The sequence below is a fragment of the Triticum dicoccoides genome, chromosome 3A (genome assembly GCF_002162155.2).
Source record: "Triticum dicoccoides isolate Atlit2015 ecotype Zavitan chromosome 3A, WEW_v2.0, whole genome shotgun sequence".
Taxonomy (NCBI): domain Eukaryota; kingdom Viridiplantae; phylum Streptophyta; class Magnoliopsida; order Poales; family Poaceae; genus Triticum; species Triticum dicoccoides.
The window spans coordinates 614,845,656-614,917,744 of NC_041384.1; the positions used below are offsets into that span (position 1 = coordinate 614,845,656).

The 72,089-nt window shown below is 44.5% G+C and overlaps 2 protein-coding genes across 2 annotated transcripts; both read left to right on the forward strand.

Annotated features, from left to right (window-relative positions):
- Window positions 1-41,253: 41,253 nt before the first annotated feature.
- Window positions 41,254-44,819, forward strand: LOC119269598 (laccase-7-like). Its single transcript, XM_037551462.1, has 6 exons — window positions 41,254-41,644; window positions 42,056-42,207; window positions 42,862-43,106; window positions 43,235-43,357; window positions 43,445-44,353; window positions 44,439-44,819. The coding sequence occupies exons 1-6, from the start codon at window positions 41,558-41,560 to the stop codon at window positions 44,567-44,569; spliced, it is 1,647 nt and encodes a 548-aa protein (XP_037407359.1). The 5' UTR covers window positions 41,254-41,557; the 3' UTR covers window positions 44,570-44,819.
- Window positions 44,820-51,818: 6,999 nt separating this feature from the next.
- On the forward strand, window positions 51,819-54,303 carry LOC119269599 (laccase-8-like). Its single transcript, XM_037551463.1, has 6 exons — window positions 51,819-51,928; window positions 52,109-52,260; window positions 52,385-52,632; window positions 52,712-52,834; window positions 52,942-53,856; window positions 53,952-54,303. The coding sequence occupies exons 1-6, from the start codon at window positions 51,842-51,844 to the stop codon at window positions 54,080-54,082; spliced, it is 1,656 nt and encodes a 551-aa protein (XP_037407360.1). The 5' UTR covers window positions 51,819-51,841; the 3' UTR covers window positions 54,083-54,303.
- The last annotated feature ends 17,786 nt before the right edge of the window (window positions 54,304-72,089 follow it).

The following is a 72,089-nucleotide window of genomic DNA, read 5'->3' on the forward strand; positions in this document are numbered from 1 at the left end:
ACCTATGAAGGTTGAAGAAGCATTGGAAGATCTGGATTGGATAAACGCTATGCATGAAGAGCTATACAACTTTGAGAGAAATCAAGTGTGGACATTGGTTGAAAAGCCCGACAACAACCACAACATCATCGATACCAAATGGGTGTTTCGCAACAAGCAAGATGAAGATGGACAAGTGGTTCGCAACAAAGCGCGTCTCGTCGCCCAAGGCTACACACAAGTCGAAGGTATGGACTATGGTGAGGCGTATGCTCCCGTTGCTAGACTTGAGTCCATTCGCATCTTACTCGCATATGCTAATCACCATAATATCACCTTGTACCAAATGGACATTAAAAGTGCTTTTCTAAATGGTGAAATTGAAGAGGAAGTTTATGTTAAGCAACCTCCCAGCTTTGTCAACCCTAAGAAACCTAATCATGTTTACAAACTTCACAAAGCCCTGTATGATCTTAAACAAGATCCTAGAGCATGGTATAAATGCTTGACCAAGTTCCTTATTGAAAAAGGCTTTGAAATTGGAAAAATAGATTCTACTCTTTTTACTAAAAGGGTTAATGGAGAACTATTTGTATGCCAAATTTATGTCGATGATATTATATTTGGATAAACTAACCCTCATTTTAGTGAAAAGTTTGGGAAGCTAATGTCGGAGAAGTTTGAGATGTCCATGATGAGTGAACTCAAATTCTTTCTTGGTTTGCAAATCAAGCAAACTAAGGAAGGCACCTTTGTCTCTCAAACGAAGTACACCAAGGACTTATTCAAGAAGTTCAACATGCAAGAATGCAAAGGTATTACTACACCCATGCCTACTAGTGGACACCTTGATTTGACCAAAGATGGTGAACCGGTCGATCAAAAGGTTTATCGCTCTATGATTGGTTCATTGTTATATCTATGTGCTTCCCGTCCCGATATCATGTTAAGTGTGTGCATGTGTGCACGATATCAAGCTGCTCCTAAGGAATGTCATCTTAAGGCCATGAAAAGGATAGTGAGATACTTAATACATACACCAACTTTTGGCATTTGGTATCCAAAGAGAGCTTCCTTTGATCTTGTTGGCTACTCCGACTCGGACTATGCCGGTGACAAGGTTGATAGGAAGTCCACTTTGGGTACTTGTCAATTCCTTGGTAGATCTCTTGTGTCTTGGTCTTCCAAGAAACAAAACTCGGTCTCCTTATCCACCGCTGAAGCGGAATACATTGTTGCGGGTTCATGTTGTGCTCAATTACTCTGGATGACCCAGACTCTTAAAGATTATGGGATATATGTGAAACATGTTCCATTGCTTTGTGACAATGAAAGTGCTATCAAGATTGCTCACAATCCCGTGCAACACTCTCGAACTAAGCATATCGAAGTTCATCATCATTTTATTCGAGATCATGTTGCTAAGGGTGACATAAACCTTAAGCATGTTCGCACCGATAAGCAATTAGCGAATATATTCACCAAACCACTTGATGAGAAAGTGTTTTGCAGGTTATGAGGTGAATTGAACATCATTGATGCTTCAAACTTGGAGTAGGAACTCCATTGGATACATGCAAGACTCGAGCTTACAACGAATCTCTTGATCTTTCTCCTATGATGATTATCTTATGTCTTGAAAATTTGCATCTTTCATGTTATCTAAACCTTGTAGGTACTTGGATGAATCTAATTCTATGAGATTGCAATTCACTCACATCTTGAGCAATCTCTACATCATCAAGTCTCTACACAATGGTGATTGATGACAAGGAAGCACAAAACCTTTCAAACATATCCTTTGACAAATTCTATGTTAAGTTTCGTGATTGTCATGTTGGATACACAAGTGCTCTTCCTTGAGAAAACTAACCCATGCAGGTGGATGAACTCAAAATCCAAAGGGTGCTCCCAACTCTTGATGGGCTACATCAACCTTGAGCAACCCACACAAGTTCAACTACATGATCAAGATCAACACCGCCACCCAAGGTATGTTATTCCATCTTAGAGTAGCTTTACTCCAAGTCATGAGTCAAAGCAACTCGACAAGATGTGAATACATCAAGATACTTAAACGAAAAATGGTAACCCCATTTTGAGCTTAAACGATGAGTACGACCTATGATCAAGTGATCTCACTTGACTCCTAAGTCAATGTACTCTAACATAGGTGACTTTGTCACCGCCCAACTCTAGATGAAGGTCTCTTGTGTTCTTTTTGTGTTCTTGCACTTGTCTCATGCATATTTGTTTCCACTTTCAAACTTCATCTAGACCTTTTTGTTTCTTTTCTTTGTTCTTTGTTTTGCATTTTCTGCATCCAATTCATTGTAAATCTTTGTGAGATCTTATTTGTCTAGTGAGCTGAGGTGAGAAGTGTTTTTCTGTGATGAACTCGGTTCCACCGGTTTCATGCTTCCGGTCTAACCGAAGATTTTCGAAGCAACCGAAGCATACAACTCGGTGACACCGATTGCACTACAGGAAAAACATTTTGCCATTTATTCCTGCTTCATTCTTGATCCAGCTCCACTCAATGAATCTTGTCCTCTGCAAGCATCACATTTATCTTAATGCTTTGTACTATGATTCAAGGACCGAACCCATTCACAACAAATTCCAGAAGACCCTTCTTGGAAATTGGTGTCAAAGGGGGAGAGAGATCACATCAAAGCTTAATCATATCTCTAGGGGGAGAGATCTCTAGGGAAGGGAATACTCCAGGAAAGAGTAATCTTCAAGGATCCCAGATGCTTGATGTTCAAGAGGAGAGATGCCACATGTCTTCTTCGGGGAAAGACATGTTCATATGTGCTTATTTCATTTGTTTCTTTGAGCTCTGTTTTTTTGTTCCCTATCTTCTCCCAGTATCCCATACTAGATTCATGGGAGCAAGACATCCAAGGGAAAGAAATTTCTTAAATTCATTGCATATCCTTCTCTTTGGGGACATGTCAATACCTGTCATGGTACTCTGTACTCACTCTACATGTCATCCCAGTCTTGGTACTCTTGTGGTTTCTTTTGTTTGCTCTAGCTAGTAGGTGCATCTGTGTTATCTAACCTTGTTTACGCAGGTTCATACCATCCTAGCCAACTCAAGACCACAAGGTAAGTATATGCATCATGGTCATGTGTATGAGAAATTCTTGCTAATGTACATAGTGTTTGCAAGAAGGACTCATGGGCATGAAGGTACATTTCTCATATTTTCATCACTTGCTCTAATGCATATAGCCAAGATATATGTAACACATTGCTACTCTGTCATGGTTATGCTCTCACATGCTTCTATATACCATATTCACATGATTGCATACATGTAGGGGGAGCCTATGCTTGTTACATGTCTTTCCAAAGCTTTCCTTGCTATTCTCTATATCTTTATCTAAAGCTTTGATGTATGTTGCCATCAATTACCAAAAAGGGGGAGATTGAAAGCACAAGTGCTCCCTGGGTGATTTTGGTAATAAATGACAACATATCTCTTGTTGGACTAACACTTTTACCTAGTATGTTTCAGATGAGTTCAACAATGAAGTGGCATGGACTAGAGGATGAGGAACCCCTTCAAAATGCTAAGGACAAAGGATTGGCCCAAGCTCCAAGCTCAAGACTCTACATTTTATATCTTAGTGATCCAAGATCACATTGAGTCTATAGGAAAGCCAATACTATTAAGAAGGGATGAGGTGTTGTTTAATGGCCTGCTTGCTCAAAGTGCTTAGTGATATACTCCAAAGCCCTCAACCACTTTCTCACTTCCAAATATGTCCTAAACCAAAAGTCAAACTCGGCCCCACCGATTCTTTCTATCCGGAGCCACCGAGTTCAGTTGACATAGCCACTACCAGAAACCCTAATCAGTTTGGTCTCACCGATGGGATCTCGGTCTCACCGAGATGGGCTTGCAAACTCTCTGTTACCTATTGCAATATTTTTGGTTCCACCGAGATATGCAATCGGACCCACCGAGTTGGCTTGGCCAACTCTCTGTTTCGCTTATTACCCAAATCGGTCCCACCGAGTTTGAGTAATCGGTCAAACCGAGTTTTGGATTTACCCTAACCCTAGCACATCGGTCCCACTGAGTTGATCCAGTCAGTCCCACCGAAAACCCTAACGGTCACTAGGTTTGCTAAATCGGTCCGACCGAGTTTTTCACTTCGGTCTCACCGAGATTAGTAAATTGTGTGTAACCGTTAGTTTTTGTGTGGAGGCTATATATACCCCTCCACCCACTCTTCATTTGTGGAGAGAGCCATCAGAACATACCTACACTTCCAATACACATTTTCTGAGAGAGAACCACCTACACTTGTGTTGAGACCAAGATATTCCATTCCTACCATATGAATCTTGATCTCTAGCCTTCCCCAAGTTGCTTTCCACTCAAATCAACTTTCCACCAAATCCAAATCCTGTGAGAGAGAGAGTTGAGTGTTGGGGAGAATATCATTCGAAGCACAAGAGCAAGGAGTTCATCATCAACACACCATTTGTTAATTCTTGGAGAGTGGTGTCTCCTAGATTGGCTAGGTGTCACTTGGGAGCCTCCGACAAAGATTGTGGAGTTGAACCAAGGAGTTTGTAAGGGCAAGGAGATCGCCTACTTCGTGAAGATCTACCGCTAGTGAGGCAAGTCCTTCGTGGGCAATGGCCATGATGGGATAGACAAGGTTGCTTCTTCGTGGACCCTTCGTGGGTGGAGCCCTCCATGGACTCGCGCAACTGTTACCCTCCGTGGGTTGAAGTCTCCATCAACGTGGATGTAAGATAGCACCACCTATCGGAACCACGACAAAAACATCCGTGTCTCCAATTGCGTTTGAATTCTCCAAACCCTTCCCTTTACATTCTTGCAAGTTGCATGCTTTACTTTCCGCTGCTCATATACTATTTGCATGCTTGCTTGATATGTATTGTGTTAGTTAAACTAGTGCCTAAGCTCCACTTCAACTTAAAGAAATTAAAAACTGCAACTTTTGACACTTAGTGTCTAATCCCCCCCTCTAGACACCTCTTCTCGATCCTTTCACACTTATAATGATCCAATTGTTCCTACTTCTTATATTGAGAAACCACCTTTCCCTGTTAGGATAAAGGATCATGCTAAAGCTTCAACTGTGGTTCGTAAAAGCAATATTAAAACTTATGCACCTCCTGAGCAAATTAAAGTTGAACCTAATACTGCTATTGTTAAAGATCTCTTGTCTGATAATATTGATGGGCATGTTATTTATTTCTGTGATGAAACTGCTAGAATTGCTAAACCTTGTGCTAAAGATAAACCTAGACCTGTGGTAGGCATGTCTGTTATTTCTGTTAAAATAGGAGATCATTGTTATCATGGCTTATGTGATATGGGTGCCAATGCTAGTGCAATACCTATTAGCCTATATGGAGAAATCATGCATGATATTGCACCTGTTGAGTTAGAAGATATTGATGTCACAATTAAACTTGCCAATAGAGATACTATTTCACCAATGGGAATTGTTAGAGATGTTGAAGTCTTGTGTGGGAAAACTAAATATCCTGCTGATTTTCTTGTTCTTGGTTCCCCACAAGATAGCTTTTGTCCCATTATTTTTGGTAGACCCTTCTTAAATACTGTTAATGCTACCATAGATTGCAAAAGGGATGTTGTTACTATCGGTTTAGATGATATGACTCATGAATTTAATTTATCTAAATTTAGTAGACAACACCGTGAAGAATAATTACCTAGTAAGGATGAAATTATTGGTCTTGCTTCTATTGCCGTACCTCCTAGTGATCCTTTAGAGCAATATTTGCTAGACCATGAAAATGATATGTTTATGAATGAAAGAAGGGAAATAGATGAAGTATTTTTTAAACAGGAACCTATTTTGAAACACAATTTTCCTGTTGAAATCCTAGGGGATCCTCCTCCACCCAAGGTTGATCCCGTGTTTGAGCTTAAACTGTTAATTGATACTCTTAAATATGATTATCTTGATGAGAAAAAGATATATCCTGTTATTATTAGTGCTAACCTTTTAGAGCATGAGGAAGAGGGATTATTGAAAACTCTGAAGAAGCACCATGCTGCTATTGGGTATACTCTTGATGATCTTAAGGGCATTAGTCCCACTCTATGTCAACATAAAATTAATTTGGAAGAAGATGCTAAACCAGTTCATGATCATCAACGACGGCTGAATCCTAAAATGAAAGAATTGGTAAGAAAGGAAACACTAAAGCTCCTTGAGGTAGGTATAATCTATCCCGTTGCTGATAGTCAGTGGGTAAGTCTTGTCCATTGAATCCCTAAGAAGGGAGGTATTACTGTCGTTCCTAATGATAAAGATGAACTGATTCCTCAAAGAATTATTACAGGTTATAGGACGGTAATTGATTTCCACAAATTAAATAAGGCAACTAAAAGGATCATTACCCCTTACCTTTTATTGATCAAATGCTAGAAATAGTATCCAAACATACACATTTTTGCTTTCTAGATGGTTATTCTGGTTTCTCTCAAATACCTGTGTCAGCCAAAGATCAATCAAAGACTACTTTTACTTGCCCTTTTGGTACTTTTGCTTATATACGTATGCCTTTTGGTTTACGTAATGCACTTGCCACCTTTCAAAGATGCATGATGGCTATATTCTCTGACTTTTGTGAAAATATTTGTGAGGTTTTCATGGACGATTTCTCCATCTATGGATCTTCTTTTGATGATTGCTTGAGCAACCTTGATCGAGTTTTGCAGAGATGTGAAGAAACTAATCTTGTCTTGAATTGGGAAAAGTGCCACTTTATGGTTAATGAAGGTATTGTCTTGGGGCACAAAGTTTCTGAAAGAGGTATTGAGGTTGATAAAGCCAAGGTTGATGCTATTGAGAAGATGCCATGTCCCAAGGACATCAAAGGTATAAGAAGTTTCCTTGGTCATGCCGGATTTTATAGGAGGTTCATTAAGGACTTCTCAAAATTTTCTCGGCCTCTGACTAATTTATTACAAAAAGATATACCATTTGTTTTTGATGATGATTGTGTAGAAGCATTTGAAATTCTTAAGAAAGCATTGATCTTTGCACCTATTGTTCAGCCACCTGATTGGAATTTACCCTTTGAAATTATGTGTGATGCTAGTGATTATGCTGTAGGTGTTATTCTAGGGCAAAGAGTTGATAAGAAATTAAATGTTATTCAATATGCTAGTAAAACCGTAGACAATGCTCAAAGAAATTATGCTACCACTGAAAAAGAATTCTTAGCAGTTGTATTTGCTTGTGATAAGTTCAGACCTTATATTGTTGATTCTAAAGTAACTATTCACACTGATCATGCTGCTATTAAATATCTCATGGAAAAGAAAGATGCTAAACCTAGACTTATTAGATGGGTTCTCTTGCTACAAGAATTTGACTTACATATTGTTGATAGAAAGGGAGCTGAGAACCCCGTTGCAGACAACTTGTCTAGGTTAGAAAATGTGCTTGATGACCCACTTCCTATTGATGATAGCTTCCCTGATGAACAATTAAATGTCATAAATGCTTCTTATACTGCTCCATGGTATGCTGATTATGCTAATTACATTGTTGCTAAGTTTATACCACCTAGTTTCACATACCAGCAAAAGAAAAAGTTCTTCTATGATTTGAGGCATTAATTTTGGGATGACCCACATCTTTATAAAGAAGGAGTAGATGGTGTTATTAGACGTTGTGTACCTAGGCATGAACAGGAACAGATCCTACGCAAGTGTCACTCCGAAGCTTATGGAGGACACCATGTTGGAGATAGAACTGCACATAAGGTATTGCAATCTGGTTTTTATTGGCCTACTCTCTTCAAGGATGCCCGTAAGTTTGTCTTATCTTGTGATGAATGTCAAAGAATTGGTAATATTAGTAGACGTCAAGAAATGCCTATGAACTATTCACTCGTTATTGAACCATTTGATGTTTGGGGCTTTGACTATATGGGGCCTTTTCCTTCCTCTAATGGATATACACATATTCTAGTTGTTGTTGATTACATTACTAAGTGGGTAGAAACTATTTCAACTAGTAGTGCTGATCATAACACTTCTATTAAAATGCTTAAAGAAGTTATTTTTCCAAGATTTGGAGTCCCTAGATATTTAATGACTGATGGTGGTTCACATTTTATTCATGGTGCTTTCCGTAAAATGCTTGCTAAATATGATGTTAATCATAGAATTGCATCTCCTTATCACCCACGGTCTAGTGGTCAAGTAGAATTGAGTAATAGAGATCTCAAATTAATTTTGCAAAAGACTGTTAATAGATCTAGAAAAAATTGGTCCAAGAAACTTGATGATGCATTATGGGCCTATAGAACTGCATATAAAAATCCTATGGGTATGTCTCCGTATAAAATGGTTTATGGAAAAGCATGTCACTTACCTCTCGAACTAGAACATAAGGCTTATTGGGCTATTAAAGAAGTCAATTATGATTTTAAACTTGCCGGTGAGAAGAGGTTATTTGATATTAGTTCACTTGATGAATGGAGAACCCAAGCCTATGAAAATGCCAAGTTGTTTAAAGAAAAGGTTAAAAGATGGCATGACAAAAGAATACAAAAGCGTGAGTTTAATGTAGGTGATTATGTATTGCTATACAACTCTCGTTTAAGATTTTTTGCAGGAAAACTTCTCTCTAAATGGGAAGATCCTTACGTTATCGAGGAGGCCTATCGTTCCGGTGCCATAAAAATCAACAACTTCGAAGGCACAAATCCGAAGGTGGTGAACGTTCAAAGAATCAAACATTATATCTTAGGTAATCCCATAAGTGTTGAACCAAATATTATTGAAACCGTAACCCCGGAGGAATACATAAGGGACACTTTCCGGAACATTTCAGACTCCGAAAAGGAATAGGTATGTGGTACGGTAAGTAAACCGAGTCCAAAACAGTTTTAAGGAAATATTTCTCCGCTTTGGAATATTTAGAAAAATAGAAAAATAAGAAGCAGTCAGGGAAGGACACGCGGGCTCCACGAGGGTGGAGAGTGCGCCCTACCCCCCTGGGCGCGCCCCTACCTCATGGGCACCTTGTGTGCTCTCCGGACTCTGTTTTCATACACGACACGTATTTTGGTCGGTAAAAATTCATTATATAATCTCCCGGAGGTTTTGACTCCCGTATCACGCAAAAATCTCCTGTTTTTGTTTCGAGCTGTTTTTCTGACAGATCTAGGTTGTCATGTCATCTTCAAGCGCCCCCAAGGACCAGTTCTTCGAGAAGGTCATCAACCCCTACCTCGCAGAAGTGCTGCAACACCCTCAAACCATTGAGATGCGTGAGGGGTTGTTGCACATCCGTGATGCTGAGGGACCAAGGAAGATCGGAAGCACGGAGGCAAGGGTCGAGGCATTGGAGCAAGAAGTTTTCAAGTGTAAGGAGATGGTGGAGCGTGGACTCGATTCCAATCACATTATGATCACGGAGTTCACCAATAACCACAATCTGGACGTCAAGGACATTGGGGAGGCGATCTTCAAGCTTCATGAGAAAAACGAGCACCTCCAAGCCCAGATCTATGACCTGCAAAATCAAAACTGTGAGTATGAATATAGATTCAAGAGGATGAGTTTGGCTGCAGATTTGAGGTTTCAGGAGACTCGGTCATCCTTCTATGATGGTGAGCTTGTGCCTTGGAAGAAGGATGACAAGCCTACGCCATCAACAAAATAACCACCGTCTCCACCAACAAAGAAGAATTGAGTATCTGGTATGGGCACTCCCCTTGGCAACTGCCAAGCTTGGGGGGAGTGCCCCAGTATCGTATCACCATCACTTTTATCTTTACCGTTTTCCTTAGTTCGTTCCTTTTGGTAATATCTTGATCTAGTAGAATAAAAGTTCTTAGTATGATCTAGTCGTGAGTTTGCTTTATAATCCTTCTATGTAATCGAGTCCATGAGCTATATAATAAAGATTAGTGTTGAGTCAAGGGCTTGATTATTTTGCCATGATCCTAAGGGAATAAAAGAAAGGAGAAAGAAATAAAAAGAAACAAAGAGATCATGTGAGTCTTATGGAGATTAATGAGCTCACATAGAAAAAGGTATGATGATAAAAGTTGTTGAGGGTTGACAAACATAGTTTTGGTCATCGTTGCAATTAATAGGAAGTAATAAAGAAAGAGAGGTCTTCACATATAAATATACTATCTTGGACATATTTTATGATTGTGAGCACTCATTAAAATATGACATGCTAAAGAGTTGACGTTGGACAAGGAAGACAACGTAATGGGTTATGTTTTCTTACATCTGAGATAAATTATATTGTCATGGATCATCCAACATGGTTGAGCTTGTCTTTCCCCCTCATGCTAGCCAAATTCATCGCACCAAGTAGAGATACTACTTGTGCTTCCAAATACCCTTAAACCAGTTTTGCCATGAGAGTCCACCATACCTACCTATGGATTGAATAAGATCCTCCAAGTAAGTTGTCATCGGTGCAAGCAATAAAAATTGCTCTCTAAATATGTATGACTTATTAGTGTGGGAGAAAATAAGCTTTATACGATCGTGTGATATGGAAGAAATAAAAGTGACAGACTGCATAATAAAGGTCCATATCACAAGTGGCAATATAAAGTGACGTTCTTTCGCATTAAGATTTTGTGCATCCAACCATAAAAGTGCATGACAACCTCTGCTTCCCTCTGCGAAGGGCCTATCTTTTACTTTTATCTCCTACATTGCATAAGAGTCATGATGATATTCACCCTTCCTTTTTACATTTTATCCTTTGGCAAGCACAGTATGTTGGAAAGATCCTGGTATATATGGCTAATTGGATGTGAGTTTTCATGAACTATTACCATTGACATTACCCTTGAGGTAAAACGTTGGGAGGCAAAACTATAAGCCCCTATCTTTCTCTGTGTTCGATCAAAACTCCATACCCATAAGTATTGCGTGAGTGTCAACAATTGTGAAAGACTATATGATAGTTGAGTATGTGGACTTGCTGAAAAGCTCTTATATGTTGACTCTTTCCTATGTTATGATAAATTGCAATTGCTCCATTGACTGAGATTATAGTTTGTTAGTTGTCAATGAAGTTTACTATTCATACTTGAAATTGTGATTGAATTATTACTCTAGCATAAGAAATCATATGACAAGAATTATATAAGTTTCCGTTCTAAGAATGATCATGATGCCCTCATGTCCGTATTTTATTTTTATCGACACCTCTATCTCTAAACATGTGGACATATTTTTCGATTTCAGCTTTCGCTTGAGGACAAGTGAGGTCTAAGCTTGGGGGAGTTGATACGTCCATTTTGCATCATGCTTTTATATCGATATTTATTGCATTATGGGCTGTTATTACACATTATGTCACAATACTTATGCCTATTCTCTCTTATTTTACAAGGTTTCCATAAAGAGGGAGAATGCCGGCAGCTGGGATTCTGGGTTGGAAAAGGAGAAAATATTAGAGACCTATTCTGCACAGCTCCAAAAGTCCTGAAACTTCACGGAAGACGTTTTCAGAATATATAAAAAATACTCAGCGGAAGAAGTTCACCGGGGGGCCACACCCAGCCCACGAGGGTGGGGGCGCGCCCTACCCCCCTGGGCGCGCCCCTACCTCGTGGCCCCCCTGGTGGCCCTCCGATGGCCATCTTCTGCTATATGAAGTCTTTCGATGAGAAAAAAAATTGGAAGCAATCTTCTCGAACGAAACTCCGCCGCCACGAGGCGGAACCTTGGCGGAACCAATCTAGGGATCTAGCGGAGCTGTTCCGCCGAGGAAACTTCCCTACCGGAGGGGGAAATCATCGCCATCGTCATCACCAACGTTCCTCTCATCGGGAGAGGGCAATCTCCATCAACATCTTCATCCGCACCATCTCCTCTCAAAACCCTAGTTCATATCTTATATCCAATTCTTGTCTTCAAGTCCGGGATTGGTGCTAGTAGGTTGCTAGTAGTGTTAATTACTCCTTGTAGTTGATGCTAGTTGGTTTAATTGGTGGAAGATCATATGTTCAGATCCTATATGCATATTAATACCCCTCTGATTATGAACATGTTTATGCTTTGTGAGTAGTTACGTTTGTTCCTGAGGACACGAGAGAAGTCTGGCTATTAGTAGTCATGTGAATTTGGTATTCGTTCGATATTTTGATGAGATGTATGGTGTCTCTCCTCTAGTGGTGTTATGTGAACGTCGACTACATGACACTTCACCATTATTTGGGCCTAGAGGAAGGCATTGGGAAGTATAAGTAGATGATGGGTTGCTAGAGTGATAGAAGCTTAAACCCTAGTTTATGCGTTGCTTCGTAAGGAGATGATTTGGATCCATATGTTTCATGCTATGGTTAGGTTTACCTTAATACTTTTGTTGTAGTTGTGGATGCTTGCAATAGAGGTTAATCATAAGTGGTATGCTTGTCCAAGTAAGGACAGTACCCAAGCACCAGTCCACCCACATACCAAATTATCAAAGTACCGAACGCGAGTCATATGAGTGTGATGAAAACTAGCTTGATGATATTCCCATGTGTCCTCGGGAGCGCTTTTCTCTATATAAGAGTTTGTCCAGGTTTGTCCTTTGCTACAAAAAGGATCGGGCACCTTGCTGCACTTTATTTACTTTTGTTACTTGTTGCTTGTTACAAATTATCCTATCACAAAACTATCTGTTACCACTTGTTTCAGTACTTGCAGAGATTACCTTGCTGGAAACCGCTTATCATTTCCTTCTGCTCCTCGTTGGGTTCGACACTCTTACTTATCTAAAGGACTATGATAGATCCCCTATACTTGTGGGTCATCAATCAGTTATGTATTTTGATAATCAAAGTGCAATTCAGCTTGCAAAAGATGATTTTTTTTAGGAAAGAATCAATCATATTGATGTGCGCAACTTATTCCTTAGGCATGATGCAAAAGACAAGACTTTCTATATTGAGAAGATTGGCACAAAAGACAATCCAGCTAATATGTTAATGAAGGAGGCTGTGAAGGAGAAGTTTGAGCATCGCTTGAACTTGGTGAGCATCCCTGCATGCCCGAGCTAACTCTCGTGTGGAGCATTGGAGGCAGTGAGTATGTCACTTGTCGGTTTGTTCATGTGGAAATGACTCTTTTAGAGATTGGGTTTTTGGCATTGATAAGCTTGATGTGTTTGTTATATGGTTCAATCATCGCTGACGTGGAGAATTATGATAATGTGCACCTCTATTTCGCCATTTAGAAGCAATTTTGCCATTTTAACATGCGAAACAACACATAAACATGTTATAGACTAAAATATGGGTTGTTTGACATGGTTACAAAGTTGAGGATGCTTTATGTAAACTTGTTTGTTTATCCCCCTCTCCCCCCGCCTAGTTCAGGAATAGACAGATGGTTGAGTTTTTTTCTCTTCTTGGGAGAGTTATAGAGTAGAAGAGAGAGAGAGAGAGAGAGAGAGAGAGATGAGAGAGGGAGAGAGAGAGTGAGGCCACCTAATATACAAATTCACCCAAATCTGAGTGCTACAATTGGCGATTTGGAGCCTCCCTTTCTTGTTGGCTTCCACCTTGTACTAGATTCATCTCTATAGTGGAAGATTGCTCTCCATCGCCTGCGGTTTTTCCACGCAAGGGGTTTCGACGTAAATCCTTGTGTCTCCCCTTGATTTGTTGTTTGTCTTGACATATTGGTTGTTTCTCAAGTGCTTGCTTGTTATTAGTGCCTATTGCTCAAGTCTGGTACAATTTTATTGTGTTGAGATTGGAGGCATGTTGTTATGTTGAGGCATTGGTGTTGTAGTGACCTGCTCTTGCAAGTATATTGTTGTGATGAACATTTGATAGCTTGGTGCTTGTCAATTTCATGATATAATTTAGATGTTCTACATGCACACAAATTGCTTGTTGAAATGTTTGTGAAGAACTAACTCGTTGTTTTAGTCGCTTTCCTTGCTCCTCTACGCTCACACAACTAATCTTAGATTTGGCGCTCCTGTTATCTACACAACTATACTAACTAGCTAATTGCCCTTGCTTTACAACGTGGCCACATATATTCTAGTGGTTCAACACCAATAGTGTCCTACATATACCTTACACCCACTGTCGGTGTCAAAACCGGCGGATCTCGGGTAGGGGGTCCCGAACTGTGCATCTAGGCCGGATGGTAATAGGAGGCAGGGGACACGAAGTTTTACCCAGGTTCGGGCCCTCTCTACCCGAGATCCGCCGGTTTTGACACCGACGTTGGTGCTTTCATTGAGAGTTCCTCTGTGTCGTCGCCATCAGGAAGGATGCCTCGCCCCGTCTTTAAAGACGGCACCGTTGCTAAGGGAGCTTTGGCTGTCGGCCAAACCCTCTGGCTAGGTGGTTTTCTTATGACCACCTGTTCGGCTTCTACGCCGACGATGACCTCTCGAGCCATCGAAAACAATCTTCATGTCAACTCGGAACTGGCCGAGCAGTTAAATCCAATAGAGCTTTCCTCCATAAACGAGCTCTTGGATCGCTTCGCCGCCCTGGGAGTCGCTATGGATTATGACTAGATTGGGCCTAAAACCTATCTGAGAGAGATTAACTCTCCCCAAGCCACCCATCACGTTGCCGTGGTAGAGGGACAGTGTGGCGACCCTTCATCTATCCTAAGGACTCGCTATGTCCGGATTCCCGATCCCTCCAAACCGGATGACCGCGGAGGGGAGGATATCACTCAAGACCTGAACCGAGAATCAGGCTCCAGACTGGATTCATTGGACGACATCCAGGAATCCAAACTTTTGAGTTCGGAAATTCCTCGGCCTCTGAGCCTCAGAAGGGGTAAGGCTTCAGATTCAATTCCACCCACCCACCCGAACATTAGCGATCTATCCCAAATCAGGCAAGAGCCCAAAGAAATAGTACATCATTACTGGGCCAGATTCCTCCTGGTTATGCACAGGATAAAGGGCTGCCGCGAGGAAGACGCAATTTCATCCTTCTGCAATAATTGCACGGACAAGGGAATACTCAACACCATAAGTCGCCGTGATATTACATGCTTTGTTGACTTAGCGTCCATTGTACGAAAGTACTATGCGATGGAAAGCGCCTGGAAAACCGAAACATTATCAACAACCGTGACGCAACGGGCCGGATTGCGAAATGGACCATCGAGCTCCTCCCGTTCGACATAACTTATAGGCCACGACGAGCCATCAAATCACAAGTTTTGGCCGATTTCGTCGCAGAATGGACGGAGGCCGAACTCCCTAAAGAGTACGGCACATATTCAAATTGGATCATGCATTTCGACGGCTCCAAAATGTTGGCCGGACTAGGGGCTGGTTTCGTTCTGACATCCCCCACAGGAGACGTAGTTCAATACGTACTACAGATTCTGTACACGGACTCCAACAACGTAGCCGAATACGAGGCTCTTCTACATGGTCTCCGGATGGCAGTATCCATGGGCATCCAACGCCTAGAGGTGCGCGGGGACTCGAACCTCGCAATATCCCAAATAAACGGAGACTTCAATGCCAAGGATCCAAAAATGGCAGCTTACCGCAACACCGTCCTAAAAATGTCAGCTCGGTTTGAGGGGCTTGAATTTCACCATATAGCCCGGGAAAATAATCAGGCGGCAGATGTCCTGGCACGCATCGGTGCAAAACGCGATGTAGTCCCCCCAACATCTTCTTGGAAAGGCTTTTTAAGCCATCCGTGGCATGGGAAGGGGAGCCGAACAATAACAGCCCGGACCCAACCGCACCGCCTGACTCCGAGCATTCTGACACAATCGGTGGCTCTGCCATTGAAGTAACACCTTCAGCCCACGTAATAATGGCCGTCATTGCCCCATGGACGGAACCATTCCTCACCTACCTTACTAGGCAGGTACTCCCCGAGGACCAGAATGAGGCACGCTGCATAGTGCGGCGATCCAAAGCCTACAGAGTCCACGAGGGGGAGCTTTATAAGAAAAGCACTACCGGAGTCCTTCAAAGGTGCATCTCCGAAGAGGAGGGGCAGAATCTCCTGGCTGAAATCCATGCCGGACTCGGCGGTCATCACGCTGCAGCCCGATCTATGGTAAGCAAGGCCTTCCGTACAGGTTTTTATTGGCCGACGACCCGGGCAAACGCTCAGGACTTAGTCCAGCGATGCACCGGTTGCCAGCTCTTTGCAAACCAAAGCCATATGCCACCCACCGCCCTCCAAACTATCCCCATCACTTAGCCCTTTGCGGTCTGGGGGCTTGATATGGTTAGACCCCTTAAAGGCGGAACCCACAAGCACAAGTACCTACTCATCATGGTGGATAAGTTCACCAAATGGATAGAAGCCAAGCCTGTTAAGACGGCTGAATCCGGGCCTGTGATAGACTTCATATCCGGGGTTGTACACCATTACGGCGTCCCCCACAGCATCATCACTGATAATGGCACAAACTTTACAGCCGACGAGGTAAAACTCTGGTGCAAAAACTTGGGCATCAAGCTCGATTACGCTTCTATCTATCACCCACAGACTAACGGCCAGGTCAAACATGCAAACGGTCTTATCATGAGCGGCATTAAACCCAGATTAGTACGATCCCTCAAGGAATCTAACACACACTGGGTAGAGGAGCTCGACTCCGTACTCTGGGGGCTGCGGACCACACCGAATCGCACCACCGGATATACACCATTCTTCATGGTGTACGGCGCAGAGGCAGTTTTGCCTTGCGACATAATTCATGACTCACCTCGAGTGCACATGTATGAAGAAAGGGAAGCCGAGCTCGATCGGCAGGACAGTTTGGACGCATTAGAGGAGGAGCCTGACGTGGCAAAAGCCCGTTCCGCATTTTATCAACAACAGGCTCGAAGATACGAAAGCAGAGAAGTACGGGCCAAAAATTACAACGTTGGCGAATTAGTTCTACGCCTGCCGGACAAGAAAAAGGACAAACTCAAGACCAAGTGGGAAGGTCCCTTCATCATCGACCAAGTCCTGACTGGTGGTGCGTACCGCCTGCGAAGTGCATCGGATAACCGACTCGAGCCAAACCCATGGAACGCAGCCCGCCTCCGAAGATTCTATGCCTAGCGCCGGATCCTATGTTCGTCTCCTTACTCTGTCCATCTTTTATATATACCTTCTGTCTTACATTTCTCTCCTTCTCTCTCTTTTTCCCTCTTATAGCCTTTAGAGGCTCACAAAGTGACGCGCTATCCACGCTCAGCAAACCTGGGGGATTCTTTCAATAGAAGCTTATTTCTACGGGCTTCACGCCCAACACATGTGTCAAACTTCCGCATGTACCTTTTATTCACCACTATATGCATCGATATGACTTAAGTTTTGGCCAAGCTGGGTTGCCTGGCTCCTATGCTTACCCCTACGTTCCCGATTGTTCGGCTAGGCGGTAAAGGGAGCACCTCTGCGGTTGTTACTGCCGGGTCAGCCGGACGTGTACCTCAGACTGGGTGAAGCCGAAAGCTAGCGTTCTTAAGGGAATATTCGGTCGGTGAACTAAAGACGATCTTTTTTATTTTTTCCACGTGCCCCCAGATGTTTTTCCTGCGTTTATCTTCGCAGCATGGACATGCACTTTAGGGCATGCCTCCTAGGGAAAGGAACCCCTAACGGAACTATTCTCCCTGGAAGATGTTTCTTACTAACCATGTAATATAGCATAACTAGTCGGGCACTTGTCTGTTCACGCCATAATGACCCCTATGCCTAGTCTCCACGCATTCCCCGGTTCCTATATAACCGCACGGGAATTCGGACACACTCCGGACCGTAAGGTCCCGAGGCTGAAGCGAAAAGGTCGGCCATGACAAACGATCTACAATCCGGCTAGAAGGCATTATAAATGTCAATTAAATTACATAGTCATTTTGACTGATTGTACTCCTCTTCAATACCATCTAACAGGCTGTCTAATTTACAGTCCTGCTGGGAATACTTTGCGGCCAACTCTACTTGGCCGTATACTAAGCTCACAGGGATCTCCTTCCCATCGGGCCCTACAGGACCAACCTCGGCCATATGGTTGGGGTCGGCCTGTGAATACCGCGTCTTCACCATGGCCCAGGCCTCCCTAGCGCCTTGACGGCAGGCTGATATCTTCCACAACTGGAAGCGCCGCCGTGCTCCCCTCAGCTTCTCCGCAAGCTCTCCAAGACTTTGGGTGTGGAGACGGATGGCCACAGGACCTGGGCGACGCTTCGCATCGCCTGCCGAACTCGATCGAGCAATTGCAAGAGCTCGGGAAGAAGGTCACCCATAGAACCGGGCATCTCCTCTGCAGGATGACCTGTTAACATACCTACGGACATTGCTCTGTTAATCAACGGCACCGCCGAACTTTCTTTTAAAAGGTTCGTTCAAAGCACTTACTAAATATGCCGCGCCGAAGCCGCTGATTCTCCTTCACGGAATCTGACAGCTGGGCACAAACATCTTTTAGCTCGACGCCCAGCCGGGTGTTGGCATCTTGGAGAATGTTCTTCTCCCCCATCACCTTTAACAGCACCCTCACCAGCCTTTAGTTGGCGTTTGAGGTGTCTCCTTTCCAGATTCAATCCGGCGCCATCTGCAATTTTATTTGTCAGATTCGCACAAAAGCCGTGCTTCGCCACATACTTATCTTTCGAAATGTATATTACCAGAGGGGTCTCCTTAGGCTCCCCTGCCGCGGCTAGTGCGGCCTCCAGTTGGGCTTTGCACTCTTCCAGCTCCTGGGTCAGTAGGGAATTCTTTTCTGTAAGAACCTGCATTTCAAATGATCCTTAAACCAGTTATTCTAACTGTTTTCAGTCTCGGGGGCTACTGCTACATATATATTTATCAAAATTTTCTTACCCGTATGTCTTTTACATATTGCTCCGTGGCTCTGGCAAGACCATTTTGAGCGGCACGGAGGTGCGCATCTCTCGAATTGAAGGCATCTAATGCCTCTTGGGAGAAGCAAGTGTCGCGAAGAATTGTCCGGCGACGCCTGTGGTTCATGGCACTTTCCACCTCTGAGTTGGTGGCAGACAACCCGTCCGCATCCTTCGTCGGAGGAACGTCTGGCACACGCCTTGCGTTCGCCTCCGCCCCGGGACTAGGCTTTGGAGCCTGGCCGGTGGAGGCGCGATTAACAGCCTCTCCGGATATAGTCTGGCGAGGTCTCTTTGTCCTGAAAAGGGCACGAGTGTCAAGTGTGCCTCGAAGGTATAACAACTGGGATAAAGGGGCGCGCCATACCTTCGCGCTGATGCCTCGGTCCGGACTGCACCTCTTTTCTGCCCATGGGGCCCTGCGGCCCCTGGTTGGTTTGTCGCCGTAGGTTCGGCCTTCTGCCTTAAAAACCTCCCCTGCAAAGTTCGGTTACAATCAGGAAATTAAACACGCATGGACGGACCCCTGTCCGAGGTACAGGGACTTCGGTCTCAGGTACCTGGGGTGTTCGGATTAGCCCTGGGTAATCAGCCGTAATGGCCACCAGGGCGTTGTCCTCGCTCAATTGATGGAACACTCCATCAATCAGCTCCACAGATATGTCCGGATCCTCTTGAGAGGCCGGGTCGAGAGACCGTCCTGAGTCCTCGGGTTGTGGAGGCGGTCTGCTTATGTCCCTAACGGCTCGGCGCAGTTCCTGCGTTGAAGTCATCAGACTAAGTATTTAACAATGGGAACACTAAACGGATGAGCAAGTAAATGCGACCACTTACCCAGCTTGGGGGATTGTGCATAGAGAATCCACCCTGTGGGTTGACGCGGAGAAATTCCTCCTCTTCTCCCTTGTACAAAGTGGACAAGATCTTTAATAGAGCGGCAACTAAATCTGGCCCTTTACGACCGTAGCGGGTGGCATCGTCCTCCCCGTTGAAATCCCACATGGGGTGGCTTCTGTACTGAAGCGGCTGCACCCCCGCATGATGCATTCGGCCATAACTCCGATCATGGTTAGTCCGAAATGGGCCAACAATCTTATTAGGCCCATGAGAGAAACGATGTCCCTGTCACTTTCCCTTTGAGGGCTCCGTGGACGCCAGCTTAGGCGCTTCTTTAAAGGAGCACTATCGAACTCTAGGAGGCCGATCCTGATAGGATCCGGCAGCGGGACGTCTTCTATATAGAACCATTCCGAGGGCCAGTCTTCGGACGCCTTCTTTGGAGTTCCGGACAGATATCCAGTCCCGGCAATGCGCCATACTTCGGCTCCGCCCACTTGATACATTGACCCTTTCTTGGAACGGGGCACGAGGCAAAATAGCTCCTTCCACAGTCCGAAATGAGCTTCAATACCCAAGAACAGCTCGCAAAGGGCTACAAAGCCCGCGATGTGCAATACTGAGGCAGGCGTGAGATGATGTAGCTGGAGGCCGTAGAACTCCAGCAGCCCCCGGAGAAATGGGTGGATGGGAAATCCGAGCCCCCTTATTAAGTAAGGAACGAGGCACACCCGCTCTCCTTTGGATGGATTAGGGGCATTCTCTGCTTGCTCTCCGCCATTGTAGACGGCAAGACCGGCTCGGACTGGGACCATATAGGCCGGGGGGAGAAATCCCTTGGTCTGAAGCGTCACTAGCTCGCTATGCGGAGTAGAACATCTCTCCCAATATCTAGGCTTAGGGCTAGAAGGACAAGAGGAGGAGTTGCGGCGGCTGGCCATGGTGGAATGGACCTTTGACGGATGCGCTCTGATGAACACTCGTGGAGGGGAGAAGGTGTGGATTGGATCTAAATCCTCGTCCCCTTAAAAAGGGCAACTCATTTACACGGCAAGGGGTGTGAACGTAAAAACACTCAGACTTTTCATATTCGTTTGGCACGTGGGGAGTAGCCATTATTGGGCGTAGAAGCCGAGGAGTGCAACATCTACAAGAAACCGGACTTTATTCAAACAGGTACACGGAATTTGGAGGAGAACCCGCCTTGCAATGTCGAAGACAATCTGCACGCCGGACTCATCGTCATTGAAGCCTGGTTCGGGGGCTACTGAGGGAGTCCTGGATTAGGGGGTGTTCGGACAGCCGGATTATATCCTTTGGCCGGATTCCTGGACTATGAAGATACAAGATTGAAGACTCCGTCCCGTGTCCGGAAGGGACTTTCCTTGGCGTGGAAGGCAAGCTTGGCGATACGGATGTTCAGATTTCCTACCATTGTAACCGACTTTATGTAACCCTAACCCTCTCCGGTGTCAATATAAACCGGAGGGTTTTAGTCCGTAGGAGAACATACACATCAACAATCATACCATAGGCTATCTTCTAGGGTTTAGCCTCTCTGATCTCGTGGTAGATCAACTCTTGTAATACCCATATCATCAATATTAATCAAGCAGGACGTAGGGTTTTACCTCCATCGAGAGGGCCCGAACCTGGGTAAAACTTCGTGTCCCCTGCCTCCTGTTACCATCCGGCCTAGACGCACAGTTCGGGACCCCCTACCCGAGATCCACCGGTTTTGACACCGACACCCACTATATTGTAATTCAGACAATGATTTGATTTGATTTGATTTGATTTGATTCAGTTAATCCAAGAGATTTGATTTGATTTGATTGGCTGACATATAGTTAGAATGATTTGATTTGACCGAGTTCATGCAATTACCGTACAAGCACCAACTGGGGCGTTGCAAAATATTTGATTTGATTGAGTTAATGTAGAACGTGAAGGATGGGAGGCTTCATCAGCGAACGTACAACCACCAACTCCCCTTCAATAGTAGAGAATTTCCCTAAAAGGAAGGCACTTTGAGTCAGAGATGACAAAATCAATGTATCTATATATGTCCTATGACCATATTCTATCCATAGACTATTCTGCCACATGTTTTGCAATTTCCCCACAAGCAAGCGTTGAACATTGTTGGTCTTGTACCCAGATGACCATATTCTATCCATAGACTTACGGATTATGCTAGAATGTGATATGATTACTACAACAATAACATCAACACACGAGACACAATATTGTAACATGGAAAGCCCATAAATTGATGAAATACATATGGGTGAAACCATCCAAATCTTCTTTCACTTAATATCAAAAGTGAGGCACAACAAGTTAATCTCTGGGTGAAACTAGAGGTTCACATGCATCGAGGTTTTGTCAGATTGCACAACAATATGGTAGCAAAAGCGAATGATGAACAATATCACAAATGATGGTGGCATCATATCTCAAAAGGGACAAGTGGGTATATGTGAACCTCAGAACATTGAGGACGAACTCACTTTGCTTGATAGCAAGCTTATTTGTTTGATCTTTCTTCTCTTTTCTCTCGGTATATTAGAATTCTCTTCCTTCTTCTCGAATGGACTTGAAGTCTTGTCTCTCCTTACTCGTTGATTGGGAGGCCCAAACATCCCCATTTGTGAATATACAGTCCAAAGTGCACTATTTAGAAAGTCAAGTTAGACCAAATGGCTTGTGAGCTCTTGCGCTTGTTGTGCAAATAGGGTCTCAAATCACCTCTTCAATGCTCAAATGAAGAGGATCATCCAACACTATCAATATAAACTACGGTATACTTCTGGACTAGATAAAAAGAGCCATCACGTGGTATAATGAAAAGTCGTATATGCGTGACGGTATCAGGGTTAAAATTTTAAAAAATATTTGTGTATGTATGTATGTTGAAAGATTTACGGATTTATGCCCAATTTTCTTCAATGTTGTCGTGTGCTTTGGTGGCGCAATAGCGTGACCTCCTAATAATAATATAAAAACACTAAATCTAACATAGAATCATTGATATCCCTGTTAAAAGACAAATTGAAGCCATTCTTTGATTTAGCGCTCCTATTCTCTAAACAGCTCTACTAAATTTGTTAACTAACACGCCATCTTCCCCCGAAAAAGACAAAAAAACTAAAACACAATCAAATGCACGTCCTTGGGCAATGCAAGTTGGGAGTTATTTACCCAAAACCATCACACTTGGGGCTAGGGTAACAACTTGGTACCACATTTGAACCAGGGCACAAAAAACCACCGAAAATGAGCCTAATACATAACACGGAGCACTGATGCTAGAATTTGGTCGCGAAAACAGCGAAACCGACAGGTAGGGCCCACTATCAGGCTGACATGGCGAAGACCAAAAACTTTGACCGATTGATGTGGCAAATGAGACGTGGGCCCCGCCTGTCAATGACTAAACGGTTGTGTTCTTCACAACATTTTTTCTACGGGGCATTCCATCGAGCAGCTTCCGTGCGTTCATCTTCTGGTCGCTGAGGAAGGCACATCACGCCAATGGGCACGCCGGAGCAGTAACCAGAGGAACGGCGGGCCAGGCGCCTTCATCAAGGCCGCGAGCTCGCGCAACTCTTCCTGTACTCCTACCAAGGGGGTGACCACCTTGCCGAGTTGGCATACATGGCGGCGCGGGCAGGGTGTCGATCGACCCAAGCCGTGGCCATGCGGGAAAGGAACGAGAGCTCACCTTGAGCACATGTGCGTGCTCGGACACAAGGAGGTACGACTCGAGTGACATCCTCGTTAGCGGCAGCGGCCGACGGAGCATGGCGGTGTGGGGAAGACGGCTCAGTGATGCGCATCTTGTCGATGTTTGCAGCGGAGGCATCGGGAGGATGTGTCGCAGCCCAGTGACCAGATGCGAGGCGCGGAGGTTCGCCGGAGCGGGAGATGGAGGCCCGGTGGTGAGTGGTCGGAGGTGGAGAAGACGACCACAGCACGGCCGATTCTGGACGTCCCAATCGAATTTCTCTGGTAGGATTGGTCAGGGAGGCCTTCCAGAGCTCCTAGACAAGGTGGTGGAGCTCGCGGTGGTCTCTGGCCAAGAGAATGATGGCCGCCGGCGACCGGGTAACGAGGACGAGTTGCTCCTTGTGCATGCTAGGGAGTGATACGTCTCCAACGTATCTATAATTTTTGATTGTTCCATGCTATTATATTATCTGTTTTGGATGTTCATGGGCTTGATTATACACTTTTATATTATTTTTGGGACTAACCTATTAACCGGAGGCCCAACCCAAATTGTTGTTGTTTTGCCTATTTCAGTGTTTCGCAGAAAAAGAATATCAAACGGAGTCCAAAAGGAATGAAACCTTTGGGAGCGTGATTTTTGGGACAAACGTGATCCAGAGGACTTGGAGTGGACGTCAAGCAATCAACGAGGCGGCCACGAGGCAGGGGGTGCGCCTACCCCCTGGGCATGCCCTCCCCCTCGTGGCTCAACCGACCTACTTCTTCCTCCTATATATGTTCACATACCCCGAAAACATCCAGGAGCACCACGAAACCCTATTTCCACCGCCGCAACCTTCTGTACCCAAGAGATCCCATCTTGGAGCCTTTTCCGGAGCTCCACCGGAGGGGGAATTGATCACGGAGGGCCTCTACATCAACTCCATGGCCCCTCCAATGATGTGTGAGTAGTTTACCTCAAACCTTCGGGTCCATAGTTATTAGCTAGATGGCTTCTTCTCTCTCTTTGGATCTAATACAAAGTTCTCCTCGATTCTCTTGGAGATCTATTCGATGTAACTCTTTTTGCGGCGTGTTTGTCGAGATCCGATGAATTGTGGGTTTATGATCAAGACTATCTATGAACAATATTTGAATCTTCTCTGAATTTTTTTATGTATGATTGGTTATCTTTGCAAGTCTCTTTGAATTATCAGTTTGGTTTGGCCTACTAGATTGATCTTTCTTGCAATGGGAGAAGTGCTTAGCTTTGGGTTCAATCTTGCGGTGCTCGATCCCAATGACAGAAAGGGAAACAACACGTATTGTATTGTTGCCATCGAGGATAAAAAGATGGGGTTTATATCATATTGCATGAGTTTATCCCTCTACATCATGTCATCTTGCTTAAAGCGTTACTCTGCTCTTATGAACTTAATACTCTAGATGCATGCTGGATAGCGGTCGATGTGTGGAGTAATAGTAGTAGATGCAGGCAGGAGTTGGTCTACTTGTCACGGACATGATGCCTATATACATGATCATACGTAGATATTCTCAGAATTATTCAATTTTCTATGAATTGCTCGACAGTAATTTATTCACCCACCGTAATACTTATGCTATCTTGAGAGAAGCCACTAGTTAAACCTATGGCCCCCGGGTCTATTCTCCATCATACAAGTTTCCAATCTATTTTATTTTGCAATCTTTACTTTCAATCTATATCATAAAAATACCAAAAATATTTATCTTATTATCATTATCTCTATCAGATCTCACTCTTGCAAGTGGCCGTGAAGGGATTGACAACCCCTTTATTGCGTTGGTTGCGAGGTTCTTATTTGTTTGTGCAAGTACGAGGTGACTCGTGCGTGGTCTCCTACAGGATTGATACCTTGGTTCTCAAAAACTGAGGGAAATACTTGTGCTGCTTTGTTGCATCACCCTTTCCTCTTCAAGGGAAAACCAACGCATGCTCAAGAGGTAGCCAGAAGGATTTCTGGCGCCGTAGCCGGGGAGATCTACGCCAAGTCAAGACATACCAAGTACCCATCACAACTCTTATCCTTCGCATTACATTATTTGCCATTTGCCTCTCGTTTTCCTCTCCCCCACTTCACCCTTGTCGTTTTATTCGCTCTCTTTCCGTTTGCCTCTTTTCCGCTTGCTTCGCCGTTATGGCTAGTCCTTTATCTACTCCTTTATCTCCCGAGAATGAAGTTCTTAATTTTAAACAAAGGGAGGGAGAAAATCTAAAAGATGCTTGGTACAGAATTTGCAATGCGCAAAATAGATCTACTAGGAAGCAATCTACTTCCGTTCTTCTTCGCAATTTTTATGTAGGCATCACTCCTTGCAATAGATATATTCTTGATACCATTACCGGAGGAAATTTCTTGGGTAGCCATACTTTTGATTCTTATAATGCTATGATAGATTTGTTTGGCCCACCACCTCTTTTGGTTAATGGACCTATTTTAACTTTGGAACACGTGATGCAACGACTTGAAATTATTGAAAATAAAGTTGCCACCGTAGAGTTGATTGAAATTTTGGATAGAAAGATCCATAACCAAATTACCCAATACGAATCTAAGGTAGGAGTTGCTCTTAAATTTTTTAAAGAAAAGGAACCTATGGTTAATGAAAAGATAGATCAAGATTCCACTAGAATTGATAAAATTGAGGATATTATTACCAACCTAGGGTCTGCCTTCTCTTCCGTGAAAAATACTCCTTCTAATGCTAAGATTGCCAAATTGATTTATGTTCCTAAAAATAAGGGTGAAACTTCTAGTAAAGGAAATGCGGACCTCAAATCCATCAGTGTTCACCCCAACTTTCTCACTATCCTTAAGGAACCTTTTGCTACAACTGATTTTCTTGATTTCGTGCCTAGGAGTTTGATAATTAATAAAAAGAAAGAAACTCCTAGGAGTTATAGGTGTCTTATTGAAGAATTGCCTATCAAAGATGGCAATACCTAGATCTATCCTCGCTTTTATGCCTAGCTAGGGGCGTTAAACGATAGCGCTTGTTGGGAGGCAACCCAATTTTATTTTTATTCCTTGCTTTTCGTTCCTGTTTAGTACTCCCTCCGTCCCAAAATAAGTGACTCGAGTTTGTACTAACTTTGTACTAAAGGTAGTACAAAGTTGAGTCACTTATTTTGGGACGGAGGGAGTAATAAATAATTTATCTAGCCTCTGTTTTGGTTGTGTTTTTTATGTTTAATTAGTGTTTGTGCCAAGTAGAACCGTTGGGAAGACTTGGGGAAAGTCCTTTTGATCTTGCTGTAAAAAATAGAAACTTTAGTGCTCACGAGAATTGCTGCCATTTTTTACTGGAGAGTACTATTTAGTTAATTATTTTTGCAGATGATTAATAGATAAATTCCTCACGTCCAGAAATTTATTTTAGATTTTTTGGGGTTTCAGAAGTATTCGAAACCTACAGATTACTACAGACTGTTCTGTTTTTGACAGATTCTATTTTTCGTGTGTTGTTTGCTTATTTTGATGAATCTATGGCTAGTAATAGAGTTTATGAATCATAGAGAAGGTGGAATACAGTAGGTTTAACACCAATATAAATAAAAAATTAGTTCATTACAGTACCTTGAAGTGGTGGTTTGTTTTCTTACTAACGGATCTCACGAAGATTTTCTTTTAAGTTTTGTGTTGTGAAGTTTTCAAGTTTTGGGTAAAGATTTGATGGATTTTGGAACAAGGAGTGGCAAGAGCCTAAGCTTGGGGATGCCCAAGGCACCCCAAGGTAAAATCCAAGGACACCAAAAAGCCTAAGCTTGGGGATGCCCCGGAAGGCATCCCCACTTTCGTCTTCGTCCATCGGTAACTTGGAGCTATATTTTTATTCGCCACATGATATGTGTTTTGCTTGGAGCGTCTATTATGATTTGAGTCTTTGCTTTTTAGTTTACCACAATCATCCTTGTTGTACACACCTTTTGGGATAGACACACATGAATTGGAATTTATTAGAATACTCTATGTGCTTCACTTATATCTTTCGATTTGGATAATTTTTGCTCTAGTGCTTCGCTTATATCTTTTAGAGCATGGCGGTGGTTCAATTTTATAGAAATAATTGATCTCTCATGCTTCAGTTATATCATTTTGAGAGTCCTTTAGAACAGCATGATAATTCACTTTGGTTATAAATTTTAAATGCTAAGAGAAGTTGGATGCTTGATAGATTGTTTTGAGATATAAAGGTGGTAATATTAGAGGTGTGCTAGTTGAGTAATTGTGAAATTGATGAATACTTGTGTTGAAGTTGGCAGGTCCCGTAGCATGCACGTATGGTAAACGTTATGTGACAAATTTGAAGCATGGGGTGTTCTTTGATTGCTTTCCTTATGAGTGGCGGTCGGGGATGAGCGATGGTCTTTTCCTACCAATATATCCCCCTAGGAGCATGCGTGTAGTGCTTGGTTTTGATGACTTGTAGATTTTTGCAATAAGTATGTGAGTTCTTTATGACTAATGTTCAGTCCATGGATTATACGCACTCTCACCCTTCCATCATTGCTAGCCTCTTCGGTACCGTGCATTGCCCTTTCTCACCTTGAGAGTTGGTGCAAACTTCGCCAGTGCATCCAAACCCCGTGATATGATACGCTCTATCACACATAAGCCTCCTTATATCTTCCTCAAAACAGCCACCATACCTACCTATTATGGCATTTCCATAGCCATTCCGAGATATATTGCCATGCAACTCTCCACCGTTACATTTATTATGACATGCATCATCATTGTCATATTGCTTTGCATGATCGTGTAGTCGACATCGTATTTGTGGCAAGGCCACCATGCTTAATTTTTCATACATGTCACTCTTGATTCATCGCAATCCCGGTACACCGGCGGGGGCATTCACATAGAGTCATATTTTGTTCTGAGTATCGAGTTGTAATCCTTGAGTTGTAAGAAAATAAAAGTGTGATGATCATCATTAGAGCATTGTCCCATGTGAGGAAAACATGATGGAGACTATGATTCCCCCACAAGTCGGGATGAGACTCCGGATGAAAAATAAAAAAGGAAAAGAGGCCAAAAGAAAAAAAGCCCCCCCCAAAAAAAAAGAGAATGAGAGAAAAAGAGAGAAGGGACAATGTTACTGATACGTCTCCAACGTATCTATAATTTTTGATTGCTCCATGCTATATTATCTACTATTTTGGACATTATTGGGCTTTATTATCCACTTTTATATTATTTTTAGGACTAACCTATTAACCGGAGGTCCATCCTAGAATTGCTGTTTTTTTTGCCTATTTTAGGGTTTAGAAGAAAAGGAATATCAAACGGAGTCCAAACGGAATGAAACCTTCGGGAACGTGATTTTCTCACCGAACATGATCCAGGAGACTTGGACCCTACGTCAAGAAACAAAGGAGGAGGCCACGAGGTAGGGGGGCACGCCTACCCCCCCCCCTAGGCGCGCCCTCCACTCTCATGGGCCCCCTGTTGCTCCACCGACGTACTCCTTCCTCCTATATATACCTACGTACCCCCAAACAATCAGATACGGAGCCAAAACCCTAATTCCACCGCCGTAACTTCCTGTATCCACGAGATCCCATCTTGGGGCCTGTTCCGGAGCTCCGCCGGAGGGGGCATCCATCATGGAGGGCTTCTACATCAACACCATAGCCTCTCCGATGAAGTGTGAGTAGTTTACCTCAGACCTTCGGGTCCATAGTTATTAGCTAGATGGCTTCTTCTCTCTTTTTGGATCTCAATACAATGTTCTCCCCCTCCCTTGTGGAGATCTATTCGATGCAATCTTCTTTTTGCGGTGTGTTTGTTGAGACCGATGAATTGTGGGTTTATGATCAAGATTATCTATGAACAATATTTGATTCTTCTCTGAATTCTTTCATGTATGATTGGTTATCTTTGCAAGTCTCTTCGAATTATCAGTTTGGTTTGGCCTACTAGATTGATCTTTCTTGCAATGGGAGAAGTGCTTAGCTTTGGGTTCAATCTTGCGGTGTCCTTTCCCAGTGACAATAGGGGCAGCAAGGCACGGATTGTATTGTTGCCATCGAGGATAACAAGATGGTTTTTTTATCATATTGCATGAATTTATCCCTCTACATCATGTCATCTTGCTTAAGGCGTTACTCTGTTTTCATGAACTTAATACTCTAGATGCATGCTGGATAGCGGTCGATGAGTGGAGTAATAGTAGTAGATGCAGGCAGGAGTCGGTCTACTTGTCTCGGACGTGATGCCTATATACATGATCATACCTAGATATTCTCATAACTATGCTCAATTCTGTCAATTGCTCAATAGTAATTCGTTCACCCACCGTAAAATACTTATGCTCTTGAGAGAAGCCACTAGTGAAACCTATGGCCCCCGGGTCTATCTTCATCATATTAATCTTCCAATACTTAGTTATTTACTTTGATTTTTTACTTTGCTTTTATTTTACTTTGCATCTTTATCATAAAAATACCAAAAATATTATCTTATCGTATCTATCAGATCTCACTGTCATAAGTGACCGTGAAGGGATTGACAACCCCTTGTCACGTTGGTTGCGAGGAGTTATTTGTTTTGTGCAGGTACTAGGGACGCGTGCGCAACCTCCTACTAGATTGATACCGTGGTTCTCAAAAACTGAAGGTAATACTTACGGTACTTTGCTGCATCATCCTTTCCTCTTTGGGGCAATCTAACGCGGTGCTCAATAGGTAGCAAGAAGAATTTCTGGCACCGTTGCCGGGGAGGTTCGCGCAAGTCAAGATTTACTCCCGACAACGAGCCATTTCTGGCGCCATTGCCGGGGAGTCTACACAAAAGTCAACATACCAAGTACCCATCACAACCCTTATCTCCCGCATTACATTATTTGCCATTTGCCTCTCGTTTTCCTCTCCCCCACTTCACCCTTGTCGTTTTATTCGCCCTCTCTCTCTATCCTCCCTCTCTTTCTCTATTTGCCTCTTTTTGCCTGCTTGCTTTTTGTTTTCTTGTGTGTTGGATTGCTTGCTTGTCACGATGGCTCAAGATAACACTAAATTGTGTGACTTTACCAATACCAACAACAATGATTTTATTAGCACTCCGATTGCTCCTCTTACCGATGCTGAATCTTGTGAAATTAATGCCGATTTGCTGAATCTTGTCATGAAAGATCCTTTTTCCGGCCTTCCTAGTGAAGATGCCGCCACCCATCTAAATAGCTTCGTTGCTTTATGTGATATGCAAAAGAAGAAAGATGTGGATGACGATATTGTTAAATTGAAGCTATTTCCTTTTTCGCTTAGAGATCGTGCTAAAGCTTGGTTTTCGTCTTTGCCTAAAAATAGTATTGATTCTTGGAACAAGTGCAAAGATGCTTTTATCTCTAAGTATTTTCCTCCTGCTAAGATCATCTCCCTTAGAAACGATATTATGAATTTTAAGCAACTTTATCATGAACATGTTGCACAAGCTTGGGAGAGGATGAAATTAATGATACGTAATTGCCCTACTCATGGTTTGAATTTGTGGATGATTATACAAAACTTTTATGCCGGATTGAATTTTGCTTCTTGAAATCTTTTAGATTCGGCCGCGGAAGGCACTTTTATGGAAATCACTTTAGGATAAGCTACTAAACTCCTAGATAATATTATGGTTAATTATTCTCAATGGCATACTGAAAGATCTACTAATAAAAATGTGCATGCGATAGAAGAAATTAATGTTTTGAGTGGAAAGATGGATGAACATATGAAATTATTTGCTAGTAAGAGTGTTTCTTATGATACTAATGATATGCCCTTGTCTACTTTGATTGAGAATAATAATGAATCTATGGATGTGAATTTTGTTGGTAGGAACAATTTTGGTAACAACGCGTATAGAGGAAACTTTAATCCTAGGCCTTATCCTAGTAATCCCTCTAATAATTATGGTAATTCCTACAAAAATTCTTATGGAAATTATAATACGATGCCCTCTTATTTTGAATCTAATATTAAAGAATTTATTACTTCGCAAAAGAATTTCAATGCTTTGATTGAAGAGAAATTGCTTAAAATTGATGATTTGGCTAGGAATGTTGATAAAATTTCTCTTGATGTTGATTCTTTGAAACTTAGATCTATTCCACCTAAGCATGATATCAATGAGTCTCTAAAAGCCATGAGAATTTCCATTGATGAGTGCAAAGAAAGAACCGCTAGGATGCGTGCTAAGAAAGATGCCTTTATAAGAGCGTGTTCTTCTAGTTCCTATGAAAATAAAGATGAAGATCTAAAAGTAATTGATGTGTCCCCTATTAAATCTTTGTTTTGCAATATGAATCTTGATAATGATGGGACTGAATATGATCCACCTTTACCTAGAAGGCGTTCCAAAAATTCATAGTTTTTAGATCTTGATGCTAAATTTGATGAAAGTGGGATTGAAGAAATTAAAACCCTAGATGTTGCTAAACCCGCTATTATGGATTTCAAGGAATTTAATTATGAAAATTGCTCTTTGATTGATTGTATTTCCTTGTTGCAATCCGTGCTAAATTCTCCTCATGCTTATAGTCAAAATAAAGCGTTTACTAAACATATCGTTGATGCCTTGATACAATCTTATGAAGAAAAACTTGAGTTGGAAGTTTCTATCCCTAGAAAGCTTTATGATGAGTGGAAACCAACTATTAAAATTAATATTAAATATCATGAGTTATATGCTTTGTGTGATTTGGGTGCTAGTGTTTCCATGATTCCAAACACTTTGTGTGATTTGTTAGGTTTCCGTGATTTTGATGATTGCTCTCTAAACTTGCACCTTGCGGATTCCACTATTAAGAAACCTATGGGAAGAATTAATGATGTTCTTATTGTTGCAAATAGGAATTATGTGCCCATAGATTTTATTGTTCTTGATATAGATTTCAATCCTTCATGTCCTATTATTCTTGGTAGGCCTTTCCTTAGAACGATTGGTGCAATTATTGATATGAAGGAAGGAAATATTAGATTCCAATTTCCGTTAAGGGAAGTCATGGAACACTTTCCTATAAATAAAATTAAATTACCTTATGAATCTATTATGAGAGCCACTTATGGATTGCCTACCAAAGATGGCAATACCTAGATCTATCCTTGCTTTTTATGCCTAGCTAGGGGCGTTAAACGATAGCGCTTGTTGGGAGGCAACCCAATTTTATTTTTATTCCTTGTTTTTCTCTCCTGTTTAGTAATAAATAGTTTACCTTGCCTCTGTTTTTGTTGTGTTTTTTGTGATTAATTAGTGTTTGTGCCAAGTAGAACCATTGGGAAGACTTGGGGAAAGTCTTGATATCTTGCTGTAAAAAAACAGAAACTTTAGCGCTCCCAAGAACTGCTGCCATTTTTATTTGGAAAGTGCTATTTAGTTAATTATTTTTGCAGATGATTAATAGATAAATTACTCACGTCCAGAAATTTATTTTAGAATTTTTGGGGTTCCAGATCTTGCGCTAGCTACATATTACTACAGACTGTTCTGTTTTTGACAGATTCTGTTTTTCGTGTGTTGTTTGCTTATTTTGATGAATCTACGGCTAGTAAAATAGTTTATAAACCATAGAGAAGTTGGAATACAGTAGGTTTAAAACCAATATAAATTAAAAATGAGTTCATTACAGTACCTTGAAGTGGTCTTTTGTTTTCTTTCGCTAACGGAACTCACGATATTTTCTACTTTTAGTTTTGTGTTGTGAAGTTTTCATGTTTTGGGTAAACATTTGATGGATTATGGAATAAGGAGTGGAAAGAGCCTAAGATTGGGGATGCCCATGGCACCCCCAAGATAATCTAAGGACACCTAAAAGCCAAAGCTTGGGGATGCCCCGGAAGGCATCCCCTCTTTCATCTACTTCTATCGGTAACTTTACTTGGAGCTATATTGTTATTCACCACATGATATGTGTTTTTCTTGGAGCGTCTTGTATTATTTGAGTATTTATTTGTTAATTTACCACAATAATCCTTGCCGTACACACCTTTTTAGAGAGCCATACATGATTTGGAATTTGTTAGAATACTCTATGTGCTTCACTTATATCTTTTGAGTTATATAGTTTTGCTCTAGTACTTCACTTATATCTTTTAAAGCACTGTGGTGGATTTGTTTTATAGAAACTATCGATCTCACATGCTTCACTTAGATTATTTTGAGAGTCTTAAATAGCATGGTAATTTTCTTAAATAATCCTAATATGCTTGGTATTCAAGAATAGTAAAAACTTTCTTATGAGTGTGTTGAATGCTAGGAGAAGTTTGACGCTTGATAATTGTTTTGAGATATGAAGATGGTGATATTAAAGTTGTGCTAGTTGAGTAGTTGTGAATTTGAGAAATACTTGTGTTAAAGTTTGTGATTCCCATAGCATGCACGTATGGTGAACCGTTATGTGATGAAGTCGGAGCATGATTTTTTTTGATTGTCTTCCTTATGAGTGGCGGTCGGGGACAAGCGATGGTCTTTTCCTACCAATCTACCCCCCTAGAAGCATGCGCGTAATACTTTGCTTTGATAACTTGTAGATTTTTGCAATAAGTATATGAGTTCTTTATGACTAATGTTGAGTCCATGGATTATACACACTTTTCTTCCTTCCACCATTGCTAGCCTCTCTAATACCGCGCACCTTTCGCCGGTATCATACACCCACCACATACCTTCCTCAAAACAGCCACCATACCTACCTATTATGACATTTCCATAGCCATTCCGAGATATATTGCCATGCAACTTTCCACCGTTCCATTTATTATGACACACTCCATCATTGTCATATTGCTTAGCATGATCATGTAGTTGACATCGTATTTGTGGCCAAACCACCATTCATAATTATTTCATACATGTCACTCATGAGTCATTGCATATCCCGGTACACCACCGGAGGCATTCATATAGAGTCATATTTTGTTCTAAGTATCATGTTGTAATTGTTGAGTTGTAAGAAAATAAAAGTGTGATGATCATCATTATTAGAGCATTGTCCCAGTGAGGAAAGGATGATGGAGACTATGATTCCCCCACAAGTCGGGATGAGACTTCAGACGGAAAAAAAGAAAAGAAAAGAGGCCATAAAAAAGAGAGAGAAAAGGCCAAAAATGAGAGAAAAAGAGAGAAGGGGCAATGCTACTATCCTTTTACCACACTTGTGCTTCAAAGTAGCACCATGATATTCATGATAGAGAGTCTCTCATTGCGTCACTTTCATATACTAGTGGGAATTTTTCATTATAGAACTTGGCTTGTATATTCCAATGATGGGCTTCCTCCAAATGCCCTAGGTCTTCATGAGTAAGCAAGTTGGATGCACACCCACTTAGTTTCTTTTGTTGAGCTTTCATATACTTATAGCTCTAGTGCATCTGTTGCATGGCAATCCCTACTCACGCACATTGATATCTATTGATGGGCATCTCCATAGTCCGTTGATACGCCTAGTTGATGTGAGACTATCTTCTCCTTTTTGTCTTCTCCACAACCACCATTCTATTCCACCTATAGTGCTATACCCATGGCTCACGCTCATGTATTGCGCGAAGATTGAAAAAGTTTGAGAATGTCAAAAGTATGAACCAATTGCTTGGCTTGTCATCGGGGTTGTGCATGATTTAAATACTTTGTGTGGTGAAGATAGAGCATAGCCAGACTATATGATTTTGTAGGGATAACTTTGTTTGGCCATGTTATTTTGAGAAGACATGATTGCTTTGTTAGTATGCTTGAAGTATTATTATTTTTATGTCAATATTAAACTTTTATCTTGAATCTTTTGGATCTGAATATTCATACCACAATTAAGAAGAATTACATTAAACTTATGCCAAGTAGCATTCCACATCAAAAATTCTATTTTTATCATTTACCTACTCGAGGACGAGCAGGAATTAAGCTTGGGGATGCTCGATACGTCTCCAACGTATCTATAATTTTTGATTGCTCCATGCTATATTATCTACTGTTTTGGACATTATTGGGCTTTACTATCCAGTTTTATATTATTTTTGGGACTAACCTATTAACCGGAGGCCCAGCCCAGAATTGTTGTTGTTTTTTGCCTATTTTAGGGTTTCAAAGAAAAGGAATATCAAATGGAGTCCAAATAGAATGAAACCTTCGGGAAGGTGATTTTCTCACCGAACATGATCCAGGAGACTTGGAATCTACGTCAAGAAACAAAGGAGGAGGCCATGAGGTAGGGGGCGCGCCTACCCCCCCCCCCTCCCCAGGCGCGCCCTCCACCCTCGTGGGCCCCCTGTTTCTCCAACGACGTACTCCTTCCTCCTATATATACCTAAGTACCACCAAACGATCAGATACGGAGCCAGAACCCTAATTCCACCGCCGTAACTTCCTGTACCCACTAGATGCCATCTTGGGGCCTGTTCCGGAGCTCCACGGGAGGGGGCATCCATCACGGAGGGCTTCTACATCAACACCATAGCCTCTCCGATGAAGTGTGAGTAGTTTACCTCAGACCTTCGGGTCCATAGTTATTAGCTAGATGGCTTCTTATCTCTTTTTGGATCTCAATACAATGTTCTCCCCCTCTCTTATGGAGATCTATTAGATGTAATCTTATTTTTGCGGTGTGTTTGTTGAGACCGATGAATTGTGGGTTTATGATCAAGATTATCTATGAACAATATTTGAATCTTCTCTGAATTCTTTTATGTATGAACAATATTTGAATCTTTTTGGCTTCTTATCTCTTTTTGGATCTCAATACAATGTTCTCCCCCTCTCTTGTGGAGATCTATTCGATGTAATCTTCTTTTTGCGGTGTGTTTGTTGAGACCGATGAATTGTGGGTTTATGATCAAGATTATCTATGAATAATATTTGAATCTTCTCTGAATTCTTTTATGTATGATTGGTTATCTTTGCAAGTCTCTTCCAATTATCAGTTTGGTTTGACCTACTAGATTGATCATTCTTGCAATGGGAGAAGTGCTTAGCTTTGGGTTCAATCTTGCGGTGTCCTTTCCCAGTGACAGTAGGGGCAGCAAGGCACGTATTGTATTGTTGCCATCGAGGATAACAAGATGGTTTTTTATCATATTGCATGAATTTATCCTTCTACATCATGTCATCTTGCTTAAGGCGTTACTCTGTTTTCATGAACTTAATACTCTAGATGCATGCTGGATAGCGGTCGATGAGTGGAGTAATAGTAGTAGATGCAGGCAGGAGTCGGTCTACTTGTCTCGGACGTGATGCCTATATACATGATCATACCTAGATATTCTCATAACTATGCTCAATTCTGTCAATTTCTCAACAGTAATTCGTTCACCCACCGTAAAATACTTATGCTCTTGAGAGAAGCCACTAGTGAAACCTATGGCCCCCGGGTCTATCTTCATCATATTAATCTTCCAATACTTAGTTATTTCCTTTGCTTTTTACTTTGCTTTTATTTTACTTCGCATCTTTATCATAAAAATACCAAAAATATTATCTTATCATATCTATCAGATCTCACTCTCATAAGTGACCGTGAAGGGATTGACAACCCCTTATCGGTTGGTTGCGAGGAGTTATTTGTTTTGTGCAGGTACTAGGGACGCACGCGCAACCTCCTACTGGATTGATATCTTGGTTCTCAAAAACTGAGGGAAATACCTACGCTACTTTGCTGCATCATCCTTTCCTCTTTGGGGAAATCCAACGTAGTACTCAAGAGGTAGCAGTTACTATCCTTTTTCCACACTTGTGCTTCAAAGTAGCACCATGATCTTCATGACAGAGAGTCTCTTATTTTGTCACTTTCATATACTAGTGAGAATTTTTCATTATAGGACTTGGCTTGTATATTCCAATGACGGGCTTCCTCAAATGCCCTAGTTCTTCGTGATCAAGTGAGTTGGATGCACACCCACTTAGTTTCTTTGATGACCTTTCATATATTTATAGCTCTAGTGCATCCGTTGCATGGCAATCCCTACTCCTTGCATTGACATCAATCGGTGGGCATCTCCATAGCCCATTGATTAGCCGCGTCAATGTGAGACTTTCTCCCTTTTTATCTTCTCACACAACCTCAATCATTATATTCTATTCCACCCATAGTGCTATGTCCATGGCTCGCGCTCATATATTGTGTAAAAGTTGAAAGAGTTTGAAAAGGCTAAGTATGAAACAATTGCTTGGCTTGTCATCGGGGTTGTGCATGATGAGAGATTTTTGTGTGACGAAAATGAAGCATGGCCAGAGTATATGACTTTGTAGGGATAAGTTTTCTTTGGCTATGGTATTTTGATAAAACATAATTACTTGATTAGCATACTTGGAGTATTATTATTTTTAAGTCAACAATAAACTTTTATCTTGAATCTTTCGGATCTGAATATTCATGTCACAATAGAGAAAAATACATTGAAGAATACTCTAGAAAGCATTCCACATCAAAAAAATTATTTTTATCATTGACCTACTTGATGACGAGCAGGAATTAAGCTTGGGGATTCTGATACGTCTCCAACGTATCTATAATTTTTGATTGTTCCATACTATTATATTATATGTTTTGGATGTTAATGGGCTTTATTTTACACTTTTATATTATTTTTGAGACTAACCTATTAACCGGAGGCCAAGCCCAAATTGTTGTTTTTTTGCCTATTTCAGTGTTTCGCAGAAAAAGAATATCAAACGGAGTCCAAACGGAATGAAACCTTCGGGAGCGTGATTTTTGGAACAAACGTGATCCAGAGGACTTGGAGTGGATGTCAAGCAATCAACGAGGCGGCCACGAGGCGGGGGGGGGGGGGTGGCGCCCTCCCCCCTCGTGGCTCAGCCGACCTACTTCTTCCTCCTATATATATGTTCACATACCCTGAAAACATCCAGGAGCACCACGAAACCCTATTTCCACCGCCGCAACCTTCTGTACCCAAGAGATCCCATCTTGGGGCCTTTTTCCGGAGCTCCGCCAGAGAGGGCACTGATCACGGAGGGCCTCTACCTCAACTCCATGGCCCCTCCAATGATGTGTGAGTAGTCTACCTCAGACCTTCGGGTCCATAATTATTAGCTAGGTGGCTTCTTCTCTCTCTTTGGATCTTAATACAAAGTTCTCCTCGATTCTCTTGGAGATCTATTCAATGTAACTTTTTTTGCGGTGTGTTTATCGAGATCCGATGAATTGTAGGTTTATGATCAAGACTATCTATGAACAATATTTGAATCTTCTCTGAATTTTTTTATATATGATTGGTTATCTTTGCAAGTCTCTTCGAATTATCAGTTTGGTTTGGCCTACTAGATTGATCTTTCTTGCAATGGGAGAAGTGCTTAGCTTTGGGTTCAATCTTGTGGTGCTCGATCCCAGTGACAGAAAGGAAAACGACACGTATTGTATTGTTGCCATCAAGGATAAAAAGATGGGGTTTATATCATATTGCATGAGTTTATCCCTCTACATCATGTCATCTTGCTTAAAGCGTTACTCTGTTCTTATGAACCTAATACTCTAGATGCATGCTGGATAGCAGTCGATGTGTAGAGTAATAGTAGTAGATGCAGGCATGAGTCGGTCTACTTGTCACAGACGTGATGCCTATATACATGATCATACCTAGATATTCTCATAATTATTCACTTTTCTATCAATGGCTCAACAGTAATTTGTTCACTCACCGTAATACTTATGCTATTTTCTAGTCGGTCTACTTGTCTCGGACGTGATGTCTATATACATGATAATATCTAGATATTCTCATAATTATTCACTTTTCTATCAATTGCTCGACAGTAATTTGTTCACCCATCGTAATACTTATGCTATCTTGAGAGAAGCTACTAGTGAAACCTATGGCCCCGGGGTCTATTCTCTATCATACAAGTTTTCAATCTATTTTATTTTGCAATCCTTACTTTCAATCTATATCACAAAAATACCAAAAATATTTATCTTATTATCATTATCTCTATCAGATCTCATTTTTGCAAGTGGCCGTGAAGGGATTGACAACCACTTTATCGCGTTGGTTGCGAGGTTTTTATTTGTTTGTGCAGGTACGAGGTGACTCGCGGGTGGTCTCCTACTGGATTGATACCTTGGTTATCAAAAACTGAGGAAAATACTTACGCTGCTTTGCTGCATCATACTTTCCTCTTTAAGGAAAAAACAACGCATGCTCAAGAGGTAGCAGGGAGGCGGGTGTCTGCTAAGCGGTCTGGGTCTCCTCCATGACCAGCGCTGCTAGCTAGCTTAAGGAGGTGGCGAGTAGGGAAGGAGGGCACACCGCCGGCCGGAGCAAGCTGCGCACAAGCCCGCCGTGCGGCTACAGGAAAAGACCGGCGCCTAAGGGAGGAAGATAATAAACAGACTCATTGACATGTGGGACCCACGCCTCCTCTGCCATGTCATTTGCCACATCAGTCGGTCAAAGTTTTTGGTCTTCGCCATGTCAGCCTGACAGTGGGCCCTACCTGTCGGTTTCACTGTTTTCGCGACCAAATTCGAGCATCAGTGCTCCACGTTACGTATTAGGCTCATTTTCGATGGTTTTTTGTGTCCTGGTTCAAATGTGGTATCAAGTTGTTACCCTAGTCTCAAGTGTGGTGGTTATGCGTAAATAACTCGCAAGTTGGGGATGATCGAATCGGTGCATCTATATATGCACTATGAACTATATTCTATCGCTACACTATTGTGCCACATGTTTTGGGACTTTGCGAGAAGCAATCGCCCACCACTGCTGCTGCTCCTGTGGTCCGTAAACCAACATCAGACGATCTCCCTTCCCGCCGGTCCAGGCAACGCCGGCCTTGCTGACACTGCGGGTGGATAGCCTCCGCATTAGGTGAGCCGTCCCCGTCGCGTCCACGCCTCCAGAATCAAAACGGCTCTTCCGCTGCTGGGACCTCCGAATGCTCCCGGCCCGGCCCGGCGTACATGCAAAAAAACGAAAAACCTAGCTAGGTCTCCACAAGATAAACACCATCTGTGCGTTCCCCATGAGCTCCTGCCCCTATGCATGTACATCAGCGCGTTATCCCGTCAAGATAGGCTTGCGCGATCAACCCGCCACATGATGGCTTTGCCCTCCGAACCCATCTTCAGGTCCCTTTCCCCTCCGGTGTCATCTTATGCTGGATGCGCCGCTTGCTTATCTACACGGTTGGACGACCGTTGTTCGGTTATGCGTGCGTGCGTCCAATTAGGGTTGGGCGTGTTCCTGCATGCAGCCCCACAGGGGATTTTGCTGGTTCAGAAAGGCATAACTTGTGGGCATAATCCTCCATTTTTGTCCGCTGCCGACGTGTTAAGCGCACCCGGCGGAATGTGTGTCAATGCAAGTGCTCTCTGGATTCGGCCATTTGGGGACCAAACCGCCTCCTGGCATAGATAATTGAGCGTCGGACCAAATTATTGTTTAGATGATGATACTTCAAACCCCTCAGTGGCTAAGCTGCTAGTTCAGGTGCGGATGGGATACTCGGGCTTGTACGCTACTACACCTCAGCTTTGAGAGATACTTTTATTGACACAAATGAGGGATCAGCAGGGACACTTTGAGACATGTGATTAGTCCATTTTGGAATGCAGAAATTTTTTCCCATCCAATTATTTAGCTAACATGACAGTTCGTCAGAAAACAATATATCCGGCGCCCAAAAGTAAAACTCCTGATTGCATCCGATGAAAACGGCATTTTTCGCCGACGCGTCGCCATATGCCAGCCGGGAAAGATGATTCGACGGTGCTCCTCGGATATAGACCAGCCCAGGATTGATTTCGGCAGTGCAAATCAAAGCCATCCACGAAGGAGCTAATTAGTCAGAGGCTGGTCGACAGGCCGAGTGGCATGAAAACCTCCCCATCAGACCCACCGGGACACCTAGATTACGAGCGTGTGAGCGCGCGACATCGCTAGAAGCTTTACGTCGCGTCGCCCGAATTTTAATGGGAAAAGAGGGGGGCAAATATGCCAGTCGGACTGAGCTACAAGTGATTCCTCCCGGAGGAGGAGCCCAAAAGCATCCCTATAGTATATATACCTATCGTGTTTCTTGGAAGACTTGAGCGATACAAGTTGCCTGGCCCAAGATCGCCAAAGAAAGATTTGCCTTTCCCTCTCTCTGACACCGCCGCTGGTGAATCGTCTTCAACCTCGGTCTTCTTCCTCTTCCATGGCGCAGCTTTTGTGGCTGGCGCTCGGGGTTCTTCTTCTGGCCAGCTCCGTGGCCGACGCGGCGACTGCCAACTATACCTTCACAGTACTTCTCTCTACCTTCTGTCCGTCCATGCATAAGAGCTTTTATTCATTCAGTTCATCTCAAGTTCATAGATATAGAAGTTTTCGCAATATAGGAGAACTAGAGAAACTTCGCCGTGTCCATACGTATATGCTCACATACGCCGGCTAGCGGCAACTTACATGCTTGACTTACAGTGGCTATTAAGATTTCAGAGTCAACTTATATGTTCAGAAAACAGAGAATGGATAGCCGATAGACCTGAAAATGTAGATAAAGTTGATAGTTTATGTAGGATAGTTGATAGTTCTGTAGGAGAGTTCTATACCTGTTTTTCATGTATATGCCGCAAAATCTTCTGCTTCGCAATCGTGCATACACTCCTACAAACCCTTGTCTGACGCCGTTGTTCCTCTGCAATGCTGCCACCAGGTACAGAGCATGAAAATCAACCAGCTGTGCAACAGCACGGACATCATCGCGGTGAACGGCCAGCTGCCAGGCCCGACGATAGACGTGTTCGAGGGCGACGAGGTCGTCGTCGACGTGATCAACGCGTCGCCGTACAACTTAACCATCCACTGGTAAAATCCTTACACCCCAGCTACAGAAAACTTTCAGTCTCTGAAACTCTGTTCTTCGAAAAACATAGAGCCAACATAGAGCCGTTTGCAACCGTTCCAACGGCGGCGTGGGGCACACGCTGTGTGTCATCTAGCCTCTTGTTTTTGAATCAAGGTGGCATCTACCTAGTTCGCAGGACTGTTGAGGTGTCAGCCTGACAGGCAGTTTAGTTTCTCGGATTAGTTTGTCTGACTATCTTAGCGCCCGTGTGGCCGTGTGCCCATATCTCTAAGCCGAAAGGGAAGGTTCTGAAAATGACGCCCTACCTTCCGAGGCACCGCCGTTCACTGTAGGCGACCTCATCTGAACACCCTCCAAGTGTGCTCACCGCAGTGTTCAGACGGCCAAGTCTCGTTATCAGTACAAGTTTTTTTTGCAAATGTCGCCAATAGTACTACAAGTTTACAACAAAATGTAGACAAAAGGATCACACAAAAAACAGCTAAACTTACCGGCCACTGTACTAGACAAACATTCAAACATATTTGTTTATGTCTTTCACGCTGTCTTTTTTCCTCTGGCAAGGACAAGTGTGGTCGGCACTTGAGTCTGCCGCCATGTGTTATCATTGGTGTGGTGCTGGGGATTTGAATTTAACTGATCTTTGGCGGCAGGCACGGCATTCTGCAGAAGCTGACGCCGTGGGCGGACGGGCCGAGCATGGTGACGCAGTGCCCGATCCAGCCCAACGGCACCTACACGTACCGGTTCAACGTGACGGGGCACGAGGGCACGCTGTGGTGGCACGCGCACTCCTCCTTCCTCCGCGCCACCGTGTACGGGCCCCTCATCATCCGCCCCCGCAACGGCACCGCCTACCCCTTCCCGGCGCCGGACCAAGAGGTCCCCGTCGTACTTGGTATAATCATAATCAATCACCACGCAGATCCCATTCCTGTCCATTGTCTGATAGTTCTATATTGATGGATGGATGGATGGGGAGGTTTTAATTTGGCATATCCTGGTTGTGGATGAGGGTCGGGACAGGCGAGTGGTGGAGCCAGAATGTTGTCGACGTCGAGAAGGACGCCGTCATGGCCGGCCAGCTGCCCAGCCACTCCGACGCCTTCACCATCAACGGCCTCACCGGCCAGCTCTACCAGTGCGCAAGTATGTATTACCGTCAGTTCTGTAACTTCAGGTGAAATTTACAGCTGATGGTGATGTGTGACATGATTCATTTGGTTCGTACGATAGATGAGACGTTCACGGCGGTGGTGCAGCCGAACACGACGGTGCTGCTCCGGGTGATCAACGCGGCGCTCAACACGCACCTCTTCTTCAAGGTGGCTGGCCACAACTTCACGGTGGTGGCCGTGGACGCGTGCTACACCGCCAACTACACCACGGACACGCTGGTGCTGGCGCCGGGGAACACCGTGGACGCGCTCGTCTACACGGCCGCCGCGCCGGGGAGCTACTACATGGCGGTGGAGCCGCACCACACGCTGTCGCCCGCGGCCACCACGGACGCCTCGGACAGCGGCTCCCTCGCCACGGGCATCCTGCTCTACAACGGCACGTCGGCCACGGCCACGCCCGCCATGCCGGCCATGCCCAACAACTCGGACTCGACGGCGGCCAACGACTTCTACTCCGGGCTGCGGGGCGTTCCCGCGGCCGTGCCGTCGCCGGTGGACGTGAACATGACCATCCAGCTGGGGCTGGGCCAGCTGCCGTGCGACGCGGCCCAGACCAACTGCTCCGTGAACGCGTTCGCGGCGGCCATGAACGGCGTGTCGTTCCGGCTGCCGACGCAGATGTCGCTCCTGGAGGCGCAGTTCGGCAACGCGTCCGGGGTGTACACGGCCGACTTCCCCGACGGCGTGCCGCCCAACGGCACGGCCATGGTGGAGGGCACCAAGGTGAGGAGCCTGCCGTACAACTCGACGGTGGAGGTCGTGCTGCAGAACCCGATGGCGTTCCCGTCGGAGAGCCACCCGATCCACCTCCACGGCTTCAACTTCTTCGTGCTGGCGCAGGGGCTGGGCACCTTCGCCCCCGGCAACGCCAGCGCCTACAACCTGGTCGACCCCGTGGCCCGCAACACCATCGCCGTGCCCGCCGGGGGCTGGGCCGTCATCCGCTTCGTCGCCAATAACCCAGGTACTTTCTCCGTCCCTCTATTTCAGCCCAAACTATATGGGCCTTGATTCTAACAGTGTTAATGATTCGGTGTTTGGGCTTGCAGGCATGTGGTTCTTCCACTGCCACCTGGACGCGCACGTCCCGATGGGGCTCGGGATGGTGTTCGCGGTGGAGAACGGGACGACGGCCGACTCCATGCTGCCGCCGCCGCCGGCGGATCTGCCCGTGTGCTAGGGCACGCACGCAAGTTTCTGGCGCGATTTCACCATGATCTTGCGTGCAAATTTACAGAATTATTTGTTCTTTGTGTGTGTGAAAAAACGCGAGGGGCGACGGATCGGATTGTATACGTGTGCAGGGCCGTTGGTTGATTTGCCGCGCGTGTCTACGGTGAACGTGTGCATGAATTGGGTTTGGTGTAACAACGTTCTCTTTCTTTGGTGTAAATACCAATGATTATTCAATTTCAGAGGTTCTTTTCCTACTGGAGGTGTAGATACTATACACATGATGGTTGCATACCGTGCTGGTCGGAGTGCATGCATGACGTTCTCTTCCTTTGGTGTAAATATATGCCGACGATTGAACTTCAGAGGTTCGTATCCTTCTGACGGTGTATGTAGATACTTACAGGATTGCATATTGTACTGATTGGAGTGCATGACGTTGGCGATTTTTGAATTTCAATACGTTGATTGAACCAGAGAGTATCTATTATCTACTCCCTCCGTTCTTAAATGTAAGTCTTTTTAGATATTTCAAGTGGACTACAACATACGAATGTATGTAGACATATTTTAAAGTGTGGATTCACTCATTTTGCTTCGTCTGTAGGCACTTGTTGAAATCTCTAAAAAGGATTTATATTTAGGAACGAAGGGAGTAGTGAGCTGGATGAGATGCTACACATGCATCGGCAGATTGGCTGCTTGGCTTGCCTGGAGGGCAACAACTTGAATGAGAGTTCGTCACCAAAGGACAAAGTCGTGTTAGTGACGACTTTGCTGCCGACTTGCCTCGTGTTTCTTTCAGCAAATGCCGTCGTCGGTAACGCGTTGCGCTGTTCATGCGTAACCATCCACGCGGGTTTCCTAGGCTATAGGCTGCATTGGCCTTGACGTCTTGTGAATACAAATCATCAATACGATGTTGACAGAATACAAGTATGAGAATATATAACATAGTATTATCGAAAAAGGCTTTCGCCCCGTTTTATATATAAAGCATCGACCAACAACACCCCGATACAAATGCACGCCACCACAACACACGAACACACCCAAGACAAGATACATAAGCGCTGAGTACAGCAACACCACCCCAAACTACAAGAGCAGTCGGGTCCTCGACCGTGAACACGACACCGCGAAGAGATGAAGCTGCATATGACGAACCGTGGGCTCCAAGGCGGTGCCTTCAGGAAGGATACGACATCGGAGCGCCGCCACCGCCCGACCTGAGAGTCAGAGTTTCCCCTAGAGCAACACGACGGGCAATGATGACCGCGACGACGCCTTCAGGAAGGGAGCGAGTTTCGCCGCCGCCGGTCCGTCCGAAGATAGGACAGGTTTTCACCCCGGCCCAAACTCACCGCCACCGAACGCCACACCCCGGCGACCATGCCGCCCACACGACCATGGTCACTGGGCAGCACCAAGGCACGGGCTTTGCCCATGAGCACCGCGACACCACCACCAGGGCCGCCACCCCGGCATCCAAAACCTCGACGCCACCTCACCAGTTACCCAGCGCCACACCACCTATAGAGACAGGTGGAAAGGTCCCGCCTTTCGCAACCCTGAGCTGCCCCCAACTAGCCGCCATCGGCCCGTCCTGCTGCCGGGCGCGAGACCAGCACGGTCCTGCTGCCAGGCGCGAGACGGGCACGGTCCTGCTGTCGGGCGCGAGACAGGCGCGGTCCTACTGCCGAGCGGGAGACGGGCACGGTCCTGCTGCCGGACGCGAGACGGGCGATGTACCACAATTGAGAAAAGCCCAATCCTTCGACGGAAGTGGTGCGTGGGCGACGGGGAGAGGCATCGAAGGCCGCCGCACGCCGCCTACGGACGAACAGACGCCGAGAATGCCAGCCGCCGCCGTAGCCGACACGCCAAGCTATCGTGGATCCCTCCACGGCCGGAGCAGCAGCCATACCAGGCTACTGCCCATCCCGCGCCGCCCGCCGGGCTCCAGGCGTTGAGTCCGCCGGGCACGCAGCCACCAGATCGGCCAGCGCACCGGTCGCTCCACCTGCGCCGCCCCATGCACCACCACACCTGCGCCGCCACCTCCACCACATACGCGCCGCCGCGCCCTGGCCAGAGCCGGCCAGCACCCCGCCCCCCACACGGAGCAGCCGAGCTGCCTGCCGCCACGCCACCACCTGAGCCCGGCCATCGGCCACCCCCAAGGGCATCCGCCGCCGCCACCTCCCGGATCTGGGCAGAGGCACCCAGATCCGACGCCAGCAAGAACCCCGCACACCCACCCCGGATCCGCCATGGGGGGAGGACGGGAGGCACCGCTGGGACGCCAGGACGCCGAAGGGAAGGGGCCGAGCACGAGGGAGAGCCGACGACCGCCGCTGCCGCTGAGGAGGACCACGCCCCGCGACGCAAGACCCCAGGCGCGGGAAGAAGGCGCCCCGCCGCCGCCTACGCCGCGCAGCCTTTGGCCGGCGACGCCACCGGCGGCGGCGAGGGAGGGGAGCCGGGGCGAGGAAGGGAGGGGGTGGCGCTGGGGTTGGCTCCCGGAGTCGCCCGCGGGAGCGACTCGGGGAGCGGGGCTCTCTGCTCCTGAAATTTGGTATTGGTAGTCGTCCCTGCAATGTTTGCCCCCATAACATAGTATTCGTCGGCTCATTCAATTTAGAATATTTAAATCACTTTAGTGATCTAAAAGATCTTATATTAGTTTATATAGGAAAGAATAGAAAGGATCAAAAGTGAATACCAATAGCTTCCTTCTTTTTGCGGGTCAACACACCAGTAGCTTCCTAAGGCTGTGTGTAATCGGGAGTATCATATATTAATAGCATGCATGATACTAGTGTATGATATTACTTTCATAGTGCGTGGTATTATTAGCGAACCAACCTGTGGTTGGATGGTTAGAGGAATAGTGGTATAGTTGGCATGCATGATACTGCTATTTTTGGCAACGTTTAATATGATACCACCTCCTCTTTTGCTCATTTAATTGTGTGATACATGATTAAAAATAAAAAGTCTAGTTGGCATGCATGATACCGCTTATGATACTCCTATTACGACTAGCCTAACGCACGCGTGCATACATAGAAAAAGAGAGAGTATCAATACCATACTAGCATTGTGGTACAATAACAATATATAAGATGTCTACATACGAATACTGAAGTTTCCTACAATCTGATGCTCCTCGTGCACCCACCTAAATTGTTATTTGAATGTTCATTAATATTTAAATAAGTTTGGTGCTATCAACATGAAATTAGTTAGCATCCGCTATATTCAAGTCCAAATATACAACCTATAATAAAAAATAAAAAGGATAAAATGATATTTTTTGAAAAGGGAACAAAAAATATAAAGGGGGAAGTAAAAGGATACCATGGTTTAGGGAACTCTGTGTTTTTACAGCTAAGTGTAGGTCACCTTTTTAGTTATCTTTTTACACATATCTTGATTCACTATGATGAAATTGCGTCGTCAATTGCTTTTTTTTTTTGAGGGAAGAAGAGAAATCACCACGAAGGTGTGAAAACTGTATGCACTTGTCCTCCTTTGATAAATTATAGTTTTCTCATGTCCCTAGAAAGTAGAAACTTGTGAACCAAGGTTTGCTTGGATGACAAGCTCTCCATCCCCGGCCAACATGTTCGGGTTTGACTCTGTAGTTGCAACCTCCGTTCCACGCCCTATTTGTTTATGAAAAAAGTGCCAAGGGCCTTACCTTCTAGGAATGTTCCATTTGTTTTCTTGTGGGTAATCAAATTGAAGTTACAATACTACGTTTACTCAAAAAAAAAAACTACAACACCATTTATTCTACTATGTTATAGTACAGAGGTTGACTAGGCGATAACACCTCTATAACTTTAATATCCTGTTGTGTTTGTTAGTTTGTATGTACCTGCAGTAACATCCTTTGAGTCATTTCAAGACCTGGTCATCTTGCCAGTTGTCACTTTGTTGGCATCATTTTGTCACTAATTTAACGATATAAAAATATTCAGAATATAATCTAAACAACCATTCATTCTAAGAAAATACTTGTTCTTTTACATGGCGTATTGACCGTATTTTCGCATGAAAATTTATAGACCAATATGTTTGAACGTGAATACAAATTTATTAACTTTTTTTAGAATCATTCAAGATGAACTAGTACATACACATTTGAAACTCAAGCACCCACCTTACATGTACATTTGTTTTTCTCAAAAAGAACATCACCCTTCCATTCACAATAACAGAAGGGCCTTCCGTCTCAGCAAAAAAGGACATTCCATAATAAAAAAGCATTATTGATTGTAAACCAAACATAAACATAACTACATCGTACTTTGTTCTCCCTAAACACAATCATGTTATATGCTTTGTTGAAACTAAATATGATATACAAAATAAAGATGATATACACCAGGTTTCTTTTTGACTTTCCTTATTGCAGAAAAGTATAGCAAAGACTAAAACATACCTTCATTTGTTCTTTTCCACAAGTTTACCTGTAACAAGTGGCCGAGAGGAGAATTTCTCAGTACCGACGAAATCAACTTTGTGGATCTAATTTCGACCCCAAGTTACCACATTTGAATTAAAGAGCTTGTATTTCTTCCGTGTCACAATCTAAGTTGTCCAGTGCATTGACATGATCTTTAATTAACGCGATAGTTTCGAACAAACATAAATATAAGTTATGTTGGTTTACATGGTCTTCGAGTTCCCTAGTTCATTAACATAATTTAAGTGTTTCAACCCTTTTTATAAACAAAAGATACAATCTGAAATCATATTCTACAATGGACCGTGCTAGTAACACGAACAAGACTATCAATTTTGATTTTTTTATATTAGTAGTGTTAGCATACATTTTTATCTAGTCTTACACGTAAATAAAGATACATTCAAGAAGCAGAGTAGAGTGCACTTTTGTTTTGGTTCTAGTTCTACATATACAAGATGACGTTATAATAATGACAAACACTAAATTAGCTAAAATGGTTCGCCTATAGTATGTGTCCTAACATTAACCGAATGGTACACATAAGGTCCCAATATGTATCTAAGGTGTATCATATGCATCAAATATAAGACGTGATTCTTCAAATAATCTATGTTTTTGTAAACTGTAAGGGTTAAATATAGATTTACATGTAGTGAACTACCATTTAATATGTTTTCGTGAGAGAAATCACTTGCCTTGGTTTACGATAAGGGTGCCTTCTGTCTTTATTCCTTATAAATTGGCCTTAAGGTCTATCGACCTCGTCTGATATAACAAACCGAAAGTCCTACAATATAAGACCTCCCTTGGATCTTAAGATGGGCTTATACAATAATGGGGCAACCACCTATTCAATAGAGGAACTCACCTATGAGTGAAAAGATGCCGCTACAATACATATAGTGTATTATATTCTCTTCTGGCTTGGCCATAGCACAAATGCCCAGTCTTTGCAAAATTGGCTTAAAAACCTTCTCACAATGTTTGTGGCCAAACCTTAGGGATTGTTTTTTTTTTTTGCTTGAGACCCAATTTTTCACATATTGGGGACACCCTAAGAGTCCTATCTATAATAATATAGGATATAATTATCTCTTTCACATTATTTGCCTTGTTCTGGAGTGGCTTCTTATGCTACTATACTTGTTTCTAAGGATGGGGGGTGCATGGATCCCTCAATTGTTATGGCGTACATGGCACTTGCGCAATGAGACATGGCGCATGGGAAAGGAGATGCTTCACAATAACTACTGGTCGTCACCCCGAAATCTTAAAGTTGGTGCAATAGTAGATATCAAATGGAAAATTCCACACAAAAAATATATCAAAAGGAAAAAAGATTAGTGCTGAAGAGGCATGTGGTGGTCATGTTTGTACAATTGAGATAGAGTATGGGAATGCCCGCCGGACAGCTAGGCAAAGCTTAATATTAACCATATTGATTTTGGTCGGTGCTTTATATATAGAGCGGGGCGAAAGCCTATTTTGAGAGAGTTTTGTCTAGGAAACATGCAAAGCTTAGGCATGCTTGTTTGGAATTGGCAAGGTGATGTTCTCTCCTATCCTATTGGCGCTTCATTTGCCAATGCTCATGTGTGCAGGAGATAGAGATCCTAGCATGTGCTAAAGGAATTTCCCTGGTGACATATTGAGTGTGGATGCCTGTTGTTGTGGAATCCGACCGCGCCAGTGACTAGACAATTCTTTGAGATCACCATCGAGAGGCACGGTATTCGATTTCCTTGTTACCAGATTTTCGAATCCACGAGGCTAAACGCGAGTGTAACTTAGTTGCTCGCGAGCTTGCCCACTTTGCGTGTGGGAATGTGAACTCGACAGTGGCATTTGGATGCACTTGCATGTATCATAGATCAACTTAAACTGCGATGTAATGATGTTATGACATACGAATAAAATTCTATTTACCAAAAAAAATTAGGGTTGGACATCAACATTTTGTGGGCGAATATCACGTGAAACCACACATTAGGTTCTACCATGCTACCATCTCATGGTAGCACTTCTAAAAGGTTTTGAAAATCTCTGATTTTCTTTGTGCGAATGTTGACATGATATATGTCTACAATCAAAGAGAATTTCGAATCCATATTTGATATAACAGAGAGAAACAAAAAAAGACAAAGTTGTAGACACTATTCACATTTGGATCCCAACATTTAATTAGGTGTTGTGTTTAAGATACAACTGACGTCTATGTTCTGCGGTTTGGGTAAACCACACGATGATAAGACTTGTTTTCTGGAGGCAATATAAAATGGTCATGATTAAGTCAAATCACGCAGAATACATAGGGAGGTGACGGCTACTCTTGAGCATTTGAAATCGTCACGTAATAAGAAGAAATCTTTCTCGGCATCAATCCATTGCCCCCTCATTCTTTGAGAGCCTGCTACGGAGGGTTGACCTTGGAGCTACGCTGTTTGTATTTAGTGTAAATTTCCTTGTGAAGTAGTCTGGAACACAAATTGCAGCCGCTATCAACAAAATGACGGGTACTTCCGCGATTAAGCTACGTCCGACCAGGTGCAAGCCACGGTTATTATATGTCGTCGTCGCAGTCGGATTACATCGTTAACGCGAGCTCACACGCCAAGAGGATCATTGGATCGATGATCGTCGGTTGCAAGACTTGTTCCATTGCCGATTAGTTCCGCAAACGATAAGTACGTACGTACGTGTAGATAACAAGTGGCTATATCTCTATATATAGAAGGACGACCAAGCTTACAGTTTTGTAGTTTGCTAACTGATCTTGCTTGCTGCTCAGGAGTTGGGGTGATGGAGGGAGCAGCCATGCTCGTGCCGCTCTTGCTGGCTCTCTGCGCGGCCATGGCGAGCGCCGCAGTCGTGGAGCACAACTTCACTGTAAATTTCCTGCACCCTTTCTTGATATCATTATCATCTGCAGTTTTCAAGCCTTAGTTCAACCGCATATTTAGTTGTGTAGTAAGTCGTTCCACTAGTAGCATATTCATGTGCCCAACCATGGCGATGTTCCATCTTTGTAACTTGTGTGTGTACCGATGCATGTATGGCAACACGTAGGTGGGCGGCATGAACATCTCCCAGCTCTGCATGGACAGCGTGATCTACACGGCCAACGAGCAGATGCCCGGGCCGACCATCGAGGCCACCGAGGGCGACACGGTGGTCGTCCACGTCGTGAATGATTCGCCGTACCCATTATCACTCCACTGGTAACGATTCACTAGCACATGGTTTTACATTCGTTTAAGCGATAAGTAATATGAATCGAAGGGAGCACTTCTTTACGTTTCACGATGTACGTCGAACTTACGGGTGGCCATCATCGTTGCAAAGGCACGGCATATTTCAGCTGCTGAGCGGGTGGGCCGACGGGGCTCACATGATCACGGAGTGCCCCATCCAGCCCGCCGGCAACTTCACGTACCGCTTCAACATCACCGGGCAGGAGGGCACCCTGTGGTGGCACGCCCACTCCTCGCTCCTCCGCGCCACCGTCTACGGCGCGCTCATCATAAAGCCCAGGAATGGCACCGACGGCTACCCTTACGCAGCACCATACGGCGAAATTCCAATCATACTAGGTATACATACATACGCGTGTTAACGTACACTGCAAACATACATGTTGCAAGTCTTCACATGCAATTCTTTCTTTGGCAGGCGAGTGGTGGAACAAAAACGTGGACGACGTGGAGAAAGACGCGCACCTGACCGGCCTAGGGCCGGAGGTGTCGGACGCGCTCACCATCAACGGCAAGCCGGGAGACCAGACCCCCTGCAGAGGTACGTACAACCCAATTTACAAGTGAAAATGCTTCCATAATCGCGTCGAATCACAGCAATATATGCGACTGAAAATTTGCCTTTGTGTATATTTTGAACAAAACTAGGTGCTGGTATCTTCGAAGTGGAGGTGGAGTACAACCAGACGTACCTCCTCCGCATCATCAACGCCGCAGTCAATGTCGAGCTCTTCTTCAAGGTGGCCGGCCACAACTTCACCGTGGTCGCCATCGACGCGAGCTACACCGAGCCGTACGCCACCGACGTCATCGTCATCGCGCCGGGCCAGACGGTGGACGCGCTCATGGCCACCTCGGCGGCGCCGGGCGGCCGGTACTACATGGCGGCCAACGTGCTCGAGAGCAAGACCGTCCAGATCCGGTTCAACAACGGCACCGTCACCGGCATCGTGACGTACACGGGAGCGGCCAACGGCACGGCCCCCTCCATGCCGGCCATGCCCGCCCCCACCGACGTGGTCACCGCCGGCAGGTTCTACTGGTCTCTGAGGGGCCTCGTCCGGCCGGTCGACCCGCCGTTGCCAACGACGGTGGACCACAGCATGCTGGTGGAGTTCGGGGTGGACCAGGCGCCGTGCGCGCCGGACCAGACGAGGTGCGGGGGGTTCGCGCTGGTTGCGTTCATGAACAGGAACTCGTTCCAGTTCCCGAGGAACGCGTCGCTCCTGCAGGCGTCCTTCGACGGCGTCCCGGGCGTGTACACGGAGGACTTCCCGAGCTCCCCGCCGCCGCTGCCGGGGATCCGGAAGGCCACGTCGGTGAAGAGGCTCAACTACAGCGACGTGGTGGAGGTGGTGCTGCAGAGTGCAGCGTACAGCAGCGCCCTCGGCACGGAGAACCACCCGATCCACCTGCACGGCTTCAACTTCTTCGTGCTCGCGCAGGGGCTGGGGCGCTTCGACCCCAACGCCACGTTCAACCTCGTGAACCCGCGCGTGCGCAACACCGTCATCGTGCCCGGCGGCGGGTGGACCGTCATACGGTTCGTGGCCAACAATCCAGGTGAGTTTATGTGAAATTAGTTGTCTGTTTCATATGCTTTGATGCTAGCCTCGGACTGTGTATGTTAAGTTGTTAACCTATCGCCATGGCTGTAGGTATGTGGTTCATGCACTGTCACTTGGACGCGCACCTGCCGTTGGGGCTGGCAATGGTGTTCGAGGTGCTCAATGGTGCGGCCCCGAATATCCTTCCTCCGCCTCCCGAGGACTTTCCCAAGTGCTACTGAAGCAACATCTACACAATGCTTGACAAGTTCGTCGACAGAGAAGTGAGATATTGTATGGGACACCTGACGTGCCCATATGTACCACAAGTATAATGTACTACCAGACACGGATTTATTTCATTATCTTCTTTGCGTTCATGTTTGATTTGATACTTGTTTCCAAGGTGGCTTAGTCAATTGTTCTAAGCTTTCGGTTCTGAATAAAGCTACAAAATTATGTCTACTGCGTAGTCACCACCCAAGTTTTTCCTCTTCTTTAAAAATAGCAAATGCTATCTATTGTTCGAAGAAATTTAGAACAAGCCTTTCAGAAAATGGAGAAGGGGGGAGGACAAGAACGGATCTTATACCCTTTCCAGCCTCACAAAGGCTTTCGCCCGTCCAAAGAAGACCTCCACCTCAACGCCTGATAGACGCGAGAGCTACGTCTCGCATTCAGCGAGATGTATGGATCTCTTGTTGAAGCCTCTGGAGTAATCGGGGCAGTCTCGCATTCAGCGAGAGATCTCTAGAGTAATCGGGGTAGTCTCGCATTCAGTGAGAGATCTCTAGAGTAATCGGGGTAGTCTCACATTTAGTGAGAGATCTCTAGAGTAATCGGGTCAGCCCATTAGCGTTTTTTTTTTAAAATTGAGTAAAAGGGAGCGCGTGGGGGGCGGTCGTGTTGGGGAACGTTGCAGAAAACAAAAAATTTCCTACGGTTTCACCAAGATCCATCTAGGAGTTCATCTAGCAACGAGTGATCGGATTGCATCTACATACCTTTGCAGATCACGCGCGGAAGCGTTCAAAGAACGGGGATGAGGAAGGCGTACTCGACGTGATCCAAATCACCGGAGATCCTAGCGTCGAACGGACGGCACCTCCGCGTTCAACACATGTACGGTCAGCGTAACGTCTCCTTCTTCTTGATCCAGCAAGGGGAAAGGAGAGGTTGAGGAAGATGGCTCCAACAGCAGCACGACGGCGTGGTGGTGGTGGAGCTGCAGTACTCCGGCAGGGCTTCGCCAAGCACTATGAAGGAGGAGGATGTGTTGGAGAGGGAGAGGGAGGCACCAAAGGCGTGGATTGAGAGGCCCTCCTTCCCCCACTATATATAGGGAGCCTAGGGGGGGCGCCGGCCGTAGGAGATCCAATCTCCTAGGGGGGCGGCGGCCAAGGGAGGAGTCCCTCCTCCCCAAGGCACCTCGGAGGTGCCTTCCCCCTTTGGGACTCTTCCCTTCCTTAACCCTAGGCGCATGGGCCTCTTGGGGCTGGTGCCCTTGCCCATGCAGGCCAAGGCGCACACCCCTACAGCCCATGTGGCCCCCCGGGATAGGTGGCCCCACCCGGTGGACTCCCGGGACCCTTCCGGTGGTCCCGGTACAATACCGGTGACCCCGAAACTTGTCCCGATGGCCGAAATAGCACTTCATATATATAAGTCTTTACCTCCGGACCATTCCGAAACTCCTCGTGACGTCCGGGATCTCATCCGGGACTTCGAACAACATTCGGGTTACTGCATATAAATATCCCTACAACCCTAGCGTCACCGAACCCTACGGGTTCAGGAGACATGTAGACATGACCGAGATCGCTCTCCGGTCAATAACCAACAGCGGGGTCTGGATACCCATGTTGGCTCCCACATGCTCCTCGATGATCTCATCGGATGAACCACGATGTCGAGAATTCAAGCAACCCCGTATACAATTCCCTTTGTCAATCGGTATGTTACTTGCCCGAGATCCGATCGTCGGTATCCCAATACCTCGTTCAATCTCGTTACCGGCAAGTCACTTTACTCGTACCGTAATGCATGATCCCGTGACCAGACACTTGGTCACTTTGAGCTCATTATGATGATGCATTACCGAGTGGGCCCAGTGATACCTCTCTGTCATACGAAGTGACAAATCCCAGTCTTGATCCGTGTCAACCCAACAGACACTTTCGGAGATACCCGTAGTATACCTTTATAGTCACCCAGTTACGTTGTGACGTTTGGTACACCCAAAGCACTCCTACGGTATCCGGGAGTTACACGATCTCATGGTCTAAGGAAAGGATACTTGACATTGGAAAACTCTAGCAAACGAACTATACGATCTTATGCTATGTTTAGGATTGGGTCTTGTCCATCACATCATTCTCCTAATGATGTGATCTCGTTATCAATGACATCCAATGTCCATAGTCAGGAAACCATGACTATCTGTTGATCAACGAGCTAGTCAACTAGAGGCTTACTAGGGACATGTTGGTGTCTATTATTCACACATGTATTACGATTTCCGGATAACACAATTATAGCATGAATAAAGGACAATTATCATGAACAAGGAAATATAATAATAATGCTTTTATTATTGCCTCTAGGGCATATTTCCAACAGTCTCCCACTTGCACTAGAGTCAATAATCTAGTTACATTGTGATGAATCAAACACCCATGAAATTCTGGTGTTGATCATGTTTTTCTCTAGGGAGAGGTTTAGTCAACGGATCTGCTATATTCAGGTCTGTATGTACTTTACAAATATCTATGTCCCCATCTTGAACATTTTCACGAATGGAGTTGAAGCGACGCTTGATGTGCCTTGTCTTCTTGTGAAACCTGGGCTCCTTGGCAAGTGCAATAGCTCCAGTGTTGTCACAGAAGAGCTTGATCGGCCCCGACGCATTGGGTATGACTCCTAGGTCGGTGATGAACTCCTTCACCCAAATTGCTTCATGCGCTGCCTCCGAGGCTGCCATGTACTCCGCTTCACATGTAGATCCCGCCACGACGCTCTGCTTGCAACTGCACCAGCTTACTGCCCCACCATTCAAAATATACACGTATCCGGTTTGTGACTTAGAGTCATCCAGATCTGTGTCGAAGCTAACGTCAACGTAACCCTTTACGACGAGCTCTTCGTCACCTGCATAGACGAGAAACATTTCCTTAGTCCTTTTCAGGTACTTCAGGATATTCTTGACCGCTGTCCAGTGTTCCTTGCCGGGATTATTTTGGTACCTTCCTACCAAACTTACGGCAAGGTTTACATCAGGTCTGGTACACAGCATGGCATACATAATAGAACCTATGGCTGAGGCATAGGGGATGACACTCATCTCTTCTATATCTTCTGCCGTGGTCGGACATTGAGCTGAGCTCAATTTCACACCTTGCAACACAGGCAAGAACCCCTTCTTAGACTGATCCATATTGAACTTCTTCAATATCTTATCAAGGTATGTGCTTTGTGAAAGACCTATGAGGCGTCTTGATCTATCTCTATAGATCTTGATGCCTAATATATATGCAGCTTCTCCAAGGTCCTTCATTGAAAAACTCTTATTCAAGTAGGCCTTAATGCTGTCCAAGAGTTCTATATCATTTCCCATCAAAAGTATGTCATCTACATATAATATGAGAAATGCTACAGAGCTCCCACTCACTTTCTTGTAAACACATGCTTCTCCATAAGTCTGCGTAAACCCAAACGCTTTGATCATCTCATCAAAGCGAATATTCTAACTCCGAGATGCTTGCACCAGCCCATAAATCGAGCGTCGGAGCTTGCACACCTTGTCAGCATTCTTAGGATCGACAAAACCTTCCGGCTGCATCATATACAATTCTTCCTTAAGGAAACCATTAAGGAATGCCGTTTTGACGTCCATTTGCCATATTTCATAATCATAGAATGCGGCAATTGCTAACATGATTCGGACGGACTTTAACTTCGCTACTGGTGAGAAAGTCTCATCGTAGTCAATCCCTTGAACTTGTCGATAACCCTTAGCGACAAGCCGAGCTTTATAGATGGTCACATTACCATCCGCGTCTGTCTTCTTCTTAAAGATCCATTTATTTTCTATGGCTCGCCGCTCAACAGGCAAGTCAGTCAAAGTCCATACTTCGTTTTCATACATGGATCCTATCTTGGGTTTCATGGCTTCTAGCCATTTGTCAGAATCCGGGCCCGCCATCGCTTCTTCATAGTTCGAAGGTTCACCGTTGTCTAACAACATGATTTCCAAGACAGGGTTGCCGTACCACTCTGGTGCGGAACGTGTCCTTGTGGACTTACAAAGTTCAGTAGCAACTTGATCTGAAGTTTCATGATCATCATCATTAACTTCATCTTTAGTCAGTGCAGGCACCTCAGGAACATTTTCTTGAGTTGCGCCATTTTCCGGTTCAAGAGGTAATACTTCATCAAGTTCTACTTTCCTCCCACTTAATTCTTTCGAGAGAAACTCCTTCTCTAGAAAGGATCCATTCTTGGCAACAAAGATCTTGCCTTCGGATCTGAGGTAGAAGGTATACCCAATAGTTTCTTTAGGGTATCCTATGAAGACACATTTTTCCGATTTGGGTTCGAGCTTTTCAGGTTGAAGTTTCTTGACATAAGCATCGCATCCCCAAACTTTTAGAAACGACAGCTTAGGTTTCTTCCCAAACCATAATTCATACGGTGTCGTCTCAACGGATTTCGACGGAGCCCTATTTAAAGTGAATGCGGCAGTCTCTAAAGCATACCCCCAAAAAGATAGTGGTAAATCGGCAAGAGACATCATAGATCGCACCATATCTAATAGAGTGCGATTACGACGTTCGAACACACCATTACGCTGAGGTGTTCTAGGCGACATCAGTTGTGAAACTATTCCACATTTTCTTAAGTGTGTGCCAAACTCATGACTCAAGTATTCTCCTCCACGATCTGATCGCAGGAACTTGATTTTCCTGTCACGTTGATTCTCAACCTCACTCTGAAATTCCTTGAATTTTTCAAAGGTCTCAGACTTGTGTTTCATTAAGTAGACATACCCATATCTACTCAAGTCATCAGTGAGGGTGAGAACATAATGATAGCCACCGCGAGCCTCAACACTCATTGGACCGCACACATTAGTATGTATGATTTCCAATAAGTTGGTTGCTCGCTCCATTGTTCCTGAGAACGGAGTCTTGGTCATTTTACCCATGAGCCACGTGTCAAATGATTTGTAATCAAGAGACTCTAAAAGTCCATCAGCATGGTGCTTCTTCATGCGTTTGACACCTATGTGACCAAGGCGGCAGTGCCACAAGTATGTGGGACTATCATTATCAATCTTACATCTTTTGGTACTCACACTATGAACATGTGTAGCATTACACTCGAGATTCATTAAGAATAAACCATTCACCATCGGAGCATGACCATAAAACATATCTCTCATATAAATAGAACAACCATTATTCTCGGATTTAAATGAGTAGCCATCTCGAATTAAACGAGATCCTGATACAATGTTCATGCTCAAAGCTGGCACTAAATAACAATTATTAAGGTTTAAAACTAATCCCGAAGGTAAATGTAGAGGTAGCGTGCCGACGGCGATCACATCGACCTTGGAACCATTCCCGACGCGCATCGTCACCTCGTCCTTCGCCAGTCTCCGCTTATTCCGCAGCTCCTGCTTTGAGTTACAAATGTGAGCAACTGCACCGGTATCAAATACCCAGGAGCTACTACGAGTACTGGTAAGGTACACATCAATTACATGTATATCACATATACCTTTCGTTTTGCCGGCCTTCTTGTCCGCTAAGTATTTGGGGCAGTTCCGCTTCTAGTGTCCACTTTCCTTGCAATAAAAGCACTCAGTCTCGGGCTTGGGTTCATTCTTTGGCTTCTTCCCGGCAGCTTGCTTGCCGGACGCGGCAACTCCCTTGTCGTCCTTCTTGAAGGCTTTCTTACCCTTGCCCTTCTTGAACTTAGTGGTTTTATTCACCATCAACACTTGATGTTCCTTCTTGACTTCTACCTCTGCTGATTTCAGCATTAAAAATACTTCAGGAATAGTCTTTTCCATCCCCTGCATATTGAAGTTCATCACAAAGCTCTTGTAGCTCGGTGGAAGCGACTGAAGGATCCTGTCAATGACCGCGTCATTCGGGAGATTAACTCCCAGCTGAGTCAAGCGGTTATGCAACCCAGACATAGTGAGTACGTGCTCACTGACAGAACTGTTTTCCTCCATCTTACAGCTGAAGAACTTGTCAGAGACTTGATATCTCTCGACCCGGGCATGAGCTTGAAAAACCATTTTCAGCTCTTCGAACATCTCATATGCTCCGTGTCTCTCAAAACGTTTTTGGAGCCCCGGCTCTAAGCTGTAAAGCATGCCGCACTGAACGAGGGAGTAGTCATCGGTACGTGCCTGCCAAGCGTTCATAACGTCTTGTTCTGCAGGGAGAACAGGTGCGTCACCTAGCGGTGCTTGTAGGACATAATCTTTCTTGGCAGCTATGAGGATGATCCTCAGGTTCCGGACCCAGTCCGTGTAGTTGCTGCCATCGTCTTTCAGCTTGGTTTTCTCTAGGAACGCGTTGAAGTTGAGGACTACGTTGGCCATTTGATCTACAAGACATATTGTAAAAAAATTAGACTAAGTTCATGATAATTAAGTTCATCTAATCAAATTATTCAATGAACTCCCACTTAGATAGACATCCCTCCTGTAATCTAAGTATAACATGATCCGAGTTAACTAGGCCGTGTCTGATCATCACGTGAGACGGACTAGTCAACATCGGTGAACATCTTCATGTTGATCGTATCTTCTATACGACTCATGCTCGACCTTTCGGTCTTCTGTGTTCCGAGGCCATGTCTGTACATGCTAGGCTCGTCAAGTCAACCTAAGTGTTTGCATGTGTAAATCTGTCTTACACCCGTTGTATGTGAACGTTGGAATCTATCACACCCGATCATCACGTGGTGCTTCGAAACAACGAACTGTCGCAACGGTGCACAGTTAGGGGGGACACTTTCTTGAAATTATTATGAGGGATCATCTTATTTACTACCGTCGTTCTAAGCAAACAAGATGCAAAAACATGATAAACATCACATGCAATCAAATAATAATAGTGACATGATATGGCCAATATCACATAGCTCCTTTGATCTCCATCTTGGGGCTCCATGATCATCTTGTCACCGGCATGACACTATGATCTCCATCATCATGATCTCCATCATCATGTCTCCATGAAGTTGCTCGCCAACTATTACTTCTACTACTACGGCTAACGCGTTTAGCAATAATGTAAAGTAATTTACATGGCGTTTCTCAATGACACGCAGGTCATACAAAAAGTAAAGACAACTCCTATGGCTCCTGCCGGTTGTCATACTCATCGACATGCAAGTCGTGATTCCTATTACAATAGCATGAACATCTCATACGTCACATATATATCATTCATCATTCATCACAACTTTGGCCATATCATATCACAAAGCACTTGCTGCAAAAACAAGTTAGACGTCCTCTAATTGTTGTTGCAAGTTTTACGTGGCTTAAATAGGGTTCTAGCAAGAACGTTTTCTTACCTACGTGAAAGCCACAACGTGATTTGTCAACTTCTATTTACCATTCATAAGGACCCTTTTCATTGAATCCGCTCCAACTAAAGTGGGAGAGACACACACCCGCCAGCCACCTTATGCAACTTGTGCATGTTAGTCGGTGGAACCGGTCTCACGTAAGCGTACGTGTAAGGTTGGTCCGGGCCGCTTCATCCCACAATACCGTTGAAGCAAGAGCAAGATAAGACTAGTAGCGGCAAGAAAGTTGACAACATCAACGCCCACAACAAATTGTGTTCTACTCATGCAAGAGAACTACGCATAGACCTAGCTCATGATGCCACTGTTGGGGAACGTTGTAGAAAACAAAAAATTTCCTACGGTTTCACCAAGATCCATCTGGGAGTTCATCTAGCAACGAGTGATCGGATTGCATCTACATACCTTTGCAGATCACGCGCGGAAGCGTTCAAAGAACGGGGATGAGGAAGGCGTACTCGACGTGATCCAAATCACCGGAGATCCTAGCGCCGAACGGACGGCACCTCGCGTTCAACACACGTACGGTCAGCGTAACGTCTCCTTCTTCTTGATCCAGCAAGGGGAAAGGAGAGGTTGAGGAAGATGGCTCCAACAGCAGCACGACGGCGTGGTGGTGGTGGAGCTGCAGTACTCCGGCAGGGCTTCGCCAAGCACTATGGAGGAGGAGGATGTGTTGGAGAGGGAGAGGGAGGCACCAAAGGCGTGGATTGAGAGGCCCTCCTTCCCCCACTATATATAGGGAGCCTAGGGGGGGCGCCTGTTGGGTTTCATAGTAATTTCAAAAAATTTCCTACGCGCACACAGGATCATGTGATGCATAGCAACGAGAGGAGAGTGTTGTCTACGTACCCAACGCAGACCGACTGCGGAAGCAATGACACGACGTAGAGGAAGTAGTCGTACGTCTTCACGATCCAACCGATCAAGCACCGAAACTACGGCACCTCCGAGTTCGAGCACACGTTCAGCTCGATGACGATCCCCGGACTCCGATCCAGCAAAGTGTCGGGGAAGAGTTTCGTCAGCACGACGGCGTGGTGACGATCTTGATGAACTACAGCAGCAGGGCTTCGCCTAAACTCCGCTACAGTATTATCGAGGAATATGGTGGCAGGGGGCACCGCACACGGCTAAGGAATCGATCACGTGGATCAACTTGTGTCAACTTGTGTGTTTAGAGGTGCCCCTGCCTCCGTATATAAAGGCGGAGAGGAGGGGAGGCTGGCCGGCCAAAGAGGGAGGCGCAGGAGAGTCCTACTCCCTCTGGGAGTAGGATTCCTCCCCCCAATCCTAGTCCAACTAGGATTCCTCGGAGGGGAAGGGAGAGAGGGGGGCCGGCCACCTTCTCCTAGTCCTAATAGGACTAGGGGAGGGGAAAGAGGCGCAGCCACCTTGGGCTGCCCCTTTCTCCTTTCCACTAAGGCCCATGATGGCCCATATGGCTCCCGGGGGGCTCCGGTAACCTCCCGGTAACCCGGTAAAATCCCGATTTCACCCGGAACACTTCCGATGTCCAAACATAGGCTTCCAATATATCAATCTTTACGTCTCGACCATTTCGAGACTCCTCTTCATGTCCGTGATCACATCCGGGACTCCGAACAACCTTCGGTACATCAAAATGCATAAACTCATAATATAACTGTCATCGTAACCTTAAGCGTGCGGACCCTACGGGTTCGAGAACAATGTAGACATGACCGAGACATGTCTCTGGTCAATAACCAATAGCGGGACCTGGATGCCCATATTGGCTCCTACATATTCTACGAAGATCTTTATCGGTCAGACCGCACAACAACATACGTTGTTCCCTTTGTCATCGGTATGTTACTTGCCCGAGATTCGATCGTCGGTATCCAATACCTAGTTCAATCTCGTTAACGGCAAGTCTCTTTACTCGTTCCGTAATACATCATCTCACAACTAACATATTAGTTGTAATGCTTGCAAGGCTTATGTGATGTGTATTACCGAGAGGGCCCAGAGATACCTCTCCGACAATCGGAGTGACAAATCCTAATCTCGAAATACGCCAACCCAACATCGACCATTGGAGACACCTGTAGTACTCCTTTATAATCACCCATTTACGTTGTGACGTTTGGTAGTACACAAAGTGTTCCTCCGGTAAACGGGAGTTGCATAATCTCATAGTCGTAGGAACATGTATAAGTCATGAAGAAAGCAATAGCAACATACTAAACGATCAGGTGCTAAGCTAATGGAATGGGTCATGTCAATCAGATCATTCTACTAATGATGTGACCTCGTTAATCAAATAACAACTCATTGTTCATGGTTAGGAAACATAACCATCTTTGATTAACGAGCTAGTCAAGTAGAGGCATACTAGTGACACTCTGTTTGTCTATGTATTCACACATGTATTATGTTTCCGGAAAATACAATTCTAGCATGAATAATAAACATTTATCATGATTATAAGGAAATAAATAATAACTTTATTATTGCCTCTAGGGCATATTTCCTTCAGTCTCCCACTTGCACTGGAGTCAATAATCTAGATTACACTGTAATGAATCTAACACCCATGGAGCTTTGGTGCTGATCATGTTTTGCTCGTGGAAGAGGCTTAGTCAACGGGTCTGCAATATTCAGATCCGTATGTATCTTGCAAATCTCTATGTCTCCCACCTGGACTAGATCCCGGATGGAGTTGAAGCGTCTCTTGATGTGTTTGGTCCTTTTGTGAAATCTGGATTCCTTTGCCAAGGCAATTGCACCAGTATTGTCACAAAAGATTTTCATTGGACCCGATGCACTAGGTATGACACCTAGATCGGATATGAACTCCTTCATCCAGACTCCTTCATTTGCTGCTTCCGAAGCAGCTATGTATTCCGCTTCACATGTAGATCCCGCTACGACGCTTTGTTTAGAACTGCACCAACTGACAGCTCCACCGTTTAATGTAAACACGTATCCTGTTTGCGATTTAGAATCGTCCGGATCAGTGTCAAAGCTTGCATCAACGTAACCTTTTACGATGAGCTCTTTGTCACTTCCATATACGAGAAACATATCCTTAGTCCTTTTCAGGTATTTCAGGATGTTCTTGACCGCTGTCCAGTGATCCATTCCTGGATTACTTTGGTACCTCCCTGCTAAACTTATAGCAAGGCACACATCAGGTCTGGTACACAGCATTGCATACATGATAGAGCCTATGGCTGATGCATAGGGAACATCTTTCATATTCTCTCTATCTTCTGCAGTGGTCGGGCATTGAGTCTTACTCAATTTCACACCTTGTAACACAGGCAAGAACCCTTTCTTTGCTTGATCCATTTTGAATTTCTTCAAAATTTTGTGAAGGTATGTGCTTTGTGAAAGTCCAATTAAGCGTCTTGATCTGTCTCTATAGATCTTAATGCCTAATATGTAAGCAGCTTCACCGAGGTCTTTCATTGAAAAACTTTTATTCAAGTATCCCTTTATGCTATCCAGAAATTCTATATCATTTCCAATCAGTAATATGTCATCCACATATAATATCAGAAATGCTACAGAGCTCCCACTCACTTTCTTGTAAATACAGGCTTCTCCAAAAGTCTGTATAAAACCAAATGCTTTGATCACACTATCAAAACGTTTATTCCAACTCCGAGAGGCTTGCACCAGTCCATAAATGGATCGCTGGAGCTTGCACACTTTGTTAGCTCCCTTTGGATCGACAAAACCTTCTGGTTGCATCATATACAACTCTTCTTCCAGGAATCCATTCAGGAATGCAGTTTTGACATCCATTTGCCAAATTTCATAATCATAAAATGCGGCAATTGCTAACATGATTCGGACAGACTTAAGCATCGCTACGGGTGAGAAGGTCTCATCGTAGTCAATTCCTTGAACTTGCCGAAAACCTTTTGCGACAAGTCGAGCTTTGTAGACAGTAACATTACCATCAGCGTCAGTCTTCTTCTTAAAGATCCATTTATTCTCAATCGCTTGCCGATCATCGGGCAAGTCAACCAAAGTCCATACTTTGTTCTCATACATGGATCCCATCTCAGATTTCATGGCTTCTAGCCACTTTGCGGAATCTGGGCTCACCATCGCTTCTTCATAGTTCGTAGGTTCATCATGATCTAGTAGCATGACCTCCAGAACAGGATTACCGTACCACTCTGGTGCGGATCTTACTCTGGTTGATCTACGAAGTTCAGTATTATCTTGATCTGAAGTTTCATGATCATTATCATTGGCTTCCTCACTAACTGGTGTAGGTGTCACTGAAACAGTTTTCTGTGATGAACTACTTTCCAGTAAGGGAGCAGGTACAGTTACCTCGTCAAGTTCTACTTTCCTCCCACTCACTTCTTTCGAGAGAAACTCCTTCTCTAGAAATGATCCATTCTTAGCAACAAATGTTTTGCCTTTGGATCTGTGATAGAAGGTGTACCCAACAGTTTCCTTTGGGTATCCTATGAATACACATTTCTCCGATTTGGGTTCGAGCTTATCAGGTTGAAGCTTTTTCACATAAGCATCGCAGCCCCAAACTTTAAAAAACGACAACTTTGGTTTCTTGCCAAACCATAGTTCATAAGGCGTCGTCTTCAACGGATTTTGATGGTGCCCTATTTAACGTGAATGCGGCCGTCTCTAAAGCATATCCCCAAAATGATAGCGGTAAATCTGTAAGAGACATCATAGATCGCACCATATCTAGTAAAGTACGATTACGACGTTCGGACACACCATTACGCTGTGGTGTTCCGGGGGGCGTGAGTTGCGAAACTATTCCACAGTTTTTCAAATGTACACCAAACTCGTAACTCAAATATTCTCCTCCACGATCAGATCGTAGAAACTTTATTTTCTTGTTACGATGATTTTCAACTTCACTCTGAAATTCTTTGAACTTTTCAAATGTTTCAGACTTATGCTTCATTAAGTAGATATATCCATATCTGCTCAAATCATCTGTGAAGGTGAGAAAATAACGATATCCGCCACGAGCCTCAATATTCATCGGACCACATACATCGGTATGTATGATTTCCAACAAATCTGTTGCTCTCTCCATAGTACCGGAGAACGGTGTTTTAGTCATCTTGCCCATGAGGCACGGTTCGCAAGTACCAAGTGATTCATAATCAAGTGGTTCCAAAAGTCCATTAATATGGAGTTTCTTCATGCGTTTTACACCGATATGACCTAAACGACAGTGCCACAAATAAGTTGCACTTTCATTATCAACTCTGTATCTTTTGGTTTCAACATTATGAATATGTGTATTACTACTATCGAGATTTAGTAAGAATAGACCACTCTTCAAGGGTGCATGACCATAAAAGATATTACTCATATAAATAGAACAACCATTATTCTCTGATTTAAATGAATAACCGTCTCGCATTAAACAAGATCCAGTAATGTTCATGCTCAACGCTGGCACCAAATAACAATTATTTAGGTCTAATATTAATCCCGAAGGTAGATGTAGAGGTAGCGTGCCGACCGCGATCACATCGACTTTGGAACCGTTTCTCACGCGCATCGTCACCTCGTCCTTTGCCAGTGCCCGCTTATTCTGTAGTCCCTGTTTCGAGTTGCAAATATTAGCAACAGAACCAGTATCAAATACCCAGGTGCTACTGCGAGCATTGGTAAGGTACACATCAATAACATGTATATCACATATACCTTTGTTCACCTTGCCATCCTTCTTATCCGCCAAATACTTGGGGCAGTTCCGCTTCCAGTGACCAGTCTGCTTGCAGTAGAAGCACTCAGTTTCAGGCTTAGATCTAGACTTGGGTTTCTTCTCTTGAGCAGCAACTTGCTTGCCGTTCTTTTTGAAGTTCCCCTTTTTCTTCCCTTTGCCCTTTTTCTTGAAACTAGTGGTCTTGTTAACCATCAACACTTGATGCTCCTTCTTGATTTCTACCTCCGCAGCTTTTAGCATTGCGAAGAGCTCGGGAATAGTCTTGTTCATCCCTTGCATATTATAGTTCATCACGAAGCTCTTGTAGCTTGGTGGCAGTGATTGGAGAATTCTGTCAATGACGCAATCATCTGGAAGATTAACTCCCAATTGAATCAAGTGATTATTATACCCAGACATTTTGAGTATATGCTCACTGACAGAACTGTTCTCTTCCATCTTGCAGCTATAGAACTTATTGGAGACTTCATATCTCTCAATCCAGGCATTTGCTTGAAATATTAACTTCAACTCCTGGAACATCTCATATGCTCCATGACGTTCAAAACGTCGTTGAAGTCCCGATTCTAAGCCGTAAAGCATGGCACACTGAACTATCGAGTAGTCATCAGCTTTGCTCTGCCAGACGTTCATAACATCTGGCGTTGCTCCAGCAGCAGGCCTGGCACCCAGCGGTGCTTCCAGGACGTAATTGTTCTGTGCAGCAATGAGGATAATCCTCAAGTTACGGACCCAGTCCGTGTAATTGCTACCATCATCTTTCAACTTTGCTTTCTCAAGGAACGCATTAAAATTTAACGGAACAACAGCACGAGCCATCTATCTACAATCAACATAAACAAGCAAGATACTATCAGGGACTAAGTTCATGATAAATTTTAAGTTCAATTAATCATATTATTAAAGAACTCCCACTTAGATAGACATCCCTCTAATCCTCTAAGTGATCACGTGATCCAAATCAACTAAACCATGTCCGATCATCACGTGAGATGGAGTAGTTTCATCGGTGAACATCATTATGTTGATCATATCTACTATATGATTCACGCTCGACCTTTCGGTCTCCGTGTTCCGAGGCCATATCTGCATATGCTAGGCTCGTCAAGTTTAACCTGAGTATTTTGCGTGCGCAACTGTTTTGCACCCGTTGTATTTGAACGTAGAGCCTATCACACCCGATCATCACGTGGTGTCTCAGCACGAAGAACTTTTGCAACGGTGCATACTCAGGGAGAACACTTCTTGATAATTTAGTGAGAGATCATCTTATAATGCTACCGTCAATCAAAGCAAGATAAGATGCATAAAAAGATAAACATCACATGCAATCAATATAAGTGATATGATATGGCCATTATTATCTTGTGCTTGTGATCTCCATCTCCGAAGCACCGTCATGATCACCATCGTCACCGGCGCGACACCTTGATCTCCATCGTAGCATCGTTGTCGTCTCGCCAATCTTATGCTTCCACGACTATCACTACCGTTTAGTAATAAAGTAAAGCATTACATCGCGATTGCATTGCATACAATAAAGCGACAACCATATGGCTCCTGCCAGTTGCCGATAACTTGGTTACAAAACATGATCATCTCATACAATAAAATTCAGCATAATGCCTTGACCATATCACATCACAACATGCCCTGCAAAAACAAGTTAGACGTCCTCTACTTTGTTGTTGCATGTTTTACGTGGCTGCTACGGGCTTAAGTAAGAACCAATCTCACCTACGCATCAAAACCACAACGATAGTTTGTCAAATAGACTCCGTTTTAACCTTCGCAAGGACCGGGCGTAGCCATACTTGGTTCAACTAAAGTTGGAGAGGCAGTCGCCCGCAAGCCATCTCTGTGCAAAGCACGTCGAGGGAACCGGTCTCGCGTAAGCGTACGCGTAAGGTTGGTCCGGGTCGTCTCGTCCAACAATACCGCTGAACCAAAATATGACATGCTGGTAGGCAGTATGACTTGTATCGTCCACAACTCACTTGTGTTCTACTCGTGCATATAACATCAACATCATTAACCTAGGCTCTGATACCACTGTTGGGATTCGTAGTAATTTCAAAAATTTTCCTACGCGCACACAGGATCATGTGATGCATAGCAACGAGAGGAGAGTGTTGTCTACGTACCCAACGCAGACCGACTGCGGAAGCAATGACACGACGTAGAGCAAGTAGTCGTACGTCTTCACGATCCAACCGATCAAGCACCGAAACTACGGCACCTCCGAGTTCGAGCACACGTTCAGCTCGATGACGATCCCCGGACTCCGATCCAGCAAAGTGTCGGGGAAGAGTTTCGTCAGCACGACGGCGTGGTGACGATCTTGATGAACTACAGCAGCAGGGCTTCGCCTAAACTCCGCTACAGTATTATCGAGGAATATGGTGGCAGGGGGCACCGCACACGGCTAAGGAATCGATCACGTGGATCAACTTGTGTCAACTTGTGTGTTTAGAGGTGCCCCTGCCTCCGTATATAAAGGAGGAGAGGAGGGGAGGCTGGCCGGCCAAAGAGGGAGGCGCAGGAGAGTCCTACTCCCTCTGGGAGTAGGATTCCTCCCCCAATCCTAGTCCAACTAGGATTCCTCGGAGGGGAAGGGAGAGAGGGGGGGCGGCCACCTTCTCCTAGTCCTAATAGGACTAGGGGAGGGGAAAGAAGCGCAGCCACCTTGGGCTGCCCCTTTCTCCTTTCCACTAAGGCCCATGATGGCCCATATGGCTCCCGGGGGGTTCCGGTAACCTCCCGGTAACCCGGTAAAATCCCGATTTCACCCGGAACACTTCCGATGTCCAAACATAGGCTTCCAATATATCAATCTTTACGTCTCGACCATTTCGAGACTCCTCGTCATGTCCGTGATCACATCCGGGACTCCGAACAACCTTCGGTACATCAAAATGCATAAACTCATAATATAACTGTCATCGTAACCTTAAGCGTGCGGACCCTACGGGTTCGAGAACAATGTAGACATGACCGAGACATGTCTCTGGTCAATAACCAATAGCGGGACCTGGATGCCCATATTGGCTCCTACATATTCTACGAAGATCTTTATCGGTCAGACCGCATAACAACATACGTTGTTCCCTTTGTTATCGGTATGTTACTTGCCCGAGATTCGATCGTCGGTATCCAATACCTAGTTCAATCTCGTTAACGGCAAGTCTCTTTACTCGTTCCGTAATACATCATCTCACAACTAACATATTAGTTGTAATGCTTGCAAGGCTTATGTGATGTGTATTACCGAGAGGGCCCAGAGATACCTCTCCGACAATCGGAGTGACAAATCCTAATCTCGAAATACGCCAACCCAACATCGACCATTGGAGACACCTGTAGTGCTCCTTTATAATCACCCATTTACGTTGTGACGTTTGGTAGTACCCAAAGTGTTCCTCCGGTAAACGGGAGTTGCATAATCTCATAGTCGTAGGAACATGTATAAGTCATGAAGAAAGCAATAGCAACATACTAAACGATCAGGTGCTAAGCTAATGGAATGGGTCATGTCAATCAGATCATTCTACTAATGATGTGACCTCGTTAATCAAATAACAACTCATTGTTCATGGTTAGGAAACATAACCATCTTTGATTAACGAGCTAGTCAAGTAGAGGCATACTAGTGACACTCTGTTTGTCTATGTATTCACACATGTATTATGTTTCCGGAAAATACAATTCTAGCATGAATAATAAACATTTATCATGATTATAAGGAAATAAATAATAACTTTATTATTGCCTCTAGGGCATATTTCCTTCAGCGCCGGCCCTAGGAGATCCAATCTCCTAGGGGGGCGGCAGCCAAGGGAGGAGTCCCTCCTCCCCAAGGCACCTCGGAGGTGCCTTCCCCCTTTGGGACTCTTCCCTTCCTTAACCCTAGGCGCATGGGCTTCTTGGGGCGGGTGCCCTTGGCCCATGCAGACCAAGGCGCACACCCCTACAGCCCATGTGGCCCCCTGGGATAGGTGGCCCCACCTGGTGGACCCCCGGGACCCTTCCGGTGGTCCCGGTACAATACCGGTGACCCCGAAACTTGTCCCGATGGCCGAAATAGCACTTCCTATATATAATTCTTTACCTCCGGACCATTCCGGAACTCCTCGTGACGTCCGGGATCTCATCCGGCACTCCGAACAACATTCGGGTTACTGCATATACATATCCCTACAACCCTAGCATCACCGAACCTTAAGTGTGTAGACCCTACGGGTTCGGGAGACATGTAGAAATGACCGAGATCGCTCTCCGGTCAATAACCAACAGCGGGGTCTGGATACCCATGTTGGATCCCACATGCTCCTCGATGATCTCATCGGATGAACCACGATGTCGAGGATTCAAGCAACCCCGTATACAATTCCCTTTGTCAATCGGTATGTTACTTGCCCGAGATCCGATCGTCGGTATCCCAATACCTCGTTCAATCTCGTTACCGGCAAGTCACTTTACTCATACCGTAATGCATGATCCCGTGACCAGACACTTGGTCACTTTGAGCTCATTATGATGAGGCATTACCGAGTGGGCCCAGTGATACCTCTCCGTCATACGGAGTGACAAATCCCAGTCTTGATCCGTGTCAACCCAACAGACACTTTTGGAGATACCCGTAGTATACCTTTATAGTCACCCAGTTACGTTGTGACGTTTGGTACACACAAAGCACTCCTACGGTATCCGGGAGTTACACGATCTCATGGTCTAAGGAAATGATACTTGACACTGGAAAACTCTAGCAAACGAACTATACGATCTTATGCTATGTTTAGGATTGGGTCTTGTCCATCACATCATTCTCCTAATGATGTGATCTCGTTATCAATGACATCCAATGTCCATAGTCAGGAAACCATGACTATCTGTTGATCAACGAGCTAGTCAACTAGAGGCTTACTAGGGACATG

Bases quoted from the DNA above. Each gene is read 5' to 3' on its own strand.
- LOC119269598 (XM_037551462.1), top strand. From the start codon at position 41,558: ATGGCGCAGCTTTTGTGGCTGGCGCTCGGGGTTCTTCTTCTGGCCAGC. The intron at 42,208-42,861 runs GTAAAATCCTTA...CTTTGGCGGCAG, and splicing joins TACAACTTAACCATCCACTG to GCACGGCATTCTGCAGAAGC. The intron at 43,107-43,234 runs GTATAATCATAA...GGGTCGGGACAG, and splicing joins AGAGGTCCCCGTCGTACTTG to GCGAGTGGTGGAGCCAGAAT.
- LOC119269599 (XM_037551463.1), top strand. From the start codon at position 51,842: ATGGAGGGAGCAGCCATGCTCGTGCCGCTCTTGCTGGCTCTCTGCGCG. The intron at 52,633-52,711 runs GTATACATACAT...TTTCTTTGGCAG, and splicing joins CGAAATTCCAATCATACTAG to GCGAGTGGTGGAACAAAAAC. The intron at 53,857-53,951 runs GTGAGTTTATGT...CCATGGCTGTAG, and splicing joins GTTCGTGGCCAACAATCCAG to GTATGTGGTTCATGCACTGT.